General features: G+C 36.1%; 1 long non-coding RNA gene across 1 annotated transcript; it reads left to right on the top strand.

Annotated features, from left to right (window-relative positions):
• The first annotated feature begins 6,630 nt into the window (after nucleotides 1–6,630).
• Nucleotides 6,631–49,016, top strand: LOC129010652 (uncharacterized). The gene is made up of 3 exons (XR_008493048.1): nucleotides 6,631–7,067; nucleotides 7,160–7,392; nucleotides 48,315–49,016. It is a non-coding gene; the product is annotated as an uncharacterized LOC129010652 (long non-coding RNA).
• Nucleotides 49,017–72,089: the final 23,073 nt, after the last annotated feature.

Raw genomic sequence — 72,089 nt, forward strand, 5'->3', positions numbered from 1 at the left:
TTTCACAAAATATTTTCATAATCATTCTCATCATTCTCACCATCCCCACTGCCATCCTCATTTCCCAAACCAGCACACACACACACACACACACACACACTGCAAAATAAACTCGAAGTGTCAGTAATCATTTTATTCTTAATAACCTGTTAACTTTAGAGTGCGTAGTTATTAGAATTAATCCAAATTCAGGCCTCTGTTGTCACTAGAGAAAGAGATAAGGTTTTAATATGACCTGTAGTAAAATAAGAACTCAAGAAATCTGAGATCTAGTCCTGCCTATTTTGACAAGAAAACTAGCTAGGAAAACACACGTACAAAAAAAAAATTTCTGAATTTATATTTCTTCCTTAATAAAAACTGTATAATCTTTTCCTAGTAGTGTTATTATTATTATTATTATTATTATTTTAGATGGAGTTTCACTCTTTCACCCAGGCTGGAGTGAAGTGGCGCAATATTGGCTCACTACAACCTCCACCTCCGGGGTTCAAGTGATTCTCCTGCCTCAGTCTCCTGAGCAGCTGGGATTACAGGTGCACACCACCACGCCCAGATAATTGTTTGTATTTTTACTAGTGACAGGGTTTAGCTATGTTGCCCAGGCTGGTCTCCAACTCCTAGTTCAGGCAATCCACCCACCTCGGCCTCCCATAGTGCTAGGATTACAGGCGTGAGCCACTGTGCCTAGATAATTTTTAAAAATTTAAGAAAAAAAATTTTTTTTGAGACAAAGTCTCACTCTATCACCCATGTTGGAGCACAGGGCATGCTTATGGCTCGCTGCAGCCTCGCTCGACCTCCTGGGCTCGAGTGATCCTCCCACCTTTGCCTCCCTAAGTGCTGGGATTAAAGGCATGAGCCACTGCGGATGGTCCACAGTGTTGTTAGAAAAGTCTAATTTGCAAGATCTATGAAATGCTTTAAAAATGAGAAACCACTCTTTGACAATCAAATCTTACAAGACATAGATACATATAATAAAGTGAAGGAAAACTAGGCAATATTAAATAAATGATATTTTAAAATAAATAAACATATATATGCCATTTTTATCTTGGCATATACAGGAATAACTGTATTCTTGCTTATACAGACCATAAGTTTGCAAAAAATCCTTACAAATTATTTTCATATATTTACAAAACAGCAAACTACATGGAATACATATATGTTACGGCACCTTGACATATGTACAAAGGATTTAGTTTAAAGGAACCCAGCCATTTTTTCAACATTATCCAGACATATTTGCATCTCGGGTGCGTGAGTACTAATGTAGTCTGAAATAAAAAGTTGGACTGCTCATAAATATACCCATGTTTTTGTAGGTAGATTTATATGAAAGACTGAGTACAACAAGTATTATGTATACAGGCCCAGACAATGTTTTAGAATATACACAAGCAATTCCTAGAACATCCAGTAAAACTTTAATTTAATTTGAATTAAATGTAAATGATATATTTTATCTTGAATATATACATGTAGCATGTATCCCAAAAAATCCTGGATAAGACTTGCAGTCTTTGTAATTAAATATTAATTTCTTTTTTGTTAATGTAAAATCTTATATAAAAAAGAGAGCTTTATGATTTGTACAGGATAATAATTTTCTTGCATCCATAAACAAATCCTTCTCAAAACCAATTTCTTTAAGTTAAAAAATCTCACTCCTTTTAAAATGTACAATAAGTCCTTCCTTAATGTCCTCAATAGTTTCTTGGAAATTGTGACTTTAAGCAAAACTACATATATCGAAATCAATTCTACATAGGCTAATTGATACAAAACAGAGTTAAGTTTCTATGGCATATTTCCGGTCACAAAAGCATCATCAAACTTCAAAATAAATATCCCAAACACTTCTAATAGTAAACACTGAAATAAAAGTAAATGTAAACATTTAAGAAAGATTCATGAAAACAGGTAAGATAATTATTTCCTTAATTATTCCAGTTCAGAGTTGAGGATGGCCACAGCCTATCCCCAAAGTTTAGGGAGCAGGCGAGGAACAACCTCCCTGCCCCCTGCCCGATCGGATGCCATCCTATTGCAGGGTGCACTCACAGGCACACCCACAAGCACTCAGACCGGGACCACTTAGACACTCCAATTCACTGATGTGTACATCTAGGGATGTGGGAGGAAACAGGGGTACCCAGAGAAAACCCACACAGATATGAGGAGAAGCTAGCAAATTCCATACAAACCTTGGCTCCAGCTGGAAAAGGTTTTTTTCTCGACACTGCCACCAAACAATCTTCAATGAAACAATGTTATTTGAGAACCTGCTGAATAGCTACCTTTGAAACAATTTGTTACATATAAGTATTCAGAAGGAAAAGACTAAGAAACAAAATAATATGAAAATTAGAGGCTAAGGAGAAAGAATATAAAGGAAAGAGACTGAAGTCTTAGTCCCTGGTTTAGTTTTTTCTATTAGACAGCTGAATAACCTTGTCCTAGTCACCTGCGTTCCCTTGGCTTCAGTCTTCTTAGCAGGATAAAGGGGATGTTGGCTTTCATAAAGCAAACTCCAATTCACTCTTTGTATTGTATTGTATCGTAAGCGTGTCATTTATTATTTAGTGCCGTCAGGAAAGGAATTAATTGATATGTAATGAAGGCACATGCTCAACCTTAGGCAACATTACAATGAAAAGTAAAGGACACATTTTTTTTCCAAAGAGAAATCCACCCATCCTCTGAAATTATCAAATATATTTATGGAAGGGTTACTCCAGTTTATTCTTAAGAAAGAGGAAATTGTGGTTATTCAGATTGTAGCTTGTGATGTTCTGCTGTATTTTTCTTTACTAAATTATGTCTTGTCACTTCCTTTAAATATTTAAAAATTTAGAGAACTGGGCTATAGTTGGGAAATAATGAAAAGCACTAGGTGACCTAAAATTGTTTAGAATGCATTCATGTTCTATTGTAAGAACGACAGTAAATCAAAGAAGAGTAACTAAACAAGTTGCCTGGGGCTACTTTAACTTATGCACAAATGGCAGGCACAGGATTCACGTGGTGCTTTGTCTAACTATCATTTTTCTCTTTCTACTCAAAGGCAGATGCAGCAGGATCCACTTACACATTAGTCTTGTCAAATCGATGCTGGATTTCTCTTCTTTCCTGAAGGCAATTATACTAGCACAATATCATTATTATTGTCGAAGAAGCTGAGACCAGCTCTGTGCTCAAGATGCCAAAATAATTTAGTCACTGCCAAATGAATAGTTCAGCATTTTACAAACATGGCTTTACTTGGACTAGTCTGAATCTTTTGAGATTTTTCAGAAATAAAATATAAGCCACTTGCTCAATCAACAAAAGCAATCAAAGAGAAATGAAGTCAAGCTTTAATGCAAATAAAGGTTAGGACAATAGTCATTTGGGGATAGAATAACACCAAGCTCACTACTGAGAATTATTTTAAAAACAAAGAAATGCAATTTAGTCTATTTAGTGGAAAAACACTCTAGAGAGACTTTAATCATGGAAGAAATAAACACACATGGGCTTAAGTGCTTAAACAGGGTGTTACTCCATCAAACTTCTGGCAATAATTTTTTTTTTTTTTTGAGACAGAGTCTCTCTCTGTCACCCAGGCTGGAGTGCAGTGGTGCAATCTCAGCCCACTGCAACCTCTGCCTCCCAGAGTTCAAGCGATTACCCTGCCTCAGCCTCCCAAGTAGGTGGGATTACAGGCACCTGCCACCATGGCCAGCTAAATTTTGTGTTTTTTGTAGAGACGGGTTTTTACCATGTTGGCCAGACTGTTCTCAAACTCCTGGCCTCAAATTATCCACCCACCCTGGCCTCCCAAAGTGCTGGGATTACAGGCATGATCCACCACACCTGGCTCTGGCAATGAATTTTTAAAGCTACCTTTTTCCACTCCTGTTATGCTGCCTTCATTCACATAAAAATTACAAAGCTTCTACTACACGCCGGTCCTTGCTGGTCATGTAGGGGATGAGGTACCTACTTTGGAAGGTTGAAAATTGTTGTGACAAAGTTATGCATAGAGTGCTAAGAGACAAGGGGAGTAATGTCTGGCCAAATTCAGAAAAATCAAGGTGAGTGTCGCAGAGGAGGAAATTTTTCGCCAAAGTCTTAAAACATATAGGAGTTAAGCCACATAAAGAAGGGAGCTCAGGCCATTCTTGGGAAGAGGATACCATTTCTGAATGATAGTTTCAGGCAACTACTGGAATATAGGTTACATGTATAAGAAGAGTGAGAGAGGAAGTTAACAAGGAAGGGGTGTGATCATTGACAGCCTTGTAGGTTAAGCTGAGAAGCTTAAATTTCATCTTGGGCACTATGGGGAGTCATTGGCGGAATGTAAAGAAGTAGAGTAACAAGATTTGCAGGTTATAAAATTTTCTTTATACGCAGTTGAATCTATTCATACATTCAACAAATATTTATTAGCATTTACTATAAGAAATGTGCAGGAAAGGAAAATGCAGCAATAAACAATAAAGTCAGGGTCCCTGCCCTCATGGAGTTGACAGTTCCCCAATAGAGACAGGTAATCAATTGTTTATTACTCAAGGAGACCAGCTGGGAGTGTATTTATTTCAATAATCACGGTAAGAAGTGAGGAGGGTCACAATTGAGGCAGTAGTAGCAGAAGTAGAAAAGAAAAGATGCATTTTTTTTTAAGATAGGAGTAGAAGTAACAAGATTTAGTCATTCTGATGACCAAAACCCAGATATGATATTCTAATAATAACTATGTAGCTGATAAAGAGATTTCACCTATTGAGTGGACATTCTATACCAGGTACTGAAACAAGCACTCTATTTTACTGAATGCTTGTGGAAACTCGGCAAAAATTACTTGTCAATTTTATCAGAAACTGAGGATGTGATAGATTTCAAAAATGATTTTAACACTTTGCAGAATCTCCCATCAAAAGACAGAGCCTATTTCCTCACAAGGCTTGGTCTTGTGGCTTACTTTGATCAATAGAACACAACGGGAATGACATCCTACCAGCTTAGTCCAGCCCTGTCTCATGGGCCCTTCTTCTGTGGTATCCCCATTACACAGAGCAAGTATAAGTGATAACAAGACCAAGAAATAAAACCTGGAATGAACCTCATGCATAAAGATTTCCTAAATTTTGTAAAACTTTTCAGGTTCCTCAGAAAAGACCTTACTATTTACATAAGTTTTAAATCACATATGACTGTTTCTCGGTCCACATCACTCCCCACCTTTACCATCATGACACCTTAATTCCTCAGAAAAACTAATTGCCCATTTGGATCAGGAGAAAATGCTAATGTACATGAATAAATCAAGAAATATCGGCACCTTTTAGGATCCTCTGTTAAGTTCTTGGGGCACAAGCAGTGAACCTCTGATGGTGTTTCATAGAAATCTATAAATGTAATTATATGGCCCTGTAATAGTTTACCATAATAACCATGAGCCAAGAATTCTGCTCTATGGAGCTATTCATGGAATAATACATCAGAGCTAGAAGGGGAATTAAAGAAAATATATTCTAACTCTGTTCTTTCAAAGATGAGAAAACTGAAGTTCAGAAATATTGTCATCAGCCCAAGGTCATACAATTCATTAGTTAGAAAGATGGAATCAAATACAGGTCTTCTAAAAACTCTGACTAATGCTACTGCAACTTAAAAATAGTGCTGCCTCCAATGAATAATTGGTTAATAGCAGGGAAAATCAAAATGGACACTTTCGTCTCCCTAGGAAATTTCAAATCCTACAACATTAAAGTAAAACTAAATGAAAGAAATCTAAACAACGAAAGTACAAGAGAACATATTTGTAAAAATGAAACAGTATTTCCTTAACAAGCTACCTTTCAACAGTTTTCTTGAAAAGCAAAAATCAATTTTTAGATAGTTCATTAGTGAGGTAAAATTCAGTTGAGACTATTTTTAAGTAAAATTAAACATTCAATAATAGGGTTTAAATACTTTGAAGAAGTTCTTTTAAAAAATGTTGTGGAGGTATAATTAATGCCTAAAAAAGAAACATTAAAAGTAAAATGATTGTGATCATTCTCTTTCCCCAGGTAAGATAATCTCCAATAATCATTTTATCCTTAACTAATAGTAACAACTTCTGAAGTTTAAACAATAACTCTTATTTAACCTGCAGTTTAAGAAATACATTTGAACTACCTAAAAATATCATAAATTCAACTTTTTCTAAAGTTCTTTAAATTGTCATCTAATTGTCTCATTCTCACAGTGGCAGTTTTGGTAATTTTTACAATTAAGGGATAAAAGTTTTCAAGAACTTTTTGAAAGTTACATAGGAGAGTTGGAATAAATATAAAAACAGAACAGAGCTGGTGATTCAGTAGCTATATTGTGGGATACCCTTCCAGCCGACACCTTTCTGGGAAGCATCCTCAGACCCAGACTGATGAAGGAGTGGGCAGCCTTCTGTGCAACTTGTGACTTTCCAGCTAGCACAGCTGATGAGAAGAGAAGTGAGCATATATTTCAAGATAAGATAATCTTATTTTCTCTCTTGGAAATTTATATTTTGAGATTCAGGGACACAACTTGCTGGCATTGGTTCTTGGAGTTATAAGGTATTGTTCAACTGCTGTTAGAACTAGTGTCATAGAAACCTAGATTCACCATGAGTCATCAAGGGACTCAAAGACAGACGTATCTGGAGAAAAAGAGAATAAAGCTGAACATGCAGCCTCCAGCCCCAGAGAAAGAGTGAGAGAGAACAGGAGAATAGAACCTTATTAGAAGCCAGATGTATTTCCAGAAACTGGGTTCCTTGAAATTTCTCTGGTTCATAAGTGCTTCACAGACATAATGGGCTAGTAAATTACGTCTTTATTTTGGAACAAATTGAGAGATATATTAGGAAGCATGACAGAGATCAAGCTGTCAGCTTTAATTGGGGATAAAAGCTAAGTTGGAGAAGGGCAAACTGCTAATAATTCACCCCAGATTTGTCAGATTTACCTACCCAGTCACAAGCCCAGTAAAAATCACAGTATAGAGGCAAAGATAATGCATCTCTCTGCAGTTAGGCCAATTTCAAAGTGAGAGAAGAAAGAAATAGGTGATCTATACATATGAAGTGTGTTCTTCCAAATCACCAAATAATAAGTGCTGCCTCTCTTTTTGACACTAGGCCTCCTCCAAGATATTCTTATGTAACTACTCTACTTGTCACCTGGACATCAGGACTTTTGAAAACTTCCCAAGTGTTTCTATTGTGCAGCCTGTCATGAGAATATCCTCTCTAGGGAAGACTTACTAGAGAAAGAAGTAGCCATCATCAGTCTTTCAAGCCTTTTGCACTCTTACCTATTGGATTTGAACATCTTATGTAAGGTCATCTTGGGTCTTGATTGTCCCTCTCAGGTAAGCATGTTAGCATTTTTGTCAGGACTAGTTTGTTTCCATACCCAAGAGGCTCCAATCAAAATACCAATGACTTCTCCCTGCATTATCTGTGATCCTCTAACTCATAAGGAATATCCCACAAAAAGCTCCATAGCCCATCAAAAAAAAAAAAAAAAAAAAAAAACCAAACTAACTCTAAGGTTTGCTCAGTCCAAGTTATATACCCTTTACTATTTCCCAGCTAAAATTATGTCAACCTATATTTCATTATATCTCATCAAATTTTTTGCAATAAGATTAAATAACTTTATGATATACCAATGATAAAATAACAGCTAAAATATACTCCATATTTGATATGAATCCCCTTCCATTATGAATTTCACAGAAAGATTTAAAAATGTTCAAAGAAATTTTACATTTAAGATATAAATATTTTATTAAGTAAAAGAATTTGAAGCCTAAAGAATTTAAAGTTCTTCTCAATTTCTTATTCCATTTAATCTCTGCAAGAAGTCTTGATACTTGAAGCTATAGTATGTTTCACCTGTTATAAAAGCTATGAATGCCATAGCACTAATAAAGTTGAATTTAGCCAAAGTCTGTCATGTAGCTCATTAAAAAAAAAAATTCAAAGATTTCTGGCTGGGTACAGAGGCTCATGCCTGTAATCCCAGCACTTTGGGAGGCTGAGGCAGGTGGATCACCTGAGATTAGGAGTTCAAGACTAGCCTGGCCAACATGGGGAAATCTTGTCTCTACTAAAAATAAAAAAAAAAACAGCTGGGCATGTGGGCGTGTGCCTGTAATCCCAGCTAGTCAGAAGACTGAGGCAGGAAAATCACTTGAACCCAGGAGGCAGAGGTTGCAGTGAGCTGAGATTATGCCACTGCACTCCAGCCTGGGTGACAGAGTGAGACTCCATCTCATAAAATAAAAAAAAAATTCATGTCATAAAAAATGAAATAATTAATAAAATATATCATAGTTTCATAGCCCTGGACCATTTCTGACAAATTGAGATAACCAGCCAAACCCCAATACCTAGACATTTCTTCATAAAATTTTGTTACAATAACATACTTAGTGTTCTCATTAACCAGTAGTTCTCATTCCTAAATGTGTACTATAATTTGTCTTATATACTCTTAAAAAATACTAGTATCTTACCCAATAACAGTTAAATCAGCATCTTTGAATGAGGAATTTGTAAAGATGTAATTTTTAAATCTCCCAAGGTTTTTTAAATTATTTTTTAGTAACCTTAAAAAAGGCAGTTCTAAGTTTACAGGCAGTTGAGTGGAAAGTACAGGGAGTTCCCATATTGCACCAGTGTGGTACCTTTGCTACACTGATGACACAATTTTGATGAATAATTATTAACTAAAGTATATAGGTGACACTTACATTCACTCTGTGTTGTACATTATATGCGGCTTAACAAATACATGACATATATCCACCATTACCTACAATACAAAATAGTTTCACTGGCCTTAAATTCCCCTATTCTCCAACACTTCATTCTTTTTTCCCTCCACTGGAACCCCTGGCTGGCAACTACTGACGTTTTCTTTTGTTCTGTCTTCACAGTTTTGCCTTTTCCAGATGAATTACCTAGTTGAAATCATTCTGTATGTAGCCTTTTCAGGTTGGCTTCTTTCACTTAGCAGTATATATCTCAGGTGTCTTCATGTCTTTTCATGGCTTGAAAGCTCGTTTCTTCTTCTTACTGAATAATATTCCAGTGTCTGGATGAACCACAGTTTATTTATCCATTCACCTATTTAGGGATATCTTGGCCCAGAGTATTTTAATGTCCAGCCAGAGTTAACCTCTGCCATAGACCATAGCAGAAACTCAATAGTATCTGAAGGAAGAGGAAATGGGGAAAATCTTTATTTTAGCCATAGTGAGCTGTCAGGCAGTCAGTTGCAGTGCACAGTTAAACACTTGTGTGAAACACAATTGAGTGAAAGTTCTCATTAAGGGGTTAATATTTTGCCATAAGCACCTATCATTTTAGGGGGAAGCCACCTACTCAAACTGTCTTTTCATGCTGCCATTTAAGTTACTGCTGCCTCCTTGCAAAGTCTAGAAATTTACACTGGTAGCAGCTCCAGTCACCATATGCTGTTTTACTCCCTCCCTATCTCACCTCTAAATTTAATTTAATCTCTCTTAATTCCATTTATTTTTTGAGCTCTGTGCTTTCACACTTCCTTGTGAGCAAGCATTTTAGTCCTATGCTTTAATTCAGTCATTTAATAAGGGTAAGCTTAGAAATTTTTGAAATCTGTGCCACAGGAAAGAATTCCCCTAGTCCTCTCATTTATTTGAACTGGAGAATCACCTTCAGCATATTTCTAAGGTAAACTTGTTCTGGTTTTTTTTTTTTTCTTTTTCTGTAACTTGTGACCCCAGAAACCTAAGATGTACCAGCTTTTGTCATATGCTCCTCAGCTTTTGAAAGTCCCAGATATTGTGAATCATTTGTTTTTGTTGTTTTTGTTTTCAAACAGCTTTACTGAAAATAATTCACACACCATACAACTTATTCATTTAGAGCATACCATCTAATATTTTTCAGTTTACTCACTGCTGTGTGGCCATCAGCACAATTAAATTTTAGAACATTTCAACCTCCTAAAAAAAAAAAAATCCTGTTCCCATTAGCAGTCAATCCCTATTCTATACCAACCCTAAGCAACTTACTAATATATTTCATTATTCTGGCCATTTAATACAAATATGTTCTTTTGTGACTAGATTCTTTAACTTAGCATAATGTTTTTAAGAGCAATTGTACCATAGCATGAATTAATACTTCATTTCTTTTTATTGCCAAATAATATTCCCTTGTATGGATATGCCAGATTGGATTGACACACATTCATCAGTTGATAGACATTTGGGTTATTTCCACTCTTGGGCCACTATGAATAGTATTGTTCTGAATAATCACAAACAAGGTTTTGTATGGATATATATTTTCATTTCATTTGGATATATATATTGGAATAGGATTGTGGGTCATATGATAACACTATGTTTAACTTTTGAGAAACTGCCAGACTGTTTTTCATAGTGACTGCACCATCTTACATTCCCACCGGCAGCATATAAGCGTTCCAATTTCTCCACATCTTTGCTAAAGTTGCTGTTGTCATCTCTTTTAGTATAGCCATCCAGTAAATGTCAATAGCATCTTATTGTGGTTTTTATTTGATTTTCACTAATGATGTAGAACAACTTTTCATATGCTTATTGGTCACGTGTATATCGTCTCAGAGAAAATACCTATTCAAATCCTATGACCATTTTAACATTGAGTTACTGTCTTCTTTAATGAATGGTAAAATTCATTTAAATATCTGGATACAAGTTATTTATCAGACATATGTTCTCTCATTCTGTGTTTTTTTTTTCCTTGAGGATATAATTCGAAGCACAAAAGTTTTAAAATAATACGGTTTATTTTGTTTTTTTTTTTCCTGCTTATGTTTTCAGTGTAGTATCTAAGAAAGTTTCCTAACCAATGATCATTAGGATTTACTCCTAAATTTTTCCCCAGGAATTTATAGTTTAATCCCTTATATTTAAGTCTACGATCCATTCTGAGTTTTTATGTTTTTGTTTGTTTGTTTCTTTGTTTTTGTTTTTTGTTTTGCATATGATTTGAGGTAAGGTTCCAACTTTATTCCTTTGAATGTGGTCATTCAGTTTCCCCAGCAGTGTTTGTTGAAATGACTATTTTTTCACTATTTAATTTTCTTGGTACATTTGTCAAAAATAAATTGACCATATGTTTGTAATTATGCCAGTACCACACTGTCTTGATTACTGTAGCTTTGCAGTAAGGGTTGAAATCAGGAAGTATGAGCCAAGATCGTTTGACTATTCTGGGTCTCTTGCATTTCCTCATGAATTTTAACTTCGATTTGTCAATTTCTTCTAAAAAGCCAGCAAGAATTTTGACAGGGATTGCATTGAATATTTCCACCAATTTAGGAAGTATTGGCCATCTTAACATTATTAATCTTTCAATCCATTAACATGAGACGTCTTTCTATTTATTTAAGGTTTTTTTTAATATCTTTAAGCAATGTTCTGTATTTTCTAGGGTACAAATCTTATACACCTTTTTGTTAAACTTATACTTAAATATTTTGTTCTTTTTTATGTCATTATGGTTGGAAATGTTTCTTAATTTCAAATGCATAATTTTCATTGCTAACCTATAGAAATAATTGATTTTTAGAAATTGATCTTGTATTTTTCAGCCTTCACAGGTTTTTAGTGTAATCCTTACAATTTTCTGTATACAAAATAACGTGATCTGCAAATAGAGATGTTTTACTTCCTTCTTTCCAATTTAGATGTCTTTTATTCCCTCTTCTTGCCTAGTTGCCTGGGCTGGAAACTCCAATACAATGTTAAATCAAGGGATGAAGTTGAACATCTGTGTCTGGTTCTTGATCTTAGGGTGAAAATATTCATTCTTTCACTATTAAGTATGAGGTTAACTGTGGATTATTTGTAGATGGTCTTTACTAGGTAAAAATGAGTGTTTTATCATGAAATGTAGTTGTAGTACATCAAATGTTTTTGAAATGACTGTATAATATTTTGTATTTTATTCTGTAAAAATGGCTTATTACATTAATTAATTTTGGATGTTAAATCAACCTGTGTTCCTAGGATAAATCCTACTTGTTCATGTTGTATAATCCTTTTAATATGTTATTGGATTTGGTTTGCTAGTATTTTGATGAGTAATTTTGCAAATATATTCATCAGCGATATTAGGTTGCAGTTTTTTTCTTCTAGTTTTAGTATCAGGGTAATACTGCCCTCATAGGATGAGTTGGAAATTGTTTCCAACTCTTCTATTTATTAAAAGAATTTGTGAAGTATTTATAGTAGTTTTTCTTTGAATGTTTGATAGATTTCACCAGGGAAAACATATGGTACTTGGCTTTTCTTTCAGGAAGTTTTAAAATGATCAATTCAATCTTTTGCTTATTATAGACCTATCTGGAATTTCTATTTATTCTAGAGTAAGAGTCAGTACTTTGTGTCTTCCAAGAAATTAATTCATTTCATGCAACTCATCTTGTTGGTTTATAGTTGTTTGTAATAACATTCCCTTATAATCTTTTTATTTCAATACAATAATAGTAACATTCCTTTTTCATTCTTGATTTTAGTAATTTCAGACTTGTCTTTGTTTTTTATTCTTGGTTAGTTCAACTAAAATTTTGTCAGTTTTTCTGATATTTTTAAAAGCATCAAATAGCTACTCCTGCTTTCCTTTCATTTATAGTTGTGTGGTATATCTTCTTCCATCCTATTACTTTCAAACTATGTCTCTTTCAGACAAAGTATTATTGGATCACAGTCTTTAAAATCCAATTTAAAAGTTCTTGTGTTTTGGTGAGATTGTATAACCCACATGCATTTAATATTATTGATATGTTTAGAATTATATCTGCCGTTTTGCCTTTTGTTTTCTATGTGTCACATGTCTTTTTTCTTTTTCTACTGATTTTTTTATACTAAGCAGCTTATGTTTAATGTAGCAGTTTAATTTTTAGTACATTTTAAATTATATTTTGAAATATTCATTAGTGGTTCTTCTAGGACTTACAATGTATGTCTTAACTTATGAAAGTCTAATTTAGATTTATACTGATTTAATACCCATAAAATATAGAAACTTTATTCCTATATAGCTACATTTCCTCCCTATATTTTGTGCTATTACTGTCATACATACTACTTCTATAAAGCTTACAAACTGAACAATACATTGTTATAATTATTACTTTATATTATCTTAATTTTTTAAAGAACTAAAGAAACAGAAGCAAATATATATGTATAGAGCTTGTTATATTAACATTCTTATTTACCCTTTCTGTTTCTTTTTATTCCGTCTAGTGGTGCGAGATAACACTTGGTATCATTTCCTTACTCCAATATAACTTCGTTTTCACCCAGTTCCTTTGAACAGTGATTGTCAAATATATGACATTTCCTTGTGTTACATGCCAAATTGTTGTATTATGCAATTGCTTTTTGAATCAGTCAAAAGAAGAAAAGACAAGAGCATGCAATTATGCTATATTTTTCAATTAGCTACATAATTACCTTTATGGGCATTCTTTGTTTTTCTTGTAGCTTTGAATTACTGTCTATTGTCACTTGCTTTCAACCTGAAGGAGTTCCTTTACTATTTATTTTAAGGCAGTTTACTGGCAACAAATTCTCTCAATTTTTGTTTCCCTGGGAATGTCTTATCTTACCCTCATTTTTGAAAGATAGTCTTGCTAGATATAAATTTATTTTTCACTGTTTTTACTTTTAGCTTTTTGAATATGTCATCCCACTACCTTCTGGGCCCTTCTTTCTGATAAGCTGCCAGCTTGTTGTAATGATTCCTTTTACTCTTGCACCTTTCAAGATTTTCTCTTTGTCTTTTAGCGTTTTGACTGTGACATGTCTGGGTGTTTTTCTCTTTGTACTTATTGTGCTTGGAGCTTGCTGAGGTTCTTGGCTGTGTATGTGAATACATTTCATCAAATTTAATAAGTCTTCAACTTTTATTTCCTTGCTTATTTATTCTGTCCCTTGCTTTCTTCTCCATTGCTAGTCCCATGAAATGTATGTTGGTGTGTTTAATGGTGTCCTGCATTTCTCTGAGACTCTGTTAATTTTTATTTATTCTTTATTCTCTCTGTTTCAGATTGCCTGATCTCTATTGATCTGTCTTCAAGTTCACTATTCTTTTCTTCTGCTAGCTCATTTCTACTCTGCTAATGAATTTTTCATTTTAGTTATTTTACTTTTAAACTATAGAATTTTAATTTGGTTATTTTTTAATAATATCTATCTCCTTATGGTATTCTATACTTGATAAAATATTGTCATCATACCTTCCTTTAGTTATTTAAGCTTGATTTATTTCTGTTCTTTGAAAGTATTTGTAATTGCTTCTTTGAAGTTTTTGTCTACTAAGTCCACTATCAGGGACACTTTAAAGACATATTCTATAATCAGTTTTTTCCTTATTTATAAGTCACACTTTCCTATTTCTTGGTATGTCCTATTATATTGTTGAAAACTGAACATTTCAAATAATCTATTTTACCAACCCTGGATACTGATAATTCCTGGAGTTGTATTGCTTATCTGGTCTTTTAAAAATTTGCTTAGTTGCTTAACTGAAATAGTTCTATGCCGTATGTTTCCCTTACAGTGAAAAGATTCTGATGTCATTGCTCACATATTCCCCCTTGTTTTTTCTTTAAGCCTGGCCACCCTGGTCAGTATAGCCACTAATTTGTCAAATGTTATAGGTAAATCTCTATAGCCAGTTAGATTTTTACTCTTTACCATTAATGTGTGTTTGTGGTTTGGAAATTGCTAGCACAGTTCAGGGATTTTACATGTCTCTGCATATTCAACCAGGAACAATAGATTAGAGGGTCTCTGTCTGGCTACTCCTGAGAGTGTGCAGTCTTGGGCAAGCACATGTTTTTTGAGAATGCCAGGAATTACTATGATATTATTTAGAACACTGGTTAGGAGTCATCTCTGGGTCAGAGTAGCTTATTATTCTGTCAATGTTCAGTCAGAAGTTGTGTTTACGCCCATTTGCCAGTGAAGCTTCAGACATGTTGATTAGTGTGAGTCTTGGGAGATGTTTTTAAATATACGCCCACATGTAGATTTCATGTTTATGTCTGGGTAAGCCTATTACACAGGCACAGGCCTCCTCTAGAATTGTCCACATCATAGAAGGGCTTTTCTTTGCTGTCTTTTTCTCTGATTGTCTCTGGTAAGCTTCTGGCTACTCTGCCATTTTGTTTGTATCAGACCTACCAGTGTCTAAGCTTTGGGACTTAAAATGATGTCATTGTGGTTTTTTCATTATCATAACTGCAAAAGACGGATTATTCCTTTCCTTCTGTTTTTTACTAATAATACCTACTCCTCCTTTGTGAGTGAAATAACCCATTAAGGCTCGGATATGTAAAGCTACATTCAGAAATTTCTAATTAACAGTTCCAGATACAATTTGAGAGGGTGAGTTGAAGTTGACTTTGAGGAAGCCTATTTAGCCCTTTATACCTGGTGCGATCTATTTTGTTGTTTTTTAAACATTTTCAACTTTAATTTTAGATATGGCGTAGCCAGGCAGAGTGGCTCACACCTGTAATCCTAGTACTTGGGAGGTTGAGGCAAGAGTATCACTTTGGGCCCAGGAGTTAGAGACCAGCCTGGACAACAAAGTAAGACCCTCATCTCTACAAAAAATTAAAAAATTAGCCAGGCATGGTGGTGTGTGCCTGTAGTCCCAGCTACTCAGGAGGCTGAGGTGGGAGGATCACTTGAGCCCAGGAGTTTGAGATTGCAGTGAGCTATGATTACGCCACAGTGTTCCAGCCTGTGTGACAGAGTGAGAACCTGTCTCAAAAACAAAAAGGAAAAAAAAAGATACATAGGGTACAAGGGGTAAATGTGCAGGTTTGTTACTTGGGTATTTTGTGTAATGCTGAGGTTTGGGGTATGGATCCTATAACCAAGGTAGTGAACATAGTACCCAATAGGTAGGCTTTTAAGTGATGCCTAGCTCCTTCCCTCCCCTTTCTAGTAGTCTACAGTGTCTATTGTTGCCATGTTTATGTCCCTGTGTGTTCAATGTTTATCTCCCACTTAAAAGTGAGAACATGCAGCATTTAGTTTCCTGTTCCTGCGTTAATTCACTGAGAATAATAACCTCTGTCTGCATTCATGTTGCTGCAAAAAACATTACTTCATTTTTTTCTGGCTGCATAGTATTCCATGACCTATATGTACTACGTTTTCTTTTTTTTTTTCTAAAAAGATATAATTTTTATTTTTATTATTAGTTTTTTAAATGAATGAAGTTGTAATATTTTTCTCTAAATTGCTTAGCTTGATAAATAAAATTCTGTTTTGAAATATACATAGTACATCATTTTATATTTCCATATTAGTTTAATGAATATCACTTTTTTCTTTTTGATTAAACAATAGAAATTTATTTTCTCACCTCCCTGGAGGCTAGAAGTTCAAGACCAAGGTTTAGCTGATTTGGTTTCTCGCAAGGGCTCTTTCTCTAGCTTGTACACGGCCATCTTCTTGCTGAGTCCCTTCTTTCTGTGTCCTCACATGAGCCTTTTCTTGGTTCATTTGAACAGAGAGAGGAAGTGAGTTCTTGGGTATCTCTTCTCACAAGGTCATTAATCCTTAGGGAACAAACTCCCATCCTTATGACCTCATTCACCCCTAATGGTTTCTCCCAAGGCCCCCCTCTCCAAATTTAGTAACACTGGAGGTTAGGATTTCGACATATGATCTTGAGGAAGACACAAATATTCAGTCTATAATAGTGGACATCAACCTCACAATGTTATCTAAGACTGAATATCCATTGACAAGTGTAATGTTAACATTTCTTTTTTCTTTTTTTTTTTCTTTTTTTATGTTTGGGGTACAAATAATCTTGTCACTCAAGTACAGAGCTTAGTATCTGTACAGTTCATTTTTCAACACTTGCCCCATTTACTCTCTCTCTCCACTCTAGTGTTTTCCAGTGTCTATTGTTGCCGTCTTCATGTCCACGATTACATAATGTTTATCTCACACTTATAAGTGAGAATATGCAGTGTTTGATGTATGAACCTGCAGTATTTGGTTTTCTGTTCCTGCATTAATTCATGAATAATGGCCTCCAGCTGCACTCATATTGCTACAAAAGATATGACTTCATTCTTTTTTATGGCTGCATAGCATCCCATGGTGTATATGTACCACATTTTCTTTATCCAATCCACCATTGATGGGCACCTAGCTTGATTCCATATCTTTGCTATTATAAATAGTGCTATGATGAACAGGTAAATGCAGAAACAATGAACAGACCAATGTTGAGTTCTGAAATTGAATCAGTAATAAAAACCTACCAATTAAAAAAAGTCTCAAACTGGATGGATTCACAGCTGAATTCTTCCTATGTACAAAGAAGAGCTGGTACAATTTCCACTAAAACTATTTCAAACAATCGAAGAGGAGGGACTCCTCCCTGATTCATTCTATGGAGCCACATCACCCTGACACCAAAACATGGCAAAGACACAATGAAAAAAGAAAACTACAGGCCAATATCCCTGATGAACATAGATGCAAACATCCTCAAGAAAATACTAGCAAATCTAATTCAACAGCACATCAAAAAGTTAATTCACCATGTTCAAGTAGACTTCATTACTGGGATGCAAAGTTGGTTCAACATACACAAATCAATAAATGTGATTCACCACATAAACAGAATTAAAACCAAAAACCACATGATCATTACAACTGACACAGAAAAAAACTTGATAAAATTCAGTAGCCCTTCATGATAAAAACAGGAAACTAAATCGGAGGAACATATTTCAAACTAATAGGAGCCATCTATGACAAACTCACAACTATGTCATATTGAATGGGCAAAAACTAGAAGCACTTCCTTTGAGAGATAGAAGAAGACAAGAATTCCCACTCTCACCACTTTTATTCAACATAATACTGAAAGGGCGGACAGAGTTATCAGGGGAGCAAAAGAGATAAAAAGATTCTAAATAGGAAAATGAGTTAAAGTATCTCTCCTCACAGATGATATGATTCTGTGCCTTGAAAACCTGAAAGACACCACCAAAAATCTTCAAGAACTGATAAGCAAAGTTTCAGGTTACAGAATCAATGTACAAAATTGTAGCATTTTTACGCTAATAATGCTCAAGCTGAGAGCCAAATCAACAATGCAGTCCCATTTAAAATAGCCACAAAGAAAATAAAATACCAAGGAATAGAGCTCACAAAGAAGATGAAAGATCACTACAATGAGAACCACAGAACACTGCTGAAAGAAATCAGGGACAACACAAATAAATGGAAAATCATTCCATGCTTATGGATTAGAAGAATCAATATTGTTAAAATGACCATACTGCCAAAAGCAATTTACAAATTTAACACTATTTCTCTCAAACTATCAAAGTCACTTTTTACAGAATTAGAAAAAAAAATTCTAAAATGCATATGGAACCAAAAAAGAACCTGAATAGCCAAAGCAGTTCTAAGCAAAACGAACAAAGCCAGAGGCATCAGACTACCCAACTTCTCACTGTACTAAAAGGCTACAGTGACAAAAACAGCATTTTCCTAGTACAACAGACCCATAGACCAATGGAACAGAATCAAAAATTCAGAAATAAAGTCGCACACCTGCAACCATCTGATCTTCAACATGGCCGGCAAATACAAGCAGTGGGGAAAGGACTCCTTAGTCATTAAGTGGTACTGGGATAACTAGCTAACCATATGCAGAATAATGAAACTGGACCCCTACCTTTCACAATATACAAATTAAATATTTAAATGTAAGATCTCAAAATATAAAAATCCAAGAAGAAAACCTAGGAAATACCCTTCTCAACAGCAACCTTGGCAAGGAATTTTTGGCTAAGTCCCCCAAAACAATTGCAACAGAAACAAAAATTTACAAGTGGGACCTAATTAAACTAAAGCGCTTCTGCACAGCAAAAGAACTTGTCAGAAGTAAATAGACAACCTTACAGAATGGCAGTAAATATTTGCAATCTGTGCAATATTAGACAGAGGTCTAATATTAAGAATCTAAAAGGCACTTAACCAAACCACCAAACAAAAACCAAATAGCCCCATTAAAAAGTTGGCAAAGGACACGAACAGACACTTCTCAAAAGGAGATACGTAAGTGGCTAGCAAATATGAAAAAATGCTTATCATCACTAATCATCAAAAAAATGCAAATCAAAACCACAATGAGATACCATCTCACACCAGTCACAATGGCTATTAATCTAAAATTAAATTTTAATCTAAAATGGCTCGCTGGTGCCATCTGGAAGTAAATTCTCTTTGTGAATAAAAGCCTAAGCCTTAGTATGTAAATTTGGCTGAGAAAGACAATTTAAGCAGGTGAAGAATAATTAATCATCTTAATGTCTAAAAACCTTTTCAAGAAATCCTGAGGTAGACAGAATTCTAAGATGCCCTCCACCTCAGATTACTAGGCCCTGGTTTACACACCTTCTCCCAGTTATTCAGACACTAATATATGCGTTGCTGTGAAAAGATTTTGCAGATGTAATTAAAATCTTTATTCAATTGGCTTAAATTAGGAAAATTATCCTAGGTGGGTCTGACCTAATCAGGTAAATAATGAAAATAAGATGAAGTGCTAGAATTTCCTTTTTAAAGAATGAATAGGCCAGCCACAGTGGCTCATGCCTGTAATCTCAGCACTTTGGGAGGCTGAGGCGGGTGGATCACCTGAGGTCAGGAGGTCAGGACCAGCCTAGCCAACATGGTGAAACCTATCTGTACTAAAATACAAAAAAAAAAAATTAGCCAGGCATAATGGCAGGTGCCTGTAATCCCAGCTACTGGGGAGGCTGAGACAGGAGAATCGCCTGAACCTGAGAGATGGTGTTGCTGTGAGCCAAGATTGCGCCACTGCACTCCAGCCTGGGAGCTGAACAGGACTCCATCTCAAAAAAAAAAAAAAAAAAAGAATGAATAATATTTTATTGTATGTTCATGGCACATTTTCTGTATCCATTTATCAATAGACACTTAGATTTTTTATCTTGGCAATAGTAAATAATAGTTCAATGAAGAAGAGGGTACTAATATCTCTTTGAGATCTTGACTTCAATATAACCAGAAGTGAGATGGCTGGAGCATATGGTAATTCTTTTTTACAATATTTTGAGAAGTCACCATAGTGTTTTTAATAGTGGCTGTACCATTTTTATATTCCCATGAATAGTATACAAGGGTTCCAATTTCTCCACATCCTCACCAACACTTGTTATCTTTCGATTTTGACTAATAGCCATTTCAACAGTTGTAAAGTAATATTTCATTGTGGTTTGAATTGTACTGGTAATTAGTGATGTTGAACATTTTTTTCATATATCTGTTGGTAATTTTTATGTCTTTGGAGAATTGTCTATTGAAGCCCTTTATTTTTTAGTTAGCTGTGTGGGCTTTTTGTTTATTTGGTTGTTTTGTTCTTGCTGTTGAGTTATAGGAGATTCTTATATATTTTGGATATTAATCCCTTATCAGATACATGGTTTTCCAATATTGTACCCATTGCATAGGCTGTCTTTTTACTCTACTGAGTATTTCCTTTACTCTTAGAAGCTTTTTAGTTTGATATATTCCCACTTGTCTAATTTTATTTTATTGCTTGTACTTTGGGGTTCATATCTAAATCATTGCCAATAACAATGCCAGAAAATTTTTCCCGGAGTTTTCTTCCAGGAGATTTATAGTTTCAGGTTTTACATTTAAGTCTTTAATCGACTTTGAATTAATTTTGGGGTATGGTGTAAGAAAAAGGTTCAATTTCATTCTTTCCATTGTGGGTATCCGCTTTTCCCAACAGCATGCAATATGAATGAACTTGGAAATCATTATGCTAAGTGAAATAAGTCAGTCACAGAAGGACAAATACTGCAAGGTTCCATGCATACGAAGTATCTAAAATAGTTGTACTCTCAGAAACAGAGAGTAGAGTGTTTTTTTCCAGGAGTTAGGGAAAGGGAAAATGAGGAATTGTTGTTTCACAGGTATATAGTTTAATATATGCAAGATGAATCATTTCTAGAGATATACTGTTCAACATTCTGCTTATAATTAATGATACTGTATTGTGCACTTAAAAATTTGTTGTGTAGGTAGATCTCATGCTAAATGTTCTTACTACAATTAAATAAATAAATACACAAGTAAATACAATAAAATAAGATGAAGTATGGTACAGCCATTATGAACAACAGTATAGAAGTTTTTAAAAATAATAATAATAATAAAATTACCATATGACCCAGCAGTCTTGTCTTCTGGGTAAATATCCAAAGAACATGAAATCGCTAACTTGTAAAGCTACCTGCATTTTCATGTTCATGGTATTATTCACAAAAGCCTGGATATAGAAACAATCTAAATGCCCATCGACAGATGAATAAAGAAAAATGGTGTGTATGTGTGTGTGTGTGTGTCTGAGTGGGTCTGTGTGTAACAGGATATTATACAGCCTTTAAAAAGAAAGAGATTATGCCATTTGCCACAACATGAATGTACTTGGAGGACATTATACTAAGTGAAGTAAGCCAGACAGAGAAAGAAAAATATCACATAATCTCACTTATATGTGGAATATATACATGAGCTCAAATACATGGAGATACACAGGTAGATAGAAAATGAAACAGTTTTTACCACAGGCTGGGCATGGGGAAAGAAATAGAGAGATGCAGATTAAAAGATAGAAAATAGCAGGTATGTAGGATGAACAAACCTACAGATCTAATGTATAAAATGAGGACTAAAGTTAATAAAACAATTTCATTGGAGATTTTTGTTAAATAGATTTTAACTTCTCTTGTCATTTAAAAACAGTAGTTATATGAGATGATAGATATGTTAATCCACTTTACTATAGTAACCATCTTACTTTCTCTACATATTCCATAACATAGTTATAAATCTCAAATATACAGAATAACACTTATTTTAAAAAAATAAGGTGAAGTATGAGAGACATGCTCTCCTGTTGGCCTAGAAGAAAATGGAACTTGTCATGAGTTCTACAGCTACAAAAAAATGAATTCTGCCAACAAATTAAATGAATTTCAAGAGGTCCTCAAGTTGAAGATAAGAATGGAGCCCCAGATAACACTTTGATTCCTAACAGTTTTATTTCAGCTGTGTGAGAACTGAGAAGAAAATCCAGCCAATCTGTGCCATGACTACTGACCCATGGAAACTGTAAGATAGTAAATTTGTATTTTTTTTTTTTTTTGCTACTAAGCTTGTGGAAATATGTTACACAGCAATATAAAACTGATCCACTCTCTTCTCTATAATTGAATCCTTGTTTCTGTGGTGCCAGATTGCTAAGGGCAGTATTGCAGTATTGTCTGCCTGCATTTGTTAAGGCTGCTGCTGTAGTTCTACACATGTAAAAAGATCCCCTTGCCTGCATAAAAGTCACTCACCTAAATACAAACTGCCACAAGCCTATAAACAAAGCCTTCATAAAGCAGAGTAAACTGGCACGCTCATAAGCCTATTTCCCCAGCCCTTACAAAAGTCGAAATTCAAAACAAATCCCCAGGCTTCATAGTAAAAAAACCAACTGCAAAACCAGAAATGCAAACTTTAAGAAACACGTAAGACTGCTGAAAAATGAAAGTCAAAAGCTACAACAGGTCCCACTTGCTAACCTAAGGCTTAAAAGAGCCATCAAAGCCCAACCTGAAGATTTCCAGACTTTGGGACATGTAGAAATTCCCAGGCCTAATAATACAGTCAGATAACAGATTTATAAAATTCCTGAAGATCAGAATGTCCTTTTTAACCATGATTACTTTCATTTATTTATTTATTTATTTATTTTATTTTATTTATTATTATTATACTTTAGGTTTTAGGGTACATGTGCGCAATGGGCAGGTTAGTTACATATGTATACATGTGCCATGTTGGTTCGCTGCACCCACTAACTCGTCATCTAGCATTAGGTATATCTCCCAATGCTATCCCTCCCCCTTCCCCCCACCCCACAACAGTCCCCAGAGTGTGATGTTCCCCTTCCTGTGTCCATGTGTTCTCATTGTTCAATTCCCACCTATGAGTGAGAATATGCGATGTTTGGTTTTTTGTTCTTGTGATAGTTTACTGAGAGTGATGATTTCCAATTTCATCCATGTCCCTACAAAGGACATGAACTCATCATTTTTTATGGCTGCATAGTATTCCATGGTGTATATGTGCCACATTTTCTTAATCCAGTCTATCATTGTTGGACATTTGGGTTGGTTCCAAGTCTTTGCTATTGTGAATAATGCCGCAATAAACACGTGTGCATGTGTCTTTATAGCAGCATGATTTATAGTCCTTTGGGTATATACCCAGTAATGGGATGGCTGGGTCAAATGGTACTTCTAGTTCTAGATCCCTGAGGAATTGCCACACTGACTTCCACAAGGGTTGAACTAGTTTACAGTCCCACCAACAGTGTAAAAGTGTTCCAAGTGTGTGGCATGTGTGTTTGTCTGTGTCCCTGTATGTGTGTGTGTGTGTATGTTTTAGCAAACTCTTTAGGAGGAGAATAACCACAACATATGAAATCAGGCAATAACTTCTAATCATGAGGCCAGATACCTTTTTTACCATTTTAGTAGAAAATCCATTAGATTTTAAACTGACCTCTACAGAAACTCACTGTTAGGTTAAATAACATAATTAATATTTCCTCCAATGCCAAACATAGTCCTTTTGGCATGTCAGACATTTTATTTATGTTATTTTAATTTTTTATTTCTGTAGGTTTTTGGGGAACAGGTGGTATTTGGTTACATGAGCAGGCTCTTCAGTGGTGATTTGTGAGATTTTGGTGTTCCCATAACCTAAGCAGTATACACTGAACCCAATTTGTAGTCTTTTGTCCCTCACCTCCCTCCCACCCTTTCCCCAGAGTTCCCAAAGCACATTGTATAATTCTTACGTTTTTGCATCTTCATAGCTTAGTTCCCAGTTATGAGTGAGAACAGAGCATGTTTGGTTTTCCATTCCTGAGTTACTTCCCTTCAAATAATAATCTCCAGTTCCATCCAGGTTGCTGCAAATGCCATTAATTCATTCCTTTTTATGGCTGAGTAGTATTCTATTGGGTATACATACGTGTGTGTGTGTGTGTGTGTGTGTGTGTGTGTGTGTATCCCAAAATTTTTTCATCCACTCATTGATTGATAGGCATTTGGGCTGGTTCCATATTTTTGCAATTACAAATTGTATTGCTATAAACATACATGTGCAAGTATCTTTTTCATATAATGACTTCTTTTCCTCTGGGTAGATACCCAGTGGTGGGACTGCTGAATCAAATGGTAGTTGTACTTTTAGTTCTTTAAGGAATCTCCACACAGTTTTCCATAGTGGTTGTGAAGTGTCTGGGGTAAGTACCCAAGATTCATTGTCTCATGACCATGGAAAACTAGGATGCAGACACACAAAGAGTGAGGCTCAGAGCAGAAGTTTAATAGGCAAAAGAAAGAGAAGAGCTCTCTCTGCTGCAGAGAAAGAAGTACTGGAGAAATGGGTTGCCAATTCCATGGTGAAATGCAGAAGGTTTTATAAATGCTTGAGGAGGCGGTTTCTGATTTATACAGGGCACAAAAGATTGGTCAGACCAGGCATGCCATTTGTATAGTGTGCAAAAAGCTGGCCGTCCCCACCCTAATTTTTTATTATGCAGAAGGCTTCTCTGCCTGACAAGCATGATGTTGCCTGTTCCTTTACCGTACATGTGGTGACAAAGAAAAGGGAAGATGGAGCCTCCATATCGAACATGCCTGGCCATCAGGTAGCTCTTTTCTGTTAGCATGGCTGCTGGCATTCACCCGAGCAAGCTTCCAGCTTGCTTATCTATGTTTGCAGCTCGATTTTTCAGACTGCTCTTTGATAGAAAATAAATGATTCTGGCGCTACTTTTTTTATTAAAAGGGAAATTCCACTGAGGACTTTTTTACCCTCACTCTCTGCCTAAATAATTTCTATCTCCTGTATCAGTTGTACTATTTACATTCCCACCAGCAGTGCAGAAGTGTTCCCTTTTCACCACAACCACACAAACATCTATTATTTTTTGTTTTTGATTTTGTGGCCATTCTTGCAGGAGTAAGGTGGTATCACATTGTGCTTTTGATTTGCATTCCCCTGATCATTAGTGATGTTGAGCACTTTTCATATGTTCATTTGTCATTTGTATATCTTCTTTTGAGAATTGTCTATTCATGCCCTTAGCCTACTTTTTGATGGGATTGTTTTTTTTCTTGCTAATTTGTTTCAGTTCATTGTAGATTCTGGATATTAATCCTTTGTCAAATGTGTAGATTGTGAAGATTTTCTCCCACTCTGTGGGTTGTCTATTTACTCTGCTGGCTGTTCCTTTTGCTGTGCAGAGCTCTTTAGTTTAATTAAGTCCCACCTATATATCTTTGTTTTTGTTGCATTTGCTTTTAGGCTCTTGGTCATGAAGTCTTTGCCTAAGCCAATATGTAGAAGGATTTTTTGGATGTTATCTTCTAGAATTTTTATAGTTTCAGGCCTTAGATATATGTTCTTGATCCATCTTGAGTTTATTTTTGTATAAGGTGACAGATGAGGGTCCAGTTTTATTTTCCTACATGTGGCTTACCAATTATCCCCAGCACCATTTGTTGAATAGTGTGTCCTTTCCCCACTTTATGTTTTTGTTTGCTTTGTCAAAGATCAGTTGGCTTTAAGTATTTGGCTTTATTACTGAGTTCTCTATTCTGTTCTATTGGTCTAGGTGTCTATTTTTATACTAGTACCATGCTGTTTTGGTGACTATGTATAGTATAGTATAGTATAGTATAGTATAGTATAGTATAGTATAGTATAGTATAGTATAGTATACTTATAGTATAGTATAGTATAGTATAGTATACTTATAGTATAGTATAGTATAGTATAGTATAGTATACTTATAGTATAGTTCATAGTTGGGTAATGTGATGCCTCCAGATTTGTTCTTTTTGCTTAGTCTTGCTTTGACTATGTGGGTTCTTTTTGGTTCCAAAAAAAAATTTAGGATTGTTGTTTCTAGTTCTGTGAAAAATGATTGTGGTATTTTGATGGGAATTGCACTGAATTTGTAGATTGTTTTTGAGAGTATGGTCATTTTCACAATATTGATTCTATGCACCCGTGAGCATAGGATGTTTCCATTTGTTTATGTCATCTATGATTTCTCTCAGCAGTGTTTTGTAGTTTTCCTTGTAGAGGTCTTTCAGCTCCTTGGTTAGGTATATTCCCAAGTTTTTTTTTCTTTTTTTTTTTTTTTTGCAGCTATTGTAAAAGCGGTTGAGTTATTGATTTGATTCTCAGGTTGGTTGCTGTTGGTGTCTAGCAGAGCTACTGATTTGTGTATGTTAATTTTGTATCCTGAAATTTTGCTGAATTCATTTATGAGTTCTAGGAGCTTTTTGGAGGAGTCTTTAGGATTTTCTATGTATACAATCCTATGATCAGCAAACAGCAACAGTTTGACTTCCTCTTAATCAATTTGGATGCCCTTTATTTTTTTCTCTTGTCTAATTGCAATGGCTAGAACTTCTAGTACTATGTTGATTAGAAGTGGTGAGAGTAGGCATCCTTGTCTTGTTTCAGTTGTCAGAGGGAATGCTTTCAACTTTTCCCTGTTCAGTATTATTTTGGCTGTGGGTTTGTCATAGATGGCTTTCATTACCTTAAGCTATATCCCTTCTATGCCAGTTTTGCTGGGAGTTCTAACCATTAATGGATGCTAGATTTTGTCAAATGCTTTTTCTGTACCTATTGAGATGATCATGTGATTTTTGTTTTTAATTCTGTTTATGTGGCATATCACATTTATTGACTTGCATATGTTAAACCATCCCTGTATCCTGATATGAAACCCACTTCATCATGGTGGATTATCTTTTTGATATGTGTTAATATCTATGGCTAAGAGACCTGAAGATGGTTCACATCAAATTACTCTGTGCACAATCCCCCTAGTACCAGCCCAGAGGCTGGTAGCCCTGCCATGTGGCTAGATCCAGAAGAGAAATAGGAATCACTACAGTTCAGCTCTCAGGAAGCCACATCTCTAGGAAAAGGGGGAACATACTACATCAAGGTAGCACCCTGGGGGACAAAAGAATCTCAACAGCAGCTTTGAGCCCCAGATCTTCCCTCTGACATAGCCTACCCAAATGCAAAGAAACCAGAAAAACAATTCTGGTAATATGACAAAACAAAGTTCTTTAACAACCCCCCAAATCACACTAGCTCACCAGCAATGGATCCAGACCAAGAAGTAATCCCTGAATTGCCAGTAAAAGAATTCAGAAGGTCGATTATCAAGCTAACCAAGGAGGCACCAGAGAAAGGTGAAGCCCAACTTAAGGAAATAAAAAAATGGTACAAGATATGAGGGGAGAAATCTTCAGTGAAATAGGTAGCATAAACAAAAAGCTATCACAACTTCAGGAAATAAAGGACACACTTAGAGAAATGCAAAATGTACTGGAAAGTCTCAGCAGCAATAAAATTGAACAAGCCAAAAAAGAAATTCAGAGCTTGAAGGCAAGGTTTTCAAAATAACCCACATCAACAAAGACAAAGAAAAAAGAATAAATAAAAATGAACAAAGCCTCCAAGAAGTTTGGGAGTATGTTAAATGACTGAACCTAAAAATAATTGATGTTCCTGAGAAAGAAGAGAAATCTAAAAGCTTGGAAAACATATTTGGGGGACTAATTGAGGAAAACTTCCCCAGCCTTTCTAGAGATCTAGATATCCAAATACAAGAAGGTCAAAGAACACCTGGGAAATTCATTGTAAAAAGATAATCACCCAGGCACATAGTCATCAGGTTATCTAAAGTCAAGATGAAGGAAAGAAACTTAAGAGCCATGAGGCAAAAACATCAGGTAATGTATGAAGGAAAACCTATAAAATTAACAGCAGGTATCTCAGCAGAAATGCCACAGACTAGAAGGGATATGAACCATACCTTCAGCCTCCTTAAACAAAACAATTATCAGCCGGGAATTTAGTAGTCAGTGAAACTAAGCTTCATAAATGAAGAAAAAATACAGTCTTTTTTTAGACAAACAAATTCTGCGGGAATTTGACACTATGAAGCAAGCATTACAAGAACTGCTAAAAGGAGCTCTAAATCTTGAAAGAAATCCTGGAAACACATTACAACAGAACCTCTTTAAAGCATGAATCTCACAGACCTCTACAACCAAAATACAATAAACAAATTTTTTAGAAACCCAAGGTAATCAAGCAACAAACAGCACAATGAGTGGGACAGGACCTCATATCTAATACTAACATTGAATGTAAATGTCCTAAATGCTCCACTTCAAAGATACAGAATTGAAGAATGGATAAGAATTCACCAACCAACTATCCGCTGCCTTCAAAAGACTCACCTAATACATAAGGACTCACATAAACTTAAGGTAAAAGGATAGAAAAAGGCATTCCATGCAAATAGACACCAAAAGCAAGCAGGAATAGCTATTCTTATAGCAGACAAAACAACCTATAATGAAACAGCAGCTTAAAAAGACAAAGAGGAATATTATATAATGATAAAAGGCCTTGTCCAACAGGAAAATATCACAATCCTCAATATATATGCACCTATCATTGGCACTCCCAAATTTATAAAACAATTACTACTAGACATAAGAAATGAGATAGACAGCAACACAATAATAGTGGGGGACTTCAATACTCCACCGACAGCACTAGACAGTTCATCAAGACAGTAAGTCAGCAAGAAACAATGGACTTAAAGTATACCCTAGAACAAATGGACTTAACAGATATTTACAGAAAATTCTACCCAGCAATCACAGAATATGCATTCTATGCATCAGCACATGGAACATTCTCCAAGATAGACCATATGATAGGCCACAAAACAAGTCTCAATAAATTTAAGAAAACTGAAATTATATCAAGTACTCTCTCAGACCTCAGTGGAAGAAAACTGGAAATCAACTACAAAAGGAACCTTCGAAACCATGCAAATACATGGAAATTAAATAGCCTGCTCCTGAATGATCATTGGGTCAACAATGAAATCAAGACGAAAATTTAAAAATTCTTTGCACTGAACAATAATAGTAACACAACCTATCAAAACCTCTGGGACACAGCAAAGGTGGTGTTAAGAGGAAAGTTCATAACCTTAAATGCCTACATCAAAAAGTCTGAAAGATCGCAAATAGACAATCTAAGGTCACACCTCAAGGAACTAGAGAAACAAGAACAAACCAAATGCAAGCCCAGCAGAAGAAATGAAGTAACCAAGATCAGAGCAGAACTAAATAAAATTGAAACAAACAAACAAAAAAGAAAAAAAAAAAACAAAAAGGTGGTAACCATTAGCAAGATCAACCAAGAAAAGAAGATCCAAATAAGCTCAATTAGAAATGAAATGGAAGATATTACAACTGACACCACAGAAATACAAATGATAATTAAAGGCTACTATGAACACCTTTATGCACATAAACTAGAAAACCAAGAGGAAATGGATAAATTCCTAGAAATATACAATCCTCCTTGCTTAAATCAGGAAGAGTTAGAAACCCTGAACAGACCAATAACAAACAGAGATTAAAATTGTAATTTAAAAATTAACAACAAAATAAGTCCAAGACAAGACAGATTCACAGCTGAATTCTACCAAAGATTCAAAGAAGAATTGGTACCGATCATAATGACACTATTTCACAAGATAGAGAAAGAGGGAACCCTCCCTAAATCATTCTATGAAGCCAGTATCACCCTACTACCAAAACCAGGACAGGACATAACAAAAAAAGAAAACTACAGACCAATATCCCTGATGAACATAAATGCAAAAATTCTTAACATAATTCATGTTTTCACTTTAGTTAAAATCACACCTATTCTTAAGGAAACCAACTCTAATATAATTTAGTCTGAAAATGATTAAGAAAAATGTTAAAATCTACATAGTTTTTGATGAAAATCAATATATTATAGTACAAGTTGTTAAATTTGTTAAAATGGTTATTATATTTCTTAAGTAAATATGCAAATATAATAGAAAAAAATCCTGATCATGACTGCATCAGTCAGGGTTCCATAGATGTATGGTAAGTAATCGGTTTTCTCATTGAAGGAGTCAACTGAGCAAGTCCAATAGCTGTTGATCAGGCTATCCAACAAAAGCTGAAACTCTTGGGTGTGGACTGAAGCTGATGTCCATAGACAGAATTTCTTCTTATTGACTAAAACATTCTAAGGCAGTAATTAAGTACATGATCACACAGAACCTCACCCTCTATAGGTATTTGATTAGGGATATTCAATAGCATTACTTTGCATATTTCTTTTACCACATTATGCCATGAAGTGCTGGTGTCATTTTTAGCACTGAAAACTGAATCCTTAGTTACTTTCAGTCTAATTAGATTAAAGAACTGGTTCAGAAGTTTCATGCTTAAGAATCTATTTAGATTAAAGAACTAATTCAGAAGATTCTTGCTTAAGAATCTGTTCTTTTGGAACCACTTTCAGCACGAACATCTTTATTGCTGCTGTAACAAATTATCACTAACTAGCAGCTAAAAACAATACACATTGTGTTACACCTCACAGGTGTGTAGGTCACAAATTGGTATTACTGGGCTAAAATCAAGGTGTCAGCAGAGATGTGTTCCTTGTCCTGCCATATACTCTAGGGGAGAATCTATTTCCTGGCTTATTCAGATGTTGCCAGTTTCAGTTCCGTATGACTGTAAAACTACAGTATCTTTTTCCTTGCTACCTGTGTTGGCTAGAGGCTCTTCTTAACTCTTAGAGATTTCTCTTGGGTTCTTGAATGTAGACACCTACATCTCAGGACCAGTAAGTAACAGGACATTGAATCCACTTTATGCTACTATTTCTTTGCCTCACTCCCTGTCTTCCTCTTTTGCTTTCTAAGATTACCATTATTAATAGATTTCTTTCTTTCTTTCTTTCTTTTTTGTGAGCAACAAGGCTGTTTATTTCACCTGGGCGCAGGTGGGCTGAGTCTGAAAAGAGAGTCAGCAAAAGGAGATAGGCGTGGGGCCGTTTTACAAGATTTGGGTAGGTAAAGGAAAATTACAGTCAAAGGGGGGTTGTTCTCTGGCGGGCAGGAGTGGGGGTCACAAGGTGCTCAGTAGGGGAGCTTCTGAGCCAGGATGAGCCAGGAGAAGGAATTTCACAAGATAATGTCATCAGTTAAGGCCGGCCATTTTCACTTCTTTTGTGGTGGAATGTCATCAGTTAAGGCAGGAACCGGCCATCTGGATGTGTACATGCAGGTCACAGGGGATATGATGGCTTAGCTTGGGCTCAGAGGCCTGACATTCCTGTCTTCTTATATTAATAAGAAAAATAAAATGAAATAGTGGTAAAGTTTTGGGATGGCGAAAATTTTTGGTGGTGGTATGGAGAGATAATCGGCGATGTTCCTCAGGGCTGCTTCGAGCAGGATTAGGGGCAGTGTGGGAACCTAGAGTGGGAGAGATTAAGCTGAAGGAAGATTTTGTGGTAAGGGGTGATATTATGGGGTTGTTAGAGGAAACATTTGTCATTTAGAATTATTGGTGATGGCCTGGATACAGTTTTGTATGAACTGAAAAACTAAATGGAATACGAGGAGAAAAACATGTATTAAAGGTCTAAGAATTGGGAGGACCCAGGACATCTAATTAGAGAGTGCCTAAGGAGATTCAGCATAGTCCTGCCAGCAAAGATTATTTATTTACTTTAAGAGTTAAGAGTGGCAGTTTGGGGATAGCATCAGGAAATATCAGCTGTGATGGCTTGGAGAAACAGTGTAAATCAGCAGTGTAAACAAGAGCAGACTCTTGGTATTCAGTGAAACTTTTATATCCCTTAGGGTCCTCAGTCTTCAGGAAAGGTAGAACGGACTAATGGTCTTTTAAAAACACACCTCACCAAGCTCAGCCAGCAACTTAAAAAGGACTGGACAATACTTTTACCACTTTCCTTTCTCAGAATTCAGGCCTTTCCTCAAAATGCTACAGGGTACAGCCCATTTGAGCTTCTGTATGGATGCTCCTTTTTATTAGGCCCCAGTCTCATTCCAGACACCAGACCAACTTGGACTGTGCCCCAAAAAACTTGTCATCCCTACTATCTTCTGTCTAGTCATACTCCTATTCACCATTCTCAACTACTAATAGATTTCATTTTTAAAGAATCGTTTTAGATTTACAGAGAAATTAGCACAGGAACTTCTCACATAAGTTCTGCCCCCACATCTTCCCTGTCTACAGTCTCCCTTATTATGAACATCTTATGTTAGTATGGCCCATGTGGTATAATTAATAGACCTAAACTGACACCTTATTATTAACTAAAGTCCATAGGTTATTCAGGTTTTCTTAGATTTCACATTCCAGGATTCTACACAAGTTATCACAATAGATTTAATTGTCACATCTCCTTAGGCTCCTGTTGGCTGTGACAGTTTCTCAGACATTCCTTATTTTTGATGACTTTGATAAGTTCAGGGAGTTTTGGTTAGATGCATTGTAAGATGCTCTTCTATCAGAATTTGTCTGACATTTTTCTTGGGATTTTACTGGTATTGTGGGTTTTAGCGGAGAATACCACAGTGATAACATACCATTTTTAATTACTTCATAACAAGAAAATATGCTATCAACATGATTTATGGCTATTCATGTTAACCTTGATCTTGTGGCTGAGGCTGCACTTGTTAGGTGCTTCCACTGTAAGTTACTCTTTTCCTCCTTTTCTCATACCTTAGTCTTTGGCATTAAGCCTCCCATGTGCAGCCTATACACAATGAGTAGGGAGTTGTTTTACCCCCTTAAGACTGAAGTATCTACTTAATTAATTTGCAATTCTTCACCATGGAAAATTTGTCTTCTCTTCCCCACTTATGAATTTATTAATCATTATTTTTTGTCAATATGAACTCATATTTATTTTATACTGTGAGTTACAATCTAATAATACTTTATTTATTTTGCTGCACAAATTTCTGCAGTTTGGGCTGGATCTTATGTAATATAAACAAAAATCTGTATTTGCTTAATAATTTTGTATTTAATTTATTCTTGAATTTATTATGTAAGGAATAAGGATTTTAAAAATATTTATTTTGAACTTAATATCAAGGAACTCAAAAGTAAATAAAATGTAGGGAAAAAAACTTATTGATAAGTCAGTTAAAGACCAATAACAAATGTTACAGCAGTGAAAACACTTATTATAGCCTCAATCATTCTGGAACCCACTTTTAAAATCCTTTAAAGTTATGGCATTATAAATTCATGTTTAAGGTGTCCTAATATTGATATCAATATTTTATGTCCTTCATTTGATCCTGTCTACTACTTTGGAAAAGACAGTATCATCTTATTTAGATTTAGATCATTTGGTAGCCTTAAGAAATTATCTGATAATACCAACAAACACAAAAGCAAATATCATTGATAAATTGATTTGAGATGTGAAGAAACATTTTCTTACATCTATTTTACATAAATCATTGCTATAGGCACACTGGATTTTAAAAAAACAAGGTGATAGTATAACTTAGAGTTCAAAAGCTGGTAAAAACAATAAAATATATCCCACAAAACAATCATATAGACAAAATATAGGTGCCAAAGGGGGATGTGACCAAAATACTTTGAGAAGAAAAGAGACGAATATGAAGGGTCAAAAATGAGGAAGAAAGAGTGTTGGAATTTAAGAGTATTGACTCCTAATTCTATTCCCACTACCTTCTCCTATTGAGCATAATTTGACTTCAAGATCATCCAGTTATTTAATAAGCAGGCTGCTACAATTACGTTGATTGCAGGGCAACCAGGGAAATAAACTTTAATGTTTTTCAATTCATGGTCCTTACAGTCAGCCAGTATAAGAGAAGTGCATTCTCTACATACTTAATCCAATTAGAGCCTAATCATATATCTTGTGTGCAATGTTTCTAAAGAGATACCACAACAAATTCTCCTCTGCTCCAGGCACAATATATATGTGACACATCACAGCACTGCAAACTCAGGGACTCCAGATGGTGTTACCACAACATTTGAAGACTGAATTACCAAAGTATGTAAATCAAAATAGACCACTAATAGAAGCAACATATACACTCAGTCAAAATGCACAAAACAACATAGGGAATAACTACTCACAAAGGGAAAACATTTAACCAACGTCAGAGATGAGAAAGTATAGGGGGTAAGTGTAAATACCATCCATTATGCTGATAACTCCAACATCTAAGTCTCCAGTCCCAATCTTTTACACAAATCTACACCCCTACTGGACAATTATACTTGGCTGCCAGTGAGGCATTTCAAATTTAACATGTTCCAGACAGCATTCTTGATTACCCATGGAATCTCCTGACCTTGAATTTTCCATATCAGAAAATGATGGTATCATTCACTAAGTAGGTTTGGTCAGAAAACTAGAAGTTATCCTCCATTCTTCTCTTTTAATTATATCCTAAAACTAGATCTCAATCAATTAGCAAGTTTTATCAACCTCTATTTAAAATATATCACAAATCTTATTTCTGACCACCTCCACATTTACTACCCCATTGCAGCCAATATGATCTCTAAATAGCACTACTATAATCATCTTCTAATGATTTCCCATGTTTCCACTCATGTTCCCCTCTGTAATTGGTTTTAAATGCCATTCTGAGCCATCTTTTCAAAACATGAGTCAGATCATGACACTTCTCTGCTCAAGTCCTGCAATGTCTTTTAATCACACAAAAAACAAAAATCCAGAGATTTTACATTCATAGCTGGAACAAAACTAAATCACCTATTATTTCCAAGGATTCTTCTGCAAACTACACTCTGTGTGGTTTGCACAGTTGATCTCACCAAACACTGGATGTGTGGGTCCCTTGATCTTGGACTTCCCAGACCCTAGAACTATGAGAAATACTTTTCTGTTGTTTAAGCCTTCCAGTCTATGATAATTTGTTATAGCAGTCCAAGCTGATTATTGTCCAGCACTTAGTCACACAGCTACATCAACTACAGAGAAAGCTGGGAATGTAGCCTGTATATACAACCATATGACCAGCTAGAATCTATAAGCTCAAATATTAAAGAATGAGGTAATGAAGAGATGTCGTTGGGCTTCTAGTATTTGTCATAAGTTCTGTGCCATATCTTCCTGCTACTTAGTAAACTATTGTGTTTTTATTCACTTATTTTCAATGTATTCAATATATCAAAAAATTACTTCTTTCTTTGTCACACCCCTCCAATTTACTATTTCTTTAATGGTCAGATTTGGTATAGGTATTAGAAAACACTTAGATTAAATTAACTTCTATTATATAATGTAAAGGTAATGAATACTACATATTTAAGGATTATGTATTATATTAGGCAATCCTCGCATTTCTATAAGGAACTACCTGAGACTATATAATTTATAAGAAAAAAAGTTTAATTGGCTCATGGTTCTGCAGGCTATACAGGAAGCATAGCAGCATCCGCTTTTGGGGAGGCTTTAGGAAGCTTCCAATCATGGCACAAGGTGAAAGGAGAGTAGGAACATCACATGGCAAAAGCAGGAGAAAGAGAGAGACAGTGGGGTGGGAGATGCCACACTAATTTAAACCACTAGATCTCATGTGAACTCAGAGAGAGAACTCACTTATCACCAAGAGCATGGTCCAAGCCATTCCTGAGGGATGTGCCCCCAAGATTCAAACACCTTTCACCAAGCCCCACCTCCAACAGTGCAGGTTGCATTTCACCATGAGATTTGGGTGGGGATAAATATCCAAATTATATCACGTATTATATTTCATTTTAAAGAACATTTTCATTTAAAATTCTATTTAATTGGAGCATACTGAAGATTCTAACACCAAATATGGAAGTAAATAGAAAGATATAAATTAGCCATAAAGGAATTTAGTTTGATTTTCCAAATCCATGCTTCCCATTATGATCAGGAATTTTACTTCTATGAATGGGCAAAGAATCTGTATGTCATGACTTTTTTATTTCTCTGTCTTTCACAATTTGGGACTGAATGTTATTTTGGAATAAACCATCCTGTCTTGGAAACCATTATCTATACTTTGTGAGTAATAAACATGAAGGCAAGGAACATAGTAATTGCTATATAAAAATCATTTCATAAAAAGTATTTACAGTCAATTGATCTTTGACAAAAGAACACACAACGGGGAAAGGGTAATACTTTCAATAAATTGATCTGGAAAAACTAGATATCCCCTCTTATGGTTAGGTTTTGTGTCCCAACCCAAATCTCATACTGAATTATAATCCCCATAATCCCCACATGTCAAGGGAGAGATCAGATGGAGGTAACTGGATCATTGGGGTGGTTTCCCCCATGCTGTTCTCATAATAGTGAGTAAGTTCTCATGAGATCTGATGGTTTTATGTGCTTGGTAGATTCTCCTTCATTCATTCTCCTTCCTGTCACCTTGTGAAGAGGGTGTCTTGCTTCCCCTTTGCTTTCTGCGATGATTGTAAGTTTCCTGAGGCCTCCCCAGGCATGCTGAACTGTGAGTCAATTAAACCTCTTTCCTTAAAATTACCTAGCTTCAGGCAGTTTTTTTATAGCAGTGTAAGAATAGACTAATACATCCACATAAAGAAGAATAAAATTGAAACCTTATCTCACCCTACCTGCAAAACTTAACTTAACATGGATTAAAGACTTAAATATTAGACCTGAAATTGTAAAAATGCTAGGAAAAAAAAAAACAGAGGAAAGCTTCTTGACCTTGATCTGGGCAATAATTTTTTCAGCTATGACCTCAAGAGAATAGGCAACAGAACAAAAATAGACAAATGTCATTGCATCAAACTACAAAGCTTCTGCACCACAAATAAAACAATTAACAGAGCAAAAAGACAACACATGAGTGGAAAAAAATATATGCAAACCATATATCTGATAAGGGGGTGATTTCCAAAATATATAAAGAACTCAAACAACTTAACAGCAATAAAGCAAATTAAACTTGACTTTTTTTAAATGGGCAACACACCTAAACACACATTTCTCAAAACAAGATACACAATTGGCCAGCAGGTGTAGGAAAAAATGCCCAACATTAGTAATCATCAGGAAAATGCAGATAAAAACCACAGTGAGATATCACTTCACACCTTTTAGAATGAATGCTATAAAAAGGCAAGAGATAAGAAGGATAGAGAGAAAAGGGAACCCTTGTACACTGTTGATGAAGTGTAAATTAGTACAGCCATTATGGAAAACAGTACGAAGTTCCCTCAACTAGCCATAGAACTGCCAGATGATCCAGCAATTCCACTTCTGGATATATATATTTAAAGGATATGATATCAGTATTTGAAAGAGCTATCTGCACTTCCATGTTCATTGCAGCATTGTTCACAACAGACAATAGAGTGGAATTGGTCTAAGTGTTCACTGATAGATGAAGAGATAAAATGTGGCATATATAAACAACGGAATACTATTCAGACTTGAAAAATAAGGAAATCCTGTAATTTGTGACACAGGGATGGACCGGAAGGACATTATGCTAAGTGAAATAAGCTAGGTACAGGAAGATAAATATTTAATGATCTCACTTATGTGTGAAATCTAAAAAACTTGAACCATTAGAAGCAGGGAGTATAATAGTGGTTGTCAGGAGCTAGGGTTTGAAGGGAAATAGGGAGATGTTGATCAAAGAATACAAAGTTTCATTGAGGTATGATGAATAAATTATAGAGATCTACCATACATCTACAAAAGTCCCACATTATATTTAATGTTAAGAAACTCAAAGCTTTCCCACTAAGATTAGAAACAAGACAAGGATATTTCCTATCCTTGCTCTTCAACATGCTTTTCATCATTGTACTGTAAGCCCTACATGCTTCCACTGCTTTTCAACATTGTACTCTAAGTTCTAGCCAAAATAATAAGACAAGAAAAGGAAATAAAGGTGTACAGATTGGGAAGGAAAAAAATAGAACAGTTTTAATTTACAGATGATATAATTGTCCATGTAGAAAATCCAAAAGCTTAAATAAAAAAAAACCTTCTGGAACTAACAATTAATTATAGCATGTTTGCAGAATACAAAAATATTAATCACTTTCCTATACAAAGTCAGCCTTCTGCATCTGTTAGTTCCACATCTATGGGTTTAACCAAGTATAGATCAAAAATACCTGAAGAAAATGGATGGTTGTGTCTGTACTGAACATGTACAGATTTTTTTCCTTGTCACTATTCTCTAAAAAATATAACAACTGTTTACACAGCATTTTCACTGTATTAGGTATTATAAGTAATCTTGAGAGTATTTAAAGTATATGAGAAGATATGCATAGGTTATATGCAAATAGTACAGCATTTTACATGAGACTTAAATATTCAAGGATTTTGGTATCCATGAGGAATTCTGTAACCAATCCCCCACCAATACTGATGGCTGTATTAGCAATAACATGTGAAATTTGAAATTAAAAACAAAAACCATTTAATTAACACCCCTCAAAATGCAAGAGTTAGATGTAAATCTAACAAAATATGTACAAGATCTATATGAAGATAATCACAAAACACTAATGAAAAAAGTCAAAGAACTAAGTAGAGAGATATTCCATATTCTTGGACTTAAAGATTAGATACTGTAAAGCTGCCTGGTTTTTCCTTGATTTATAGATTCAATGCAATCCTAATCAAATTCCCAGGAAGTTATTTTGTGGCTACCAATGAACTGATTCGAAAGCTTATGTGGAGAGACACAAGACCCAGAATAGCCACACAATATTGAAGGAGAAGAACAAAGTTAGAAGACTGACATTACCTGATGTTAAGCCTTATTATAAAACCACAGTAATCAAGATAGTGTGATATTGGTGAAAGTATAGACAAATAGATTAACAAAGCACAATAGAGAGGCCAGAAATAGACTTATGCAAATAGTCAACTGATCTTTCACAAAACAGCAAATGCATCACAATGGAGAAAATATAACCTTTTCAATAAACAACTGAATAGACATACACAAAAAATGAATCTGTACACAAAACAATTAACTCAAATGGATCACAGAACTAAATGTAAAATCCAAAAACTCCTAGAAGAGATCACTGGAGAAAATCTAAATGACCATGTGTTTGGTGATAAACTTTTAGATACAACGCTGAAGTTATAAGCCATAAAAGAAAAAAGGTGATAAGCAGCACTTCATTAGTATTAGCAAGACACTTTTGAGAGAATGAAAAGATAAGCCACGGATAGGAAGAACGTATTTGCAAAAGACATATCTGATAAAGGACTGTTATCTAACATATATGAAGAATTCTTAAAACTGAAAAATAAGAAAACAGACAACCAGGTTAAAAAATGGTCCAAAGCCCTTAACAGAGACTTCACTAAAGAACATATGCAGATGGAAGCTAAGCATATGAAAAGATGTTCCACAACATGTATCATCAGAAAATGCAAATTAGAACACCAATGAAATACCACGATATACCTCTTAAAATGGCAGAAATTCAGAACACTGACAATACCAAATGCTGGTGAGGATGTGGAGCAATCATAACTCTCATTTATTTCTGGTGGGAAAGCAAAATGGTTCCAAAATAAACTTTGGAAGATGGTTTGGTTGTTTCTCTACAAAACTAAACATACTTTTACCAAACCATCCAGCAATCACTCTTTGGTATTTACCCCAAACAGCTGAAAACTTATTTACATAAAAATCTACACACAACTATTTATAGCTGCTTTATTCATAGTTGCCAAAACCTGGAAGAAAACAAAATGTCCTTCAGCAGGTAAATGGATAAACAAAATGTTACATCTAGACAATGGTATATTTTTAGTGCTAAAAAGAAGTAAAATACCAAGCCATGAAAAGACATGGCATAAATTTAAGTGCCTATTACTAAGTGAAAGAAGCCAGTATGAAAAGGCTACATACTGTCTGATTCTGCGTAGATGACATTCTTTTTATATATATACAAAAAAATATATATATATAAAATACTTTAAGTTCTAGGGTACATATGCAAAACGTGCATGTTTGTTACATATGTATACATGTGCCATGTTGGTGTGCTGCACCCATTAACTCGTCATTTAGCATTAGGTATATCTCCTAATGCTATCCCTCCCCGCTCCCCGCACCTCAGAACAGGCCCCAGTGTGTGATGTTCCCCTTCCTGTGTCCAAGTGTTCTCATTGTTCAGTTCCCATATATGAGTGAGAACATGCGGTGTTTGGTTTTTTGTTCTTGCGATAGTTTACTGAGAATGATTTCCAATTTCATCCATGTCCCTCCAAAGGACATGAACTCATCCTTTCTTTTGGCTGCATAGTATTCCATGGTGTGTATGTGCCACATTTTCTTAATCCAGTCTATCATTATTGGACATTTGGGCTGGTTCCAAGTCTTTGCTATTGTGAATGGTGCCACAATAAACATACATGCACACGTGTCTTTATAGCAGCATGACTTATAATCCTTTGGTATATACCCAGTAATGGGATGGCTGGGTCAAATGGTATTTCTGGTTCTAGATCCCTGAGGAATCACCACACTGTCTTCCACAATGGTTGAACTAGTTTACAGTCCACCAACAGTGTAAAAGTGTTCCTATTTCTCCACATCCTCTCCAGCACCTGTTGTTTCCTGACTTTTTAATGATCACCGTTCTAACTGGTGTGAGATGATATCTCATTGTGGTTTTGATTTGCATTTCTCTGATGGTCAGTGATGATGAGCATTTTTTCATGTGTCTGTTGGCTGAATAAATGTCTTCTTTTGAGAAGTGTCTCTTCATATCCTTCACCCACTTGTTGATGGGGTTGTTTTTTTCTTGTAAATTTGTTTGAGTTCTTTGTAGATTCTGGATATTAGCCCTTTGTCAGATGAGCAGATTGTAAAAATTTTCTCCCATTCTGTAGGTTGTCTGTTCACTCTGATGGCAGTCTCTTTTGCTGTGTAGAAGCTCTTTAGTTTAATTAGATCCCATTTGTCAATTTTGGCTTTTGTTGCCATTGCTTTTGGTGTTTTAAACATGAAGTCCTTGCCCATGCCTATGTCCTGAATGGTATTGCCTAGGTTTTTTTCTAGGGTTTTTATGGTTTTAGGTCTAACATTTAAGTCTTTAATCCATCTTGAATTAATTTTTGTATAAGGTGTAAGGAAGGGATCCAGTTTCAGCTTTCTCCATATGGCTAGCCAGTTTTCCCAGCACCATTTGTTAAATAGGGAATCCTTTCCCCATTTCTTGTTTTTGTCAGGTTTGTCAAAGATCAGATAGTTGTAGATGCGTGGTATTATTTCTGAGGGCTCTGTTCTGTTCCATTGGTCTATATCTCTGTTTTGGTATCAGTACCATGCTGTTTTGGTTACTGTAGCCTCGTAGTATAGCTTGAAGTCAGATAGCGTGATGCCTCCAGCTTTGTTCTTTTGGCTTAAGTTTGACTTGCCTACCCAGATGACATTCTATAGAAGTCAAACTATGGAGACACTAAAAAGAACACTGGTTACCAGGAGTTAGTGGGAAGTGAGGGCTACATAGAGCAGAGAGGATTTTCAGGGCAGTGAAACTACTCCATATCATAATAATGAATACATATCAACATAAATTGATGTATAGCCATAAAACATATAACACAAGACCGAACTCTAGAGTAGACTATGTACCTTGGGTAATAATGACGTGTCAACGTAGGTTCACCAGTTGTAATAAGTGTACCACTCTGATGGGTGATCTTAATAATAGGTGAGGCTACATATGTGTCAGGGCTGATGGGGATATGGAACATTGTTGTACCTTCTGCTTAATACTCCTGTGAACCTAAAATCACTATAAAAAACAAAGTCTATTTCTTAAAAAGTTATGAACTCACAAAAGGTGGATGAATATAAAAACAATTATGCAGCTTAAAAAGCCAGACCACCCCCTGCCATAGTGTTAATATCTTTTTGTTTACTGATTCAATTTGTTTCAACTTCTAGAAGATATAAAATAATCTCTAATGGGAGAAATAAGATCAATATCTGCTTATTGATGAAGAAAGATGATGGAGGAGCAGATGAGACAGATTATAAAGAAGCACAGAGAAATAATTAGAGTTGATAGATGTGTTCATTATCCTGATTGTGGTGATAATTCTTTAGAAATATACATATGTCAACACTTATTAAATTTTACACTTTAAATATGTGAAAGACATATTGTGTTTTAATAATATCTGAAAAAGACGTTTTAATACATTTTTAAAAGCAGACTCAATAGTGTCATTGGATTTTAATATGAAAGAAAAAAGGTGAAAGTTACCATCATGGAACATTTCATAATATCATGTAGACTTATGATCATGTCTTGAATATGAATGCCATCTGTCATTTGTGTGTTAGAGGGAAACAACTGGAACCTCTGTTTCAGACTATGCTTGAAGTTGGGACAAAACACAGGCTAAGACATCATTCCTTTACTTCAAATTCTCATAGGAATTGCAGACAACAAATTCTCATAGGAACTGCAGACAACAGAACTCATCATTCTCCATCTCAAATTGTGAATTTCTAAAGGAACACAGTATACTAGACTCATAAACTATTAGAGATGGAAGCAACTTAAGTTCACATAGTCATACCTAGCTATGTTCAGAAGATAGGATTTTCTAGACAGGACACAGTAAACTCACAAGAGCGCACAGAAATATATTGGCATAGTTGGAACTAAAACTCACCTCTCTGGCTCCCAGCCCAGGATTGTCTCCATTACATCAGTGCATCATTTCCCTTTTACTAAACACTACACCCTAAGTATAGTCAATGGTCCATATATTTGCTTACCAACTGATGATCCTAATTGACAAAATGTACCAAAGGAGGCCCTCCAAATTATATTCTGTTCAAAAGGTTAAGGGGCAAATAGTTCACAAAGATAAGAAATAATGGGAAATCCTGGATTTTCTTTTTAATTTCTTTTTTCTCTTTGGGATTAGACATATTTACATAAAAATGTTCTAAAATGAACAAACAAACAATGAAGAGCTATTTCTCTACATACAATAAGAAAAATTAGTTTGCACTGTGGTGGGAAAAAATCCAGAATGGATTGCTAAAATGTCCATTTATGAATTAAGACTATTAGTAGAGATTAAATCAGCCTGATGAACAATCAGTGGGAGACTTTTGAGAAGCTCTATGCTATTTATAGTAACGGCTCTGAAGTTTTGCTCTTCATTTATATTAGGTAACAAAATTACTACTGCAACAGAGCACTTTATAGGATCTATGGCACTTGGCAGCAAAAGAGAATTGATTCCAAGCCAAGGAAATGACAGCGCAGTATAGCTGGTGCTGGCTTGAAGGAAGGAAAAAAAAAGAAGAATGGATAATAATAGATGCATATGGGCAGTGAAGAAAAGTGCAATCAGCTCAGATTAATTACAAGTTCAGTACATGTGCAAGGGACAAATTTTGAAGGAGACCAAGATAAAAAGGGATGGGCATTTAAGCTGGCTGTAGGGAATGGACAAATTTATACAAAAAAAGAAAGAAAGAAAAAGAAAAGCCTCTAAATTCACATCAGCAAGGACAAAAGACCTGTCATAAGAGACACGTCATGAATAGTTCTGTAAGCAGGAAGAACTAATCAAAGTAATCACAGGCCCTGGCACATGGAGAAACATTTAATCTGCCCAAGGGAACTACCTTTAGTTCTTGTTATATGTGATGTTCATTTTTTCATAGGTCATTTTGGAAAAGGTATCATAGTGAACAGTATACTGATGACTTATTGAGAAAACAAATGCTAAAAAATGTTAATAATAATGTAAACTACAAACCTTAATTTCTAATAAAACTATATTCTCATATTCCAAGGTCATACATTCACTAAATTCACCCTTCTAGATCATAGTCCATACTTATTAGTATGAAGAAAACAAAACCAACCAATCTCTTTGGCCAAAATCAACAGCACAAAATACAGGAACTTTGATTATATGAGAGATCCTCATTCAAAGCACGACTATTATTTTAGATGTGATTTTATTAAGATTGTGTTCTCTAAGGCAGATACGTAGCAGCAAGTTCCACAGGGGGAAGAACTGCTAAATATAGTTTAAGAGCAGAAAAATGTGTATAAAACCATATAAGCTGAGAAAGATTCACAGAAATTATAAATATAGACAAAAAACCTTAGCAGAGGCCAATTAATGTAGAAAAGAAACATACAATTCCACACCTCAATTGATCATGATGCCATCACATGCTATTATTATACAAGATGATTTATGTTCAGAGTGATGACTCAAAGTCATTGAATGAATAAAAAATCATCTTCTGTGTACTCCACAGCAAAGCCAGGAAAGTGAAAAGTACATTATAGAAAAGCCTCCATGCAAGATTATTAAACTGAAAAAATTATTGCCTTGAGTATAGAAGTTATCTGGAAAATTCCCTTGTGTGAAGCACCTCATTGGTAATGAGGTATTTTCTACACAGGCCACAGTAAATTCACCAGAGAAAAAAACAAATATATATTAGTCATATCTCTTTTGCATGGAAGTGAGAAGAAACCCAATTAAAATGATTACATAATTTTTTGACCCATGTACCTGAAAAGTATAGTGGTAGGTTTGTGTTCAAATATGGCTGGACAGAGGTAGATACAATTACCAGGAGTCTATTTTTGTTAATCTCTTCACTCAGTTTCTTTAACTTTCTATTTTAAAATACATTTAGAAGTTATAAGAACGCTGGGAATTATATTTGTCCATTCTCACACTGCTAATAAAAGCATACCCGAGACTGGGAGGTTTATAAAGAAAAAGTGGTTTAATGGACTCACAGTTCCACATGTCTAAGGAGCCCTCACAATCATGTTGGAAGACAAAGGAGGAGCAAGGTCACGTCTTACATGGTGGCAGACAAAAGGGTGTGTGCAAGGGAACTCCCATTTATAAAGCCACCAGATCTCATGAGATTTATTCACTACCGGGAGAACAGTATGGGGGAACCCCCCCCACCCCATGATTCAATTATCTCCAACGGGCCCCACCCTTGACATGTGGGGATTATTACAATTTAAGGTGAGATTTGGGTGGGGACACAGCCAAACCATATGGGGACTATATTACAAAGAGTTCACATATATTCTTTCCTTAGTTTTCTCTACTGTTAAAACTTTAGATAGCCATAATTTTAAAACCAGGAAATTAACATTGTTACAACATGACTATTAAACTACAGATCTTATTTGAATTTCATCAGGTAGTTTTTTTCCCTGAAAGTCTTTTTTTCTTTTCTAAGATCCAATCAAGGCTGCCACATTGCATTTAGTGTTGTATCTTTTTAGTCTCTTTCTATTTGTGACAATTCCACAGTCTTTTCTTACCTTTCATTATCTTGGTACCTTTTATAAGTACTGGTCCGTTATTCTGTAGATGTGCCTGAATTTGTCTTTGTCCGATGTTTCTTTATGATTAGATTGAGGTTTTGCACTTTTGGCACGAATAACAGAAGTAATTATTTTTCCCCTGTAAGTACATATTATTGGGGGAACACAGTGCCAATATATATTATTTCTGTCAATGTTAACCTTGATTACTTGGTTAAGGTTTCTCTACCAGGTTTTTCCATTGTAAAATTAACATTTTCCCCTTTGCAATTGATAGATAACTAAAGGGAGACACTTTGAGACTATGTTAATATCATTTTTCTCTTCAAACTTTCACTCAATGATTTTAACATCTATTGGTGAATATTGACAGTGTAAACCAAAAAGTATCTGAGACGGGACTCAATCAATTTAGAAGTTTATTTTGCCAAGGTTAAAGACATGCCTGGAAGAAAAGAACACAAAATCACAGAAACTGTCTGTGGTCTATGACTTTCTCCAAAGATGAATTTGAGAAGTTCAGTATTTAAAGGGTGAAAAGTGGGCTGGAGGGGAAGGAGGGAGTATACGGTAATCCACAAGTGCAACAGAAAGGGAGCAGGCAGGGGAATAGTCAATTACATATTCCTCTCGTACTCAGTAAATTGGCACTTTACATAAGATAGGGTGAACATAGAGTAGTTACCTGTGGAGAGATTTAACCTTTAACCTGTAGCTATCTGCTTAGCAACAAAAGGAAAAGCAGTTTTTTGTGTGACTCAGTTTTCAGCTTAATTTTTTCCTTTAGGCATAGTGAATTTTTTCCTATGTTTTTATTTTCCTTTCACAACTGCAACAATTATTCTGTGATATTTGCCTTGGCAATGTTTCTTCTGCCCTAGATTCATTTTCAGAAAGACATTGCTGAAGAAATAGTGACCAAAAGTAACTCTAGACTTTAGTTCAACCAGCTCAGCAATCCCAATAAAAAGATCACACCTTTTTCCCCAGTTACAATAGTGCTACCAATTGTTTCCCTTGTGGCGGCATGTACTATACAGTGCTAACTCGATTACCATAGCCAAAGGGAAGGCCACTGTCATAGACAAGGCCTGGCTTATGTTCCTCTTTCTCGAGTTGGGGGCTGGGGTTGTCCCACTGAAACTACACAAAATGAGAATGGAGAGAAGACTTCCTAGGTTAAAAAGAAAACGCCAAAAACAGTGACACAAAATTTGACACAGGTCAAATCAACAAATATCCACTGCACTATGTTATAAATTATTATTCCTGATGTGGCCTGAGATCTAAGTTTGTGAAAAAAAATTATGGAAGCCCATTAGTATCCAAAAATATAAGCATTTAACTTTACCTTATTATCACAATGTGGAAGAATGCAAGTTCTTGGTAACCTATATTAGTGTTTCCCAACCTCTACAGTAGCTATAATTTAAGATTTTCTTCTTCTCTGTCCTTGATAGAAACAGAAAAAATAGCCATAATTGTTCTTACCATTAAAATAGATCATTAGTAAAATGCATGGCACATAGATAACTGGTCAAAGATGTCATTGTTATTATTGTTATCACTATTATTAATATATTAAACTTGATATATATTTATGAAGTGCCTGTTTTATACAAGACAATAATAGATTATAGAAAACTGAAATAAGAAAGGATAGCTGATTATAAAGAGTACAGTCAATAGTGTGGGAGATAAAATATGTAGAAAACTCTAATACCAGGTAGAATGTAGCAAGTTTCTATAATAGATGCATAAGTACTATGGTTATAATACATGTTTATGTGTTTTAAATATTAAGTACCTCCTTAATCTTTTCTTCTTCAGGCAAAACAAAACAAACAAAACCCAAAGGACCACATTTTCAACTGGCTTTCCTTAAAATATTAGCTCCCAGACACATTTAACTTAGGATATAAATTCGATGTCACATTAACCAGCAACTGAATAAGCAGAGCAAAGGACACTTGACTTCATTATTTTTAATATTTTAAATACAAAGACTTAAAAGTTATAACAAATAATTCAGTCAGTGTTATTTTCCAGATTTAATACTATAGTCCCTTTATGCAAAACAGAAGACCTTCTCTGCATTTTTTCTATACACACAAAAAAATTAGATTATTTGATTTTTTTTTTCACAAACGGCTTTGTAGTTTAGAAATAGCTTTTGAATTAAATGACCAGATTGTTGCTAAGCAACAGTGTAAAATTATTCTTAGATATGGAGACATTCTAAAGTATAAGCATGTAAGGTCTATGATAATGTCTGGGCATTTTGTGGACTCAGCTCATATTATTTGCAAAAATAAATATTTCTATATTATCTTTCAAAAATGGTTATGTGTGTGTGAGCTGGTGTATTCACAGAAAGTGGATGGATTGAGGATGAAATGGAAAGCAAAATCTCAACCACCATTGGGTTAATTTTAATTTTTCAGTTCTATTTTGGCCCTGTTCACCTGCCAAGATATAAAATGTTTTTAATTACTTTTGGTTTCTTTGCTGTAACTCATGAAGCATTTCTAAGACAACTATTCAGATATTCTGGATTAATGACCCTGTTCTGGAAATAAGGTCTTTTACAGATAATATTTCTGCAAAAATATTACAAGAAGCTATCCTCTGACTTGATAACATATATTTCAATTTATAAATTATTGTATAATAAATGTAATTTTATTTTGAAGGTACAGCAATACAAATTCAGTAATTTATTATATAAAAAATGTCGGGTTTTGCTAATACTGCAAAAACCAGTAACACAATCGTCACTTCTTTCTTTTTCAGTGATTTTGGAGGTTATATTTGTCTCTTCTTAAACTAAAGGAAAAGACCCACTTTTCTTATAAAGTTGGAAGTAGTAAATCTGTTCCTTTGAAACTAGAGAAAGATGCCCCTGCCTATGAAAATGCTGTTCTACTTTTGCAGAGGTAGCTGTATCATAGAGTGAATGTGGCAACTGATACGGACATCACTGTGAAGAGCTGGGTACACACATCAGCCTCAGGACACCCCCTGCAGTCCTAACTTGGGAATGTAAACCTCAGCTATTGCAAGTAAAGCATTTCTGCTTCATTCACATGAGAACATTTCCTTCACAAAAGTCGTATGGACAAGACAAAGTAAGAACTTACCTAAGGAAAAAATAATGTCTTTGGGTAACTACTGTGCTAAGCTACTTTCTGCAGAGGTTAGGTACTATAGACATTAGGATCAGGAAAAACCAAGAAACAAACAATTGTGACTAAATTTTTCTCTAGGAGACAAGGAAAGGAATTTGTTCAGCTCTTGAGAGATAAATGTAAGGAGACAAAGACAGAACAGCAAGAAAGTCAGAAGAATCAGAGAGACGGTGTGCAACAGGAGGCTTTTAAGAAGAATCCAATAGCAACTGTCTCCTTTCTAGTTATTTCTATTACTTCAGCCTTACCTCCCCCAACTCCAGCACCTCATTATAATATCCTTCCTAATCAATCTTCTATGGAACTACTTTAGTTATGAGTGTTCTCTTGTAGGATATTTCCCTATAAGTCTTGTGAATGGTGATAAGTTGGGTGGGGTGAAACACAGCATGTACAGAAACCTGAGCTCAAGGGTAGAGAAACCATAACCACAGAAGCCCCAATAAATTCATGCAACACTTGGAAAAAGGGCTTATGTTTCCACATATCATGGAATTGGAGGTTTGAACCTATCTCAAGTGACTTCAAAGGAGCAGGAGACTTCTACCCAGAGAATATCTAGCATATTGATATAAAGGTTGAATATGCCTTATCTGAAATGCTTGGGACCAGAAGTGTTTCAGATTTTAGATTTTTTTGGCGAATTTTAAATATTTGTATACACATAATGAGATAGCTTGGAGATGGTAGCCAAATCGAAACATAACATTTATTTATGTTTCATATATATCTCATACACATAGCCTGAAGTAATTTTATGAGATATTTTAAATAAGTTTATGCATGAAGCAAAATTTTGACCAGGAATATGACATGAGGTCTTCATGGAATTTTTCACTTATGGCATCATGTCAGCACCAAAAAAGTTTTGGATTTTGGAGCATTTCAGATTTTGAATTTCCAGATTAGGAATATTCAACCTGTAATATAAATAAGTTTGATGTTTTGGGTTATTTTATCCACAGTATTTGTTGAACGGCCATTTTGGATGAATATGTAGAACAAATATAAGTTGTCACATATTATGGAGACATAAAACACAGGCAATAATATATTTGCTGCAGGAATGACTTGTGCTTCCTACGTCTTTGAGATGCAGATCGCTGCCTGTTCAAATAAAACCAATCAGAACTCTAATTGCATGATTATGCAATTCTTGAATTACATTAAGGTCACATTCAGATTGCATTTTATACCTGTAATTGGCATACTAGTTAATAGGGTACTTTATACAAAATATAAACCAATTGAAGTGGTGTTTAGTGAATTATAATAAAATAATAAGCTTAGACCCATGGAAAAAAGTAATAAGAAAGAACAGAACACATTTATATTTTGCAAAAAGCCAAAGCAGCCCACTTTTGAATAGCACAACTTGCCTTCTTCATGCCTTCCCTAACGCTGGGTATTATTTTGCTTTTGCTGTTTCCAGATCCCAATATTTCCTTACTCAGAAAGCAAAATGATATCACAAAGATTATTTTATTCATAAGCCTTTTGTGATTCATAAACTGGAAACATTTTCAAAATTGAAGCTAAATTATTAGGAGGAATAAGGCAACTAAAATGTTTCCTTGGGTTATGAAGGGAGTAGTTACACCTTCATAAATCACACATCATTAACTATGTAGTCTAGCAACCAAATCATGTGAGAGAAGATGTGACAATTTTTTATATTTTAACAAATATGACTAATTAAGAGGTAGACATTTTCTATCTAACTCAGAAGCAAACTTACCACCACAACTCCAGTTGTATTTTTTGAAAGGAGTTTAGTGTAAACTGTATTTGTAAAGTAAAACCTTCTCTTGGCTCCAATCTACTCCTTCCACCTTACTGGGATTCTTGGAAGCATTTTCAAATACAATGTGTTCCTAGGCAACTTCAACAAAAGAATTATATGTATTTAATTTTTAAAATGCTATAAAGTTGCCCCAGTGATATTGTCCTTGAGTTTGATGATATAAAAATAATGCCTGTTCTTACTTAGACATATTTATTACATATAGCTACAAGTTTTGAGAATAAACTTTACTATGACTATATTAAATTTAACTTCCAAAGGAATGAAGAGACATTTCCTCATGAGGATTTGTAATTTAATATAGAAGAATAATTTAGTGTAAACTCCAGAATATGTATAGTGTAAATAAAGAACTAGATTAGGTAGCAAGAAATATAAGGATTATACCCAATGGTGCATACATAGACACACATCCACATGCACACACACACATATAGAGAGAGAAAGACACACACCCACACACTGTGGACCACTTTTCCACAGAAGAATTTTGTTCATTGCAGAAATAGTAGAAATCTTAAAAACCTTAAAAGATTAAAATATCTTTGGTAAATAATGAAGAAAATAATTTCATCACTGGAAATTATTACTATATAGAACAGATTATAGAAAGGGTCTATAAGAAGCTTGTCCAACCCCTAGCCTGTGAGTTGCATGTGGCCCAGAACAAATTTGAATGTGGACCAACACAAATTCATAAACTTTCTTAAAACATTATGAGTTTTTTTTGCCATTTTTAAAAGGTCATCAGCTACTGTGTTAGTGTATTTTAGTGTGGCCCAAGACAATTCTTCTTCCTCCAATGCGGCCCAGGGAAGCCAAAATATTGGACACTCCTGATCTGTAACATATAATTTAAGAAAACAGTAATACATATAAAACAGTTCTGGAGCCTGGAAGTCCAAAATTAAGGTGCCAACAGGGTTGGTTTCTGGTGTGGCCTCCCTCATTCACTTGCAGACTGCACCTTCTCACTGTGTTCTCACATGGCTTTTCTTTTGTGGGATGTACAGAGACAGAAAGAGAGAGAACTCTGGTGTCTCTTCCTCCACATATGAGGACAACAGTCCTTTCACATTAGGACCTTACCTTAAGATTTTATTAAAACTTAATTATATTCTGAAAATCTCTATCTCTAAATACAGCCACATTGAGAGGATTTCTAAATATGAATTTTGGAAAGGCACAATTCAGTCTATAACAGTTCCAGACATCCCAGTGTGGCACTATTCCTCAAGGGACCAACTGACCACATGATGGAAATCAACAGCATTGGGCCCTTTCCATCCTGAGAGGGGCAGTGGTTGATTCTCATAGGGTTAGACACCTACTTAGGATGTGCATTTGCCTTTCCTGCTTGCTGTGACTCAGTTGCCACCACCAGCCTGAGGCTATTGATAAAGACATACCCAAAACTTGGTAATTAAAAAAAACAAAAAACAGATTTAATCGACTTACAGTTCCACATGGCTGGGGAGGCCTCACAATCATGGTGGAAGGCAATTCTCCATAAGAGCCCCACCCCTGCAGCAAACTTCTGCCTGGGCATCCAGGCATTTCCATACATCCTCTGAAATCTAGGTGGAGGTTCCCAAACCTCAATTCTTGACTTCCATGTACTTGCAGGCTCAACACCACATGGAAGTTGCCAAGGCTTAGGGCTTCCACCCTCTGAAGCAACAGCCCGAGCTGTACCTTGGCCCCTTTTAGTCATGGCTAGAGCAACTGGGACACACATCACCAAGTCTCTAGACTGTACACAGGAGAGGGGCCCTGGGCCCAGCCCATGAAACCATTTTTTCCTCCTAAATCTCCAGGCCTGTGATGAAAAGGGCTGCCACAAAAGTCTCTGACATGCCCTAGAGATCTAACATTCAGCTCCTCATTACTTATGCAAATTTCTGCAGCTGGCTAGAATTTCTCCTAAAAAAAATGGGATTTTTTTTTTCTGTCACATTGTCAGGATGCAAATTTTACAAACTTTTATGCCCTCTTTCCCTTTTAAAACTGAATGCCCTTAACAGCACTCGAGTTACCTCTTGAATGCTTTGCTGTTTAGAAATTTCTTCCACCAGATACCCTAAATCATGTCTTTCAAGTTCAAAGTGCCACAGATTTCTAGGGCAGGGGCAAAATGCTGCCAGTCTGTTTGCCAAAACATAACAAGAGTTACCTTTGTTCCAGTCCCCAACCAGTTCATCATCTTAATCTGAGACCACCTCAGCCTGGATTTCATTGTCCATATCATTATCAACATTTTGGTCAAAGCTATTCAACAAGTCTCTAGGGAGTTCCAAACTTTTCCACATCTTCCTATCTTTTGAGCCCTCTAAACTGTTCCAACCTCTGCCTGCTACCCAGTTCCAAAGTCGCTTCAACGTTTTTGGTTATCTTTACAGCAGCACCTCACTCTACTTGTACCAATTTACTGTATTAGTCAATTTTCACACTACTGATAAAGACACAACCAAGACTGGGAAATGTACACACACAAAAAGAGGTTTAATGGACTTACTGTTCCACATGGCTGGAGAGACCTCACAATTATGGCAGAAGGCAAGGAAGAGCAAGCCACATCTTACATGGAGGGCAGCAAGCAAACAGAGAGAGCTTGTACGGGAAAACTCCCCTTTATAAAACCGTTACATCTCATGAGACTCATTCACTATCATGAGAATAGCATGGGAAAGACCTGCCCCCATAATTCAATTACCTCCCACCGGGTCCCTTCCACAACATGTGGGAATTCAGAGATGCCATTCTCTAGCATGGTTTTGTTGAATTTCTGATTTTTCTCTACCACTTATCAATGTCCAGAAGTTGAAAGCCAAGTTATCTTCATGGTGTATCCCTCTTACTGGTGTTCCCAATAGTGACAATACATTAGCCAACAGTGGCAAAGAATGCTGTCTATGTGGAGATTGTCCCACCATGCCTCATACTACAGGATGTGAGCATATCTTCTGTTACTTCTGTGCTAAAAGTAGTTTATTACTTGACATATACTTTACTTGTCCTAAGGGTGGCACAGAAGTACGTAAGTCTGCAGCCACTGAAATCAGGAATTGACATGTCAGAGGTAAATGCTTTTTAGAAAATAAAATTCCTTCCTCTGAGGAAAAAAATTCACTGTGTTTAAATTCTTAATATTAGTCATCCTAAGTACACCGTTACTGTATCCTTTATAAGGAATGTGCTGCCTAGCCACTGACTTCTGTTCCTTTCGAGGCATGACTAAATTCTAATCACTGGAAACCATGTGATTCTAAATATATTATGTAAATGTTAATGTATTATGTTAATGTATTTGGGTGGGAACACAGCCAAACCATATCAGCATCCAACCAGCAGATCCACTTCCCAGCAAGGAGATATGGGGGTAGTACCATGCCCATGGGGTTGACTAGTCATAACACATCCGTCATCATCCAGAAATAACAAGCTTCATAGAACAATGGAATGACTGAAGCTCTAGCTTGGAGGCAACACTTGAAGAAGACTTGTGGGGGTAGGGCATCCTTCATGATGTTGTATGTGCATGAAATCAGGAAACTCTATATGATGCTGTGTCATTAATAGGAAGATTGAGCGGGTCTGCGAACCGAGGGGTAGAAACATGACTGGCCCATCTTACCATGACCCTTACCATCACTACCAATGACTCCTTGGAGAATTTTTATTCCTGTTGAAGTCCACTCTGAAATCTGTATTGTTTGCTGTTCTAGTCCACAAAGGTCCTGCCAAAGGACACAGCAAAGGTCTCATTGAACTACAAGTTATGCCTGCTATCAAGGAACTTTGGATTTCTCGTACCCAAGAACAAGCAAATAAGAAGAGAAGTCATTGTTGCAGCAAGGATAATTGTGTTCAGCAGAAGGAGGTAGGGATGCTGTTACACAATGGGGACAAACTGGAATACATATGGAACCCAGGTGTCTCTGGTATTCCCTAGCCCCTTAATAACTGTGATCAAACATATGCAGCAACTCCAGCCTAGGAAGGGTATAATTATCAAGAACTCAGACCTCTCAGAATGAAGGTTTGAGTCACACAATCCAGTAAGCCACCAAGGCCTGATGAGGTAGTATCTGAGGGTGCAGGGGATTCAGAATGAAGAGTGGAGGAGGAGAGGTTGACTAGTTATTGCCTCTAGATCAATAGCAGGGATACAGCCTACTGTCCAAACTACTAACTTTCTTATTTTAGATGTCTCTAAAATCTAAAAGACTGTGGGATGACAGGCCTACAAGAACCATGGAGGAGCTGCTTCTGGAACATGCATGGAGAGATAGATGTGTGAAAACATATAAGGAAATGTTGACACAAAGTGTCTAGTCATAAAAGAAAGATAATAAGAGACTGCAAGAAAAGGAACAATGATTAACAATAGAGATTATAAGGAATTTTTATACAGTTATATATTTTTACTCCTTGTAAAATTGTCTAGGGAGAGCAAATATTTATGTAATTAAATAAATCCATGGAATAGAAATGTTTATAGAAAGAATGAACAGCAAGTCCAAAGACCCATGGGCAGGAGAATTTTAGGTGAGGGGAAGGAAGATTCTAGGGGATAGCCCTAGGGCAAAATACTTTCCAATCTGCCCAGACTGTGATTCAGGCAAACAATAGATAGAGAAATGTCCACCTGGGTCCTCTGCTGAGAGGGTAGAAAATACTCTTCTTTCTCCCAGATGAAAGCTACAAAGGCCACCTGTCATATTATCTGGATTCAAATCCTCGTTCCACATTAACTATAGCTACGTTCTTTTCCTCAGTCTCCTTGTTTATAAAATGGAACCATAGCTGCACTGCCATAAAAATTTGTTTTGGGAATAAATAAGATCAATGTGCTTAGAAAAGTGCCTGGCACACAATATAAACTCAATTCATGTTATCTTTCTCTCATCATGGTTTTTCACAAATTATCTCATTACTTTGAAAAAAATATGAGGTTAAATTATGAAGTAGTTTTTCCATCAAATATGTGGTAAAACAGGAAGAAAGACAATAATACTGAGTTTGGAAGGCAATTTCATTCTAATGATTTTCTGGTTTATATAATCACATTGTGTAACTCCAGATTTCAGGGTTTGATGGTTTTGAGACAAACTTTAAAATAACATAGACAAGCAAAATCTATATAATTTTCAATTAAGAGATTCAAGTGGAAAGTACTCAAGGTTTTCAAGTGTAACTGTTGAGATTTGACAAAGTGAAAGGTAAATCTTACAGAATGCCCTATTGTGCTATATAGTTGAGCCTTCTAAAACTAAGAGTGATATATTTCCAGGATTCCAATTTTCCATGGGAAAAACCCCACTATCACTGAGTGAAGAAGCTTTTGGCACTCTCAGTCCTCATTATCACAGCTGCTGAAGAGTAGAGGAAGAAGACCTTCCCAGGATGGCCACTTACCACCTTAGTAAAGCACCACTGAGATTCATATCTAGAATTGTCTCTGTAAGTCAGAGCACTTTTTTTTTCATTCATTAAAATAAGCAATGTTGATTGAGAACCGATTATAACAGAACAGGTCTGTCATAGAAACAGGAGATGAGGCAACCAGAAGACAAACTAGCTCACTCCTTCAAGGAGTTTACATTCATCAGAGGAAACCAAACAGTCAATAGGTAAACTAAGAAATAAACTAGTTGTTGTAATCAGTTTTATAACATAAATAAAAGAATAATGTGATGGAGAACGATTGCATGAGGTCACAGGAAAGTAGTCTAATACAGGCTAAATGTTCAGCAAAGCCCTCTTAAAAGGTGTATTTAAGCCAAATTTGAATAAGGAGAAAGAACTAGCCATTTAAAGATTCAAGGGGAAGGTTACATTAAAGGGAGGAGTAAGTGCACATGTTTGAGAGGGAATCAATATTGGCTACTAGAAGAATAGAAGGAAGAACTCTATTAGACCCAGATAACAAGGGACATAGTGGCAGGAGGTGAGGTCAGAGGAGGAGGTAGGCATCAGGCCAGGGAAGAATTACAAGTCACGACACTGAGTTAGAGTTTATTCTAAATGCACTGGGAAGCTATTGGAGGGTTCTAGGCAGTGGAAATGGTTTATCCATCATTTTGGAGAAGTTAGTTCCTCCACAACACTTTAACTCTTTAGCAGTTTGACAAAACTTAAGTTACGGGACCAGTATTTTAAATTTTAGTATATAAGTAATAAGGATAAATTTATGTATCATCAAAATAAAGCAACAAAGTTTGCAAATGATCAAATATCGAATTCAATGATCATATTGCATGAAAAAATATTAAAGACAATATCAACTGAGATAGACTTTTGAGTTTGCTTTTTGAGAAGTTATTGATCTAACTTTTGAGAAGTTATTGATCTAAAAAAGGCCTTAAAACAAAAGCCTTAAGCCTCAGATGTTAAATGAAAAATCATCCTGCTCATAACATTCTTTTTACCTCCATCTGGATAAAAGAGCAGAGTAGAAAGTATTGTCTACTTTAGAAATCTCCAGGTTTAGAAGGTCCAATTTGTTTGTTTTCTTTTTTTTTTTTTTTTTGGAAAGTCATATTTCACAGGATTATCCTGATGCTTGTGAGAAACACGGATTTAAGAATATCAACATCAGGCCAGGTGCAGTGGCTCACACCTGTAATCCCAGCACTTTGGGAGGCTGAGGCAGGCAGATCACTTGAGGCCAGGAGTTCAAGACCAGTCTGGACAACATGGTAAAATCCCATCTCTACTAAAAAAAAAAAATACAAAAATTAGCTGGGCATAGTGGCAGGTGCCTGTAGTCCTAGCTACTCAGGAGGCTGAGGCAGCAGAATCACTTGAACCCAGGAGGTGCAGGTTGCAGTGGGCAGAGATCACGCCATTTGCACTCCAGCCTGGGCGACAGTGAGAATCTGTCTCAAAAAAAAAAAAAAAAAAAAAAAAAAATTAACATCTGCAGCCATACTTCCTAAGTTTTCTTCTGATTGACACAAAATACATTCATTCTGCAATGTGCTTTCAAAAAATGTCACCATATACTCGGGAAACAACTCTAAAATGAATCCCACCTATGATAATGTATCTTTGAGTCAGACAGGCTAAAGGTTCCCGTGGACTCCTACGTGGTATTTACATCTCAAATGTAGCCATTCTATGTCATTTGGAACTTGTTAGTTGGAGGGGTGCTGACTTTGTGTATAATTTGTTTATATGTTGCTTTGGTCCAGAAAGAACTTTAAAGGAGATATACTGTGAAAGGCACAGGCCATACTGCAAGGTAAATCTAGCTTTAAAAAAAGACAAGAAAAACAAAGTAAAGAGAAAATAAGGAAGAGGAAGTAAAATGGAGCCAGCATGAGCTTAACACAAAATATATGGCATTAACCTTTGTGGAGGGTTCACAAATTGGCTCCAAGCTTTCCAGAAGAATGATATTTACTCAGCTACATAATTGTTAGTGTCTAAAGACAAAAAAACGACTAGCTTTGTCAGAGGCATTTGAACCAGAGCAATCCCATCTTAAATAGGGGCTGGGTAGAATAAGGCTGAGATCTACAGGGCTGCATTCCCAGAAGGATAGGCATTCTAAGCCACAGGATGACATGGGAGGTTGGCACAAGATACAGGCCATAAAGACCTTGCTGATAAAACAAGCTGCAGTAAGGAAGCCAGCTAAGACCCACAAAAACCAAGATGGTGATAAAGTGACCTCTGGTCATCCTCACTGGTACACTCCTGCCAGCACCACGACAGTTTACAAATGCCATCGCAACATCAGGAAGTTACCCCATGTGGTCTAAAAAAGGGAGGCATGAATAATCCACACCTTGTTTAGCATATAATCAAGAAATAACCATAAAAATGGGGATCCAGCAGCCTTCTATACAGTGGCCTATAGAGTAGCCATTCTTTTATTCCTCTGCATTGTTAAAATACTTGCTTTCACTGTACCGTTTGGACTTCTCCTTCATTCTTTCTTGTGCAAGACCCAAAGACCTTCTCTTCCCTCTCTTGGGGTCTGGATCAGGACCCCTTTCTGGTAACAGTTTCTCAAGGGGAACAATAACTCTTCTGAGATGAGAGCAACATGTATCCTGCAGACTCTTATAAAAGATCCCTTTTAATGCACTGAATGACATTCTCAATAACATTCTTACAGCACATGTAAGCTTCATGGCATTGTTTTTATAAGAAGATGGATTAATAAGTCTTCTATATCTATACAAGCTTCAATAATAACATTTCTTTTCCTCTTCTTTTTTTTTTTTTTTTTTGAGACAGGATATCACTCTGTCACCCAGACTGGAGTAAATAATAACATATTTTATTTCTTATTTTAAACTGCTTTTTAACATTAAGAATAAATAAACAGTTCAGCTTGGGGCCACATGGGGTTGAAAATAATGTCTATGAATGGGCCCCAGTCTCTCGAAATGCTCTTTACTAGGATGGACACTTCAGCAAAGGTGAAAAGATACAACAATATATTTAATGAGACTAATTCAAAGAAAGGAATGATCACAGTGTGGAGGGATGTGTGGGAGACAGATTTACTTCCTTAAGTTTCTGTTATTAGTGAATGGGAAAATGATGACTCTGAAATAGAAAGCATAGAAACATGCTCTAAAGGGTGCTTGGGGCCAATTCCACTTCCTTCATAGAAGAGGTTCTAGGTAAGAAAAAAACAAAGAACACAAATGTTCATATTATTACCTGGGTCAAGGACTCCTTTAAGATTCAGACGAAAACTACTACACATCCATTGACTGATTAAATGTGGCAAACCTTGGCTTTCAGCCCACCCTGGCTTTAGAAAAATATTGATGCTGAGGTTTTACAGCAAGGAAAAAAATCTGAAATCTTATTTTCTTGCTTTGCCAATCTAAAAAATAAGAGGGAGCTGGCAAATGGCAGATGCCTATGTGTGGAAGGTGAGTTGAAATGGTGATGGCTATGCTATAGCAGCAATGGGTCTGCCAAGGATATTGGCAAGTGTATCAAAGGCAGCTGGTAAAGAAGGGTTCGAGGGATCCTTATCAAAGACTATGACATTGGCACAGAACAAGGAGACAGAATTTGCCTCCACTGGCTATCTCAATCCTTTGCTTTTTTCTTTTTATGCAGCAATGCCAAGAATTCAATTACTACAAAGAATTCAAGTACAGAGAAGAAAGGATAGGGGATAAAGTTACTGGATCTTGTGTTTGGAAGTACAGAGTAAATAATCTGAGACCTAGCATTCTTCCTGCAATATGTACACAGACAGGAAGGTAAGAAGGATGAATATTCTACTAAGAGTTAAATTGAGAAACACAAACTCAATTCTTTAGGCCAAAATCAACTTAATACATTTGGCAAATACAATACATTTTTAAAAATTATTTATCATTATTTGAAATGTGTACATTACATAAATACCTATATTTCATGCTTCTTCAAAATAAAATCAGAAGATCTGTCAATGCTAGACTCTGAGTTTTCTAAGAATCAGTCATACCCTCACAGCACCAAACTCTGTTGTTTTTCCAGCACTGAGGTGAGGTTATCTTCAAGCTTGAGCAATGTTTCTTTCCACTAGCCAGGCTGCCTAGTTCATTGATATTACCTGCCTCATTCCTATAGTCATTTGAGTTTGTAAGCTTGCCCACCCCAAACCCTGGACTAACATATTATTTTTATTCACCAAGTGTGACAGGCATGAGGTGCACCTCAGACTTTCAACTTTAAGGACCTTAACTGGCCAAAGCCTGCTGCACTCTGAATCTACCATATTTTCACCAAGGGTGTGCCTCTTATTGGTTTCTCCAAGCCAATGACTGAGCACATGAGGATCCTGAAACAAGATTATTCCCGAAGAACATAGGTCTCTTCTTATACCCAGCTTTGGCTCTAGGACTCTCTGATGATCATGCTGAACCTTCTTACATTGCAGAGCAAACTGTTTCCTTTCAACCTTCTTTTACAAGGGGTCAGATTTTCATCCCCCAGTTTTATCCAGCTCCTTCCCCATTTCTGTCACAGAGGCATTTTTTCTAATAAAAGCCTTGCCTGGTTAAGCCCGCCTTAATGTCTACCTCTTGTTGGACCTAGACAAATATAAGAGGTACATAAGTTGAGTGATCAAAAAAAAACCAGGCCATTAAATGGGTAAAGAGACTGACTCACTTGCCACTCAACAGTTGGAGAGGAACGTCATTCTCCTTTATAAATGAGAAATGGATACTCCTTGGCACAAAGTGCTAGCACATTGCCAATGATGTTACCTGTAATGATAGAAAGACAAGGAAGGAAAGAAGGAAGGAAGGAAGGAAGGAAGGAAGGAAGGAAGGAAGGAAGGAAGGAAAGAAAGAAGGAAGGAAGGGAGGGAGGGAACAGGGGAGGGGAGGGGAGGGGAAGGGAAGAGAGGGAAGGGAAGAGGGGAAGGAAGGAAGGAGGGGAGGAGAGGGGGGAAAGAGGGAGGGGAGGGGAAGGGAAGAGAGGGAAGGGAAGAGGGGAAGGAAGGAAGGAGGGGAGGGGAGGGGGGAAAGAGGGAAGGAGGGAATGAGGGAAGGGAGAGGAGGGGAGGGGAGGAAGTCTCAATGGAAAGGAGTTCCTTGGCAGGTGAAATGATGTAAGCATTTGAAAAATATTGGCAGAAATGCCTACAAAGACAGTAGAGTTGACTGAGTACTGCTAAATTGTATTGATTTCCTGAAGAAAGGGTCTGTTATACAAAGGGCCCTGGTAGAGAAAACCTGAGAAGTTACATATGGTTCGAGTACATCTGGATGGAGACTACTTACTTTGTCAGATTTGGGTCTAGCAAAAGAGGGACCCATTCTTCTCTGGTAAGAGTTAGTAGTTCACTGTGCTGAAATATGTTGCAGGAGCCTGTCTCCCATGAAGCATCAAGTGTACTTCCACCTCCTCTCCTGGCCACCAAGCTAGTGACCAGTGTTAAATCCTAGCATAACCCAGTGGGAGATGTGCTGAGTCTTTTAAGGGAGGATAAAGACAGTATGCAATAAGGAATTGCAAGAATTTGCTGTCATTAATGAACAGGATCCAGGAGAGCTCTCCTGAGATAGAATTTTAAGAGTACTTGATTAAGAGTGCCAGAATTTAAGTATAGATAAGCAAGAATTCATTGACTGAGGAAGTATGACATTTTCTTGGAATTTGGGATTGAATACTCAACCAAGGACACCATCAGTAGAAGCAAAATTGTTTCTTGAGTAGCTCTTAGAAGCTTGTAGGGCACTAAGGAATTTTAGCCAACACTTAGTGAAGTATACTGTGTTACCCTGGTAGATGGTAGACAAATTAATTAAGAGGCTAAAAAAAGTGGACATGCTAAAATGGATATGTTATGTAAGGGCAGAAGACCCACTAGAGAGCCCAGAAAAGCACTATTCACCGAATATTTAAGGAATTTTCTAGCACAAATTTGCTAGCACAAACTAGGCCCAAAGTTCCACTACATCCGCTTATTAGAATAGGAATGTATGGAAAGCAAGTAAAGAATGGAGTGCAGACTAAATTCCAACTCACAGTGTGCCCATGGGGCCTAGGAACCCAACCCAGTGGTCAGTTCCCCAGTCCCTAGGGAATATTTATATTTGGCATACTGGCCATACAAGTCCTTAGTTTGGAGAGTAAGAGCTATCATATCAGGAAAGGCCAAATGGAAACTTCTGAAGCTCTCCACCCTCCACTCATCAACCTTCAGCCAAGTAGTAAAATAAAAACCAACATCATATCCCAGGGGTTATGAGGTTATGGCAAAGATTAGCAGTACAATTAAAGACTAAGGATACAAGGGTGATGTTCCATGTTATATCTCTATTTAATTCACAAGTCTGGCCCCTGAATAAATGGATAGTTATGGAGAATAGCTATAGACTATATATTAGATTTAATGAAGTCATAGCAACAATAGCAGCTGCTGCTCTTGATGTGTTATCATTGCTGAACAAATTATTAAAGCCTCAGGTATATGATTTGCAGCCATTACTTTGGTGAACATGTTCTTTACCATTCCAATTAGGAAAAAGAATAAGAAATAGTTGACATTCATACAGAAGGGACAACAATTTTCATTTATGTGTTTGCCTCAAGGCTATGTTAACGCTTCTATTCTCTGTCATAATCTAGTCTGAAGAGACCTGTACCACCTGGACATTGCATAGAATATCTCACTCCTCTCTTATACCAATGGATATCATGTTGATTGGACAGGATAAGCGTGAGAAGGCTAGTATTCTAGAAGCTGTGGGGAGACACATGTACTCCACAGTATGAGAAACCAATCCTAGGCAGTTTCAGAGACGTTTCACTCCAGTGAAATTATCAGGGGTCTAGTGGTCAAAGGCACGCTGAGTTTCTCCACAAATAAAAAGACATTGCATTTCCTACCAAAAATAATGAAGCCATAGTGTCTGGTAGACCTCTTTAAGCTGTAGAGCCAACACATTCCACATTTAGGAATTTTGCTCTGGCTCACATACCAGGTGAAGCTAAGTCTTCCAACACTGAATAGGGCCTGGAGAAGGAAAGGACGCTGTAGGAGGTGCATGTCTGGATGCAATCAGCCTTGCAACTTGTATCATGCAGTCTGGCAGACATGATAGTATTGGAGCTGTCAATGATGGGAAAAGATGCAATGTGGAGCTTACGGCAAATTCATAAGAATCAGATGCAGGCCACTGGAATTCTGGAGCAAGGCCAAGTATCCAGAGGAGATAATTATATGTTTTGATAAGCTGAGAAGCAATACTTGGCATGCTTTTGGGAACTGGTAGAAACTGCATGTTTAACCAATGTGGCTTCAAGGGAATATATGTCCAGAACTACTCATTATGAGTTAGCTTCTTTCAGACCTGCCAAATAAAACAGCCTTATCAGCAGTCCATCACAAGATGGAAATAACACAACTGAAATCAAGCCTAAGGCTGGACTAGAGGGGCTACAGTGGCAGATAGAAAGAGACATATGAACATCAAAATTATAGACTCCATTTACCTAGGTAAATCTACCTCTGATTGTCCAACCTGTTAACAACAGACCAAAACTGAGCTGCAGATATGGCACTCTTTTTTAAGAAGATTGTCCAGCAAGTTTGTGGCAAATTGCTACATCCACCCACTTCAATCCTGGAAGGGTCAGTGGTTTGTTCTCACAGGGAAACATACTTATTGTGGGGTGGGTTTTCTTTTCTTCTTTGTAGAGCATCAGTCAATGTTACCACTGAAGAGCTTATGCAATGCCTAATGCATAGGTATGGAATCCCACACAGCATAAAATCTGGCCAGGAGATTCTCCTTACAATATAGAAGGTATGAGGGTAAACCCATGTCCATAGAATCTACTGGCCAAATCCTGTACCACACTTTCCAGAAGCAGCTAGCTGCATACAATGCTGTACCAGTCTTCTAAAGGTGGAACTAAAAGAAGCACCCCGGAGAGATGACACATTGTCCTTCAGGACATAGTATATTCACTAAATCAAAGACCATGGTATAGTGCTGTATCCTCAGTAGGAAAGATTAGGAAAGATATACAGGTACTCAGTTCATTCCTTTAAAGGGTGGAAGCATGAGTGACCCCACTTATCAATCCTTCCAAACAGCCATTGAAAGATCTTGTGCTTTCTGGCCCCACCAGTCTGAGTATTTTAGTGCCAGAGATCCCACTGCCCAAACAAGAAACATTCTTGTCAGGATACACTACAAGGGACCACCTGGGAAGAGGAGTAGTGATGACCCTGATCAGCAGAAGGTAGAGCTCGTTCTGCACAATGAGGACAGGGAATAGCATGTGTGGAAAACAGGTGTTCCACTTAGGTACCTTATGGTGCACCTTTGCCCTATTCTTACTGTGAACAGACATATACAGCAATCTTAAAATGAGAAAGGTATGATTATCAAAAGTTCAAGACCTCCACTGACTTGAGGAAAAGCAAAGTATGACAATGGCTTATACTATCACAATGGAACTGATCTCTAGCCACACTCTAACCCATATAGCTTTCTGACCTAATTCTAGTTGCCACACGTAGTAAACATTTGCCCTGTACTTGAAATGCTCTTTCCCAAGATATTAGCACAAGTGCCTTCCCACCTCTTTTGCCTTTATTCAAGTATCATTGAAATATGCCTTTATTGAAACATCGTTTCCTGGTTATCTGTACTTAATTTATGCTTTATTTTTCTCCATGGTGCTTATTATCACCTAAAGAACAACATAATTCACTTACGTGTGTATTACCTCTTTCTCTAAAACAAACGTAGGTTTAAAAGGACTTGGATTTTTGTTTGTATACTGCTGTATCTCCAATCACTAGAACAGTGCTTGGTACATCATAGAAGATCTTATTGAATGAATTAATGAATCATTATCATTACAGAGAGCAATTGTTATAGTGTAAAACAACATATGTGGAAGCTAGACTGAAAAGGGTACAGTGTAAATGGACACGGAGAAAATATCATCATCATTATCACAACAACTAACATTTATTGAATGCTTATTATATTCTAAAAAATTTGCAGCTTGTTTTACACGAATTTTCTTATTTAAATTTCCCAACTCTGTGGCCTGGATTTTAGTATTATTTCCATTTTCTCTGTGGCTTAGAAAGGTTAAGTATCTTGATCAAGATGGAGGTAATAACTGGCAAAAATGTTCTTCAAACTAGATTTGTCATCAAAGCCTGAATTCATAACCTGAATTCTCAGATGAACATGGAAGTCAGAGAACAATTTTAGAACTTCGTACTATGCCAAATAAATGGAAGAGGACACAGCAATATTAAAATAATTCAACAATAAGAAATTGTAATATTTATTAGTAAAAAAGAATGGCTTAATAAAAATGTAGGTGATGCTTTTAAAGAGATCAGGAAAAATACCAAAATCTGAGAAAATAAAGCCTTAAACTCCATTTTGTACGTATATATATAATTTTCTTTCTTCAAGAAGGTACCTAATGACTATACGCTCTTCCATCAGTTTTTGAAATCAATTTTAAAGAAAGCCCAATTAAAAGAATATTACAATAATAGCAAAATCATCACAAAGACAGGCATTAACAATATTGTAAGTCCAATAAAGAAAATAGAGATTTTTATGGATGTATAAATAATAACGTATGTTCTGGAATACCACAGCATGAATTTTTCCTTCTTTTTTTTTTTTTTTTTTTTTTGAGACAGAGTCTTACTCTGTCACCCAGGCTGGATTGCAGTGGCGCAATCTCGGCACACTGCAACCTCCGCCTCCTGGCTTCACACCATCTTCCTGCCTCAGCCTCCCGAGTAGCTGGGACTACAGGCACCTGCCACCACACCCGGGTAATTTTCTGTATATTTAGTAGAGATGGGGTTTCACCGTGTTAGCCAGGCTGGTCTCGATCTCTTGATCTTGTGATCCACCTGCCTCGGCCTCCCAAAGTTCTGGGATCACAGGTGTGAGCCACCGGGCCCAGCTCACAGCATGAATTTTTCAAATCACTAGCTCCAGTCCTTGCTATTTAAACACACACATACTCACACACATGCACACACCAAATGTAAGTTTATTGCGCTTTTTTCATTTTCTCTTATGAAGTCTAATTGAGACCCAGGTACATGATGTCATAGAAAAATTTGCTAGGTGAAAAGCAGACAGCTAAACAGTTTCAGTTGCTTTAAAAATGTTCAAATTTCAAGGACTGTTATTCTGTTACTTGAATAAAAAGCAGATGAAAGCTCTACAGAAAGGCAGCAGATCATAATAACAGATATGGAAGGAACTTACGTGAAGGCTAGGAAATAACGGTAAATATATGGATTGTGTACAGAATAATACCAGTTAACATGAAAACAGGGGAAGCATGCCTTTTGAAATTGTCCAGCACACACACATACACATTAATTGAAAACCTCTTGAGTACTAGATCTTGTGAGATTTGATGTAGAGATAAAAGCATTTTTCTTTGCCTTGTAAGTCAAGTAGCAGAAATATATACATATATAGCAAACTGAAGTACTAGATGAGGAGTGGAATAGGTATAGATAGAACCAGGGTCCTAGATTAAAAAAAAAATAGCTGATTTTGGCCGGGCACGGTGGCTCACACCTGTAATCCCAGCACTTTAGGAGGCCAAGGTGGGTGGATCACGAGGTCAAGAGTTTGAGATCAGCCTGACCAACATGATGAAACCCAGTATCTACTAAAAATACAAAAATTAGCCAGGTGTGGTGGTGCATGTCTGTAATCTCAGCTACTCAGGAGGCTGAGGCAGGAGAATCACTTGAACCTGGGAGGCTTAAATTGCAGTGAGTGGAGATCACACCACTGCACTCCAGTCTGGGCAACAGAGAGAGACTCCATCTCAAAAAAAAAAAAAAAAAAAAAAATTGCTGATTTTAAAGGAAAGATTCACAAATTATTTAAATTTAGGGGAATGAAGCATATTAGGGGATAATGTTGGTCATGGAAAAATCTTGAGACACTGAGGAGCCACAGTGAGACATTTAGTATGGCCAGAGCACAGGCTGCACAGTGAAATGAGAGGTACAAGATGATATTGGAAAGTGATGTGTTTGCATCAAGTAACAAAGGAAAGACAAAGGACATTTTAAACAGAAAAACGACATAATCAGTTTAGGTATTAGGTTGGTGCAAAAGTAATTGCGGTTTTTGACATTAAAAGTACTGTCAACCTAATATTTAGAAGATCAATATAGAGGTGTGTAAGATGTACTGGAGTTATAGCAGATGAAAGACAGAGACACCGTATGCTACAAGTGAGCCAGAATGAGGATATGGTCTAAACCAAGTTTCATACACTGCTCTAAACCGAGGTGTGACCTGTTTGGTTGTTACAAGCAGCAGTGAAATTAAGCAGATAATATGGATGGCATTCAAAATATACTTATTGACTGATACCCATCTCTCTTTATGCATATATGTTAATGGTACAATTCTTTCAGCCATTTAAGTCTGTGAGCTCTGGTTTAAATTTAGGAGTAACAGAAGAATTAGAGAGGAGAGGTCACATGTTTTTCCCTTGCTGCCTCAGTTAAAGCTGATTTTCCAAGAACAGCATGTCTGTGATGTTTTCTTTCATCATTAATAAACACATTAATGTTTTCCATAGTTCAGGTAACAATTTTGAACAATATTAGAATTATGAACATCTATGCTGTAAGGCCATTTTAAATTAGAAGCGTTTGAATCCCAGCACTTTGGGACACTGAGGCAGGAGGATCACTTGAGCTCAGGAGTTCGAGACCAACCTAGGCAACATAGGGAGATTCTGTCTCTACTAGAAATCAACAAAATTAGCTGGGCATGGTGGTATGCACCTGTAGTTCCAGATACTTGGGAGGTTGAAGTAGGAGAATCGCTTGAGCCTTGGAGGTTACAGCTGCAGTGAGCCATGATGTGCCATTGCACTCCCACCTAGGCAACAGAGCTAGATCTTGTCTCAAAAAAAAAATATATATATATATATATATAATAACCATATATATGGGTTTTAATGGATATTGCTACTCAGTGTTATTTATTTCTTGAAGATTATCAATATTTCATTATATACTATACATTTAATTCTTGGGTTTATTATTGATGTCTTCTGATCCTACACAAATTGTTTAGCATTTAACTTTTAAGTCACATTCCCTGGCAAACAATTACTAGAAGAAGCACAGAAAGATGTATCACAATCAATGAGCCAATTTTAGGCCAAGCAGTCAGTGAAATCCAAATGTGAGAAATCAATCCACAGTTTGAAGAAAACAATGGAAAGCCTGATGTAAGTTTATTTTATGTTAACTACTTTGTCCTTCACAGTGAGAAATAGTTGAGAACTGTGGAGGTTATCATTAAAGGTACAAAATCCCATTCATCATGTACGTCTTTTTCAGAGATATTGATTTTGATGGCAACATTTCGCAATGTACTTTGAAACCAAAATCTTCCCCAAATAGCATATTCTATCAATTCAAGACATAGAGTGAAATGAAACAAATGCTACAATTCTGTGTGTGATTTCTAAACTGACAAAACAATTACGCAGTTATTTTCTGCTGTGAGATCATCTGTAATTGCAAAAGGCAAAAAAGTTTTTTTTTTCTTTTTTCTATTTTGTTTTGTTTTTCACTCTTCTATTGGGAAAGAAAGTGAAACCATATGTCCACTAATATTATTATCTTCAACAAATATGTACTTTAACAGTATTCATAAGAAGAGAATTAAGATTTTATTATTATTATTATTTATACTTTTTTTATTATACTTTAAGTTCTAGGGTACATGTGCACAACGTGCAGGTTTGTTACATATGTATACATGTGCCATGTTGGTGTGCAGCACCCAATAACTCGTCATTTACATTAGGTATATCTCCTAATGCTATCCCTCCCCCCTTTCCCCACCCCACAACAGGCCCTGGTGTGTGATGTTCCCCTTCCTGTGTCCAAGTGTTCTCATTGTTCAATTCCCACATATGAGTGAGAACATGCGGTGTTCGGTTTTTTGTCCTTGTGATAGTTTGCTGAGAATGATGGTTTCCAGCTTCATCCATGTCCCTACAAAGGACATGAACTCATCCTTTTTCATGGCTGCACAGTATTCCATGGTATATATGTGCCACATTTTCTTAATCCAGTCTATCATTGTTGGACATTTGGGTTGGTTCCAAGTCTTTGCTATTGTGAATAGTGCTGCAATAAACATACGTGTGCATGGGTCTTTATAACAGCATGATTTATAGTCCTTTGGGTATATACCCAGTAATGGGATGGCTGGGTCAAATGGAATTTCTAGTTCTAGATCCCTGAGGAATCGCCACACTGTCTTCCACAATGTTTGAACTAGTTTACAGTCCCACCAACAGTGTAAAAGTGTTCCTATTTCTCCACATCCTCTCCAGCACCTGTTGTTTCCTGACTTTTTAATGACCGCCATTCTAACTGGTGTGAGATGGTATCTCATTGTGGTTTTGATTTGCATTTCTCTGATGGCCAGTGATGATGAGCATTTTTTCATGTGTCTTTTGGCTGCATAAATGTCTTCTTTTGAGAAGTGTCTGTTCATATCCTTCACCCACTTGTTGATGGGGTTGATGTTTTTTAAAATAAAAAAGTTGTGCCTTTTCACAAACACAGATGAAAATGCCATTTCGACCTAAATTAAGTTGCTAATTGCATACATTATTTGTTTAAGTTGCAAAATCCTTAATGTGAGAAAAAAACATGCAATGAAAAATATAATTTGGAAAAAAGGATGAGGTAGTGGGGGGCTAAGGCTCAATTTTGCACAAATGAGCACAATATAACTAGAGCTGCAGCACAATTAATCACCTTTAAAAGATGGTTTAATTAGATTGACTTCTTATGGTTAAAAAAATAAGTATTTGTTCATTGGGTCATTAATATACAACCAGTTTTTATTAATACAATTTGTTCATAAACCTTTGTTATATAGTGGGTATTTTCCTGTTAATTAATAACTGATAAATCTCCATTTCACTTTGTATAGATATGGTCTAAAAAAACCCCAGAAATCTACCATCTTAATGCTGGAAAGGAGTTGTAATTTTACAACTGAGAAAACTCATGGCAATCTCCTGAATATTAATACTTAATATTTGCAGAAGGTTTTCTTTATGGCTGGCACTTAACATGTTTTCTCTTATTTAAACCTCACATCAACTTCTGATCCAGTACCAATACTGGATTTACTCAGAGAGAAATTGAGATTCAGAGAACTTAAGAAGCCTAAAAATGCCACAAAACTTAACGTTAGTTAGGTTTTCACATTAACATTCAATTAACATTTGAATTTACATAGTTTAAGAAACTAAATTCTTAAAGAGTATACCATACTACCTTATAGCTCACAATAAAAATTACAACCAGAAGAGTTATCAAGCATGAGAAAAGTATAAAAAAGTCCATATCTGAAGTGTCTGTCACTAGAAACTTTTTCGTTTTTATTTGCTTGATGGCAGAAACCGCAATCACTTTTGCAGCAACCTGCATCCAACATGTACTGCTCAAATGACTTGTCGATGAGTGACAAAGCTTTAACTTAAAACTGATTAATAGTCAACTATTTGTTTAGTGATCCTATGAACTAATTACCTTTAGTCATGAGTTGCTTAAAGACAGAGCTTGTTCTGAGAAATACTTGGTAAGGTGATTTTGTCATTGTGGTTACTCCATAGAGTGTAGAGTATGCTTACACAAACCTAGATGGTATAGTGTACTACATACCTAGACTATATAGTATAGCCTGTTGCTCCTAAGCTACAAACCTGTACAGCAGGTTACTTTGCTGAATACTGTGGGCAATTGTAACACAGTGGTAAGTATTTGTGGATCTAAACATGGAAAATGTACTGTGAAAATACAGTATAAAAGATAAAAAAGAACACACCTGTATAAAGCATTTGCCTTGAATAGAGCTTGTAGGACTGGAAATTGCTCTGGGTGAGTCAGTGAGTGATTGATGAGTAAATGTGAAAACCTAGGACATTACTGTGCACTACTGTAGACTTTATAAACATTGTATACTTAGGCTACATTAAATAATAAAAATAAAGTATGCTATGATTTTACTATGGCTACAATAACACGAGGCAATAGAAATTTTTCAGCTTCTTTCAAATCTTATGGGACCACCGTCATTGACTGAAACATTGTTATGCAGCGCATGACTGTATTTGGAACTTATGAGTTTTCTTCTTCCTGGATCTGTCTCATATGCCTTATGATAGGCTAATTTTTAAAAAGCAAGTCCATTTCTAGTTTAGAATTTTTAAAAAACTTTTCACAGGTATATTAATCCATTCTTATGCCACTATAAAAAATTGCCCAAGACCGGGTAATTTATAAAGGAAAGAGGTTTGATTGACTCACAGTTGTGCATGACTGAAGCAGCCTCAGGAAACTTACAATCACGGCAGAAGGGGAAGAAAACACTTCTTTCTTCACATGATGGCAGGAAGGAAGAGTGCTGAGCAAAGAGAGAAAAGCCTCTTATAAAACCATTAGATCTTGTGAGAACTCACTCACTATCATACTATCATGAGAACAGCAGTATGGGGGTAACTGTCCCCATGATTAAATTACCTCCCACCGGGTCCCTTCCAATACATGTGGGGTTATGGGATGATATGGTTTTGTTATGTCCCCACCCAAATCTCATCTTCAATTTTAGCTCCCATAATTCCCATATGTCGTGGGAGGGACCCGGCGGGAGATAATTGAATCATGGGGGTGGTTTTCCCCCCATACTGTTCACCTGGTAGTGAATAAGTCTCACGAAATCTGATGACTTTGTACAGGGTTTCCCCTTTGGTTGGCTCTCATTTTCTCTTTTGTCTGCCATCATGTAAGATATGCCTTTTGCCTTCCACTATGATTGTGAGGCCTCCCAAGCCATGTGAAAGTGTGAGTCCATTGAGCCTCTTTTTCAGTATAAATTACCCAGCCTTTATTATGCTTTCTCAGCAGTGAGAAAATGGACTAATACATGGGAACTCCAATTCAAGATGCGATTTGTGTAGGGACACAGAAAAACCATATCAACAGGTTTATTAAGTCATACATATACAAAAACTCACAAAAAAACACAT

Source organism: Pongo pygmaeus, chromosome 10 (assembly GCF_028885625.2).
Source record: "Pongo pygmaeus isolate AG05252 chromosome 10, NHGRI_mPonPyg2-v2.0_pri, whole genome shotgun sequence".
NCBI lineage: Eukaryota > Metazoa > Chordata > Mammalia > Primates > Hominidae > Pongo > Pongo pygmaeus.